At 39.1% G+C, this 72,089-nt stretch overlaps 7 protein-coding genes and 2 pseudogenes across 7 annotated transcripts; 8 read left to right on the top strand and 1 right to left on the bottom strand.

Annotated features, from left to right (window-relative positions):
- Nucleotides 1–21,204: 21,204 nt before the first annotated feature.
- LOC129769720 (cuticle protein-like) lies at nucleotides 21,205–22,177 on the top strand. Its single transcript, XM_055772153.1, has 2 exons — nucleotides 21,205–21,290; nucleotides 21,443–22,177. Exons 1-2 carry the CDS (start codon nucleotides 21,279–21,281, stop codon nucleotides 22,046–22,048), a joined length of 618 nt encoding a protein of 205 aa, XP_055628128.1. The 5' UTR covers nucleotides 21,205–21,278; the 3' UTR covers nucleotides 22,049–22,177.
- A 5,011-nt stretch (nucleotides 22,178–27,188) lies between these two features.
- Nucleotides 27,189–28,293, top strand: LOC129770650 (adhesive plaque matrix protein-like). The gene is made up of 2 exons (XM_055773605.1): nucleotides 27,189–27,245; nucleotides 27,370–28,293. The coding sequence occupies exons 1-2, from the start codon at nucleotides 27,234–27,236 to the stop codon at nucleotides 28,183–28,185; spliced, it is 828 nt and encodes a 275-aa protein (XP_055629580.1). The 5' UTR covers nucleotides 27,189–27,233; the 3' UTR covers nucleotides 28,186–28,293.
- Nucleotides 28,294–32,330: 4,037 nt separating this feature from the next.
- On the top strand, nucleotides 32,331–33,260 carry LOC129765775 (replication factor C subunit 3-like; annotated as a pseudogene).
- A 4,970-nt stretch (nucleotides 33,261–38,230) lies between these two features.
- LOC129770435 (adhesive plaque matrix protein-like) lies at nucleotides 38,231–39,357 on the top strand. Its single transcript, XM_055773273.1, has 2 exons — nucleotides 38,231–38,309; nucleotides 38,434–39,357. The coding sequence occupies exons 1-2, from the start codon at nucleotides 38,298–38,300 to the stop codon at nucleotides 39,247–39,249; spliced, it is 828 nt and encodes a 275-aa protein (XP_055629248.1). The 5' UTR covers nucleotides 38,231–38,297; the 3' UTR covers nucleotides 39,250–39,357.
- A 4,037-nt stretch (nucleotides 39,358–43,394) lies between these two features.
- Nucleotides 43,395–44,324, top strand: LOC129765774 (replication factor C subunit 3-like; annotated as a pseudogene).
- A 4,969-nt stretch (nucleotides 44,325–49,293) lies between these two features.
- Nucleotides 49,294–50,425, top strand: LOC129770482 (adhesive plaque matrix protein-like). The gene is made up of 2 exons (XM_055773348.1): nucleotides 49,294–49,372; nucleotides 49,497–50,425. Exons 1-2 carry the CDS (start codon nucleotides 49,361–49,363, stop codon nucleotides 50,310–50,312), a joined length of 828 nt encoding a protein of 275 aa, XP_055629323.1. The 5' UTR covers nucleotides 49,294–49,360; the 3' UTR covers nucleotides 50,313–50,425.
- A 6,756-nt stretch (nucleotides 50,426–57,181) lies between these two features.
- Nucleotides 57,182–57,973, bottom strand: LOC129764158 (cuticle protein-like). The gene is made up of 2 exons (XM_055762985.1): nucleotides 57,915–57,973; nucleotides 57,182–57,847 (listed from the first exon to the last, which is right to left on the bottom strand). The coding sequence occupies exons 1-2, from the start codon at nucleotides 57,924–57,926 to the stop codon at nucleotides 57,347–57,349; spliced, it is 513 nt and encodes a 170-aa protein (XP_055618960.1). The 5' UTR covers nucleotides 57,927–57,973; the 3' UTR covers nucleotides 57,182–57,346.
- An 848-nt stretch (nucleotides 57,974–58,821) lies between these two features.
- Nucleotides 58,822–59,438, top strand: LOC129765773 (cuticle protein-like). The gene is made up of 2 exons (XM_055766202.1): nucleotides 58,822–58,885; nucleotides 58,938–59,438. Exons 1-2 carry the CDS (start codon nucleotides 58,874–58,876, stop codon nucleotides 59,436–59,438), a joined length of 513 nt encoding a protein of 170 aa, XP_055622177.1. The 5' UTR covers nucleotides 58,822–58,873.
- A 10,157-nt stretch (nucleotides 59,439–69,595) lies between these two features.
- LOC129770522 (cuticle protein LPCP-23-like) lies at nucleotides 69,596–70,576 on the top strand. Its single transcript, XM_055773418.1, has 2 exons — nucleotides 69,596–69,716; nucleotides 69,838–70,576. Exons 1-2 carry the CDS (start codon nucleotides 69,597–69,599, stop codon nucleotides 70,501–70,503), a joined length of 786 nt encoding a protein of 261 aa, XP_055629393.1. The 5' UTR covers nucleotide 69,596; the 3' UTR covers nucleotides 70,504–70,576.
- The last annotated feature ends 1,513 nt before the right edge of the window (nucleotides 70,577–72,089 follow it).

Raw genomic sequence — 72,089 nt, 5'->3', positions numbered from 1 at the left:
AGGAACGCGTTTAAGTGTCTTCGCTGTTCCTTTATTAGAACTTTTTTCAACCAGAGGGGAGTCATCATCAGAGATCTCCATATCTGGAGATCCTCCCCCTCCTTCTGCCATTCACAATGCACCCCAGTGCTGATGAACTGGCAACCGCTGCTTGCTTCTCAATCGGAGCGCTTGAGCGCTCGGCACTATCACACACCACTAAGAAGTGATGCTCTCCTTCACACTGCTGTAAGTTAGCAGCGAATCGCGCTGGTATTGTGTGCGTGCAACTGACCACCGATGTCCGACTTCGACTGCGATGGCGACAAATCGGCGATAACTGAAAGCCGGCTGGCCTTGCCAGGCTTTGACGATTCAGCCTTTCTCACCAATTCCGAGTTCACACTGTGTTCCACGATATCTCGAACAATTCGAAAACGCGCGAAAAAAGCACACCCGGGCGACAAAAAAAATAATAACAGCCAACGGTAACCGAAAACAATGCTTCAACGGAGACGCTCACAGCACACGACCGGTTACTCGAAGCTTATGCCGAAGGATAGAAAGGATTATAATCTAAAAAAAATGCTTTTTTGCGTTCAAGTTAAAAGCCTGTTTGAAAACCAAAGTTGGCATGTGAAAGTTTTGGGGTGCAATAAATGTTTATATGATGGTTAGACAGTCCTTCCCCCACTCAAAGGGGGGGTGGGGGGTCTGCCATACAAATGAAACACAAATTTCTGCATTACTCGATAATTAATCAAGCAAATGAAACCAAATTTGGCATGTGGAGGTTTTAGGATGCAATAAATGTTTCTATGGTGTTAAGATACTCCTTCCCCCTCTCTTAGAGGGGGCTGCCGTACAAATGAAACACAAATTTTTGCATTACTCGAGAATTAATCAAGCAAATTAAACCAAATTAGGCATATGGAAACTTTAGGGTGCAATGAATGTTTCTATGGTGGTTAGATACCCCTCCCCCCTCTCTTAGGGGTGGCTGCCATACAAATAAAACACAAATTTCTGCATTACTCGAGAATTAATCAAGTAAATGGGCGGGACGAAGTTTGCCGGGTTAGCTAGTAATGTTTATATAGGTGCTGCTATTAAAATGTTGTTCAATGAATATTTGTCAGTATGTATTATTTCACACAACGCCGTAGCTGATTTCAATTTTCATAAACAAAATTGACAAAAAACACGATTCTTCCAACTTTTCCCAGTGTTTTTCGGATTTTTACAGCTTTTTCAAAAATTTAGTGGGTATTTCTGAGGAGAGCATGAAGAATTATGTGAGCACTTAGAACGAAATTTTCTTACCCAGATAATAGACGAGTCTACAGATGTTTCTTCGAAGAAGTCGTTAGGGGTGACGTTCTTTTTTTTCTGTATTATTCGGACAACATCATATTTCGGACACTTTGTTCTAATATCTTGAAATGCTTAATGCACTGATGCCATAACTATAAAATTAATTTCAGAATTGCTTCTTTAGAGTAATCCCTTGGTTTCACTATTATTTCATATGAGAACTAAATTTTAATTTTAACATAATCGGCAAAAATCTGACAACACTACTCATTATCGTTTGTGTTTGACGAGTTTAGAATTTACCCGTTCATAAATATTTAAATTTCTCCCGTGTTTCATCAGTTTTCATCATCGTTGCCAGTTTACTGTGATTGCTTGGTAAGTATTTCGCATTTAATTATAAAATATAATGAAGTGTAATGTAATTTTCGTCCATAAAATTGCAAAATAAAGTGTCCGAAATTTGATTTAGTGTCCGAAATTTGATTTTTATTCGCTTCATTTGAAAAGCATTTTATTCGATGATTTTTTTTATGTTTTCAATCAAATAGGTACCAAAGTAGAAAGCTTAAAAGCATATTGAACTAATTTATTAAAAATATCAACCAAATAATACCTGTGCATAAAGTTTAGATCTGTTTTCTGCATCATATGTCTTAAGCGTCCGAAATATGATTCAGAACGGTAGTGACATTCAACACATTTCGGCTGGTTCGGTTCCACTTTTGGAAGAATGTCGGGAGTGAGAATTGAACTCGTGATCTCTGCGTGAGAGGTATGAATGTTACCACTATGCCAGGTCGCCTTCCGGGGTGACGTTCTTTGGAAGGACGGCACTCCATGTTAAGACTGCTTCCACGACTTGATTGAGGTTATCGAAACTGACTTAGAAACGTTTTACAAGACTGTAGATATTCTTGTAGAACATTCTGTCGAAGGGGCTAATAACATGACCGGTACCGAGAAGTAATTAAGAGTGTATCTAAAGAAAGACTTCTCAGGTCGATCTATAACGATTTAAATGATCCTACGACGATTATTTATTTAACCTTCTTATCTTATGCATGCATGGTGAACAATATCACTAGATTATTTCAAAGCGGAGGTCCGGAACTATTTACTTTGCGTTCGAGCATTTCAAGATTATTCAGGATAATTTGGATTTTTTTGGATAACTTTTTTGAGACAGACTATATGAAAAATGTTACCAATCTGAACAACGCACGGTTCGATCAGCAAAATTATGTCCGTTTGGATAACGTTTATGTAGGTGCCGCGACTGAAATGTTGATCAATGAATATTTGTGCGCATGTAAAATTTCAGAAAACGGCTTAGCTGTATTCAAGACCTGTTCGATAAGTTTTTACATCGCACTTTACAATCAAGTTCTTAAATGATTTAGTTTCAATGATCCTTTGATTATCAACCTGACGAATATAGATCCAACTAATTTCATAGAAAGGAAGCATACGTCAATTGTTCAAAGTCTTCCGAATATTTCCGATCGAAATTATATTCAGGGTATCGATAACGAGTTTAGGAAGTTCCGGAACCTGAATTTTACTGACTTCACTGTGAACGAACGCAATGATGCTTCTTTCCTTTGGGGTAAAAATATAGGAGGTTGTGTCCAAGATACGACCGCATTGTTGACGTAGAACTACGCTGTTATTTTATATAAGTCGCTTGTTTATACCTTCGGATATTATTCTATAATGCTGTGAAATTTTAGAAACAACTGCTTAGTAGAATAATCTCTGAAATGATTTTTTCATTGTAGAATCAGTTGACGATAATTGATTGATGATTCATTCATGCCCTCGCAAAACAATCGTATGTCGCAATTTATTTCATGTCAATGCATTGAAAATTTACCTCGAAGGCTATTCCGGTGGCCTTTTTCGAAATTGATATAGACTCGGCTACAGTCGATTATATACATGTTGCACCAGCACCATTATTCCATTTCTCATATCTACATCAATATATCTTTGGCACCGCATGTAAACAAAAACAATGACAACACTTGCAAGTATCAAATATCATGCTACATGTTATTTAGTATTGCCTCAAAGGAATCGCACCTCTAGATATCGTTCGTACAAACTAAGCGTAAACCAAGCACCAAACAAGCGTTCACCATAGCATGCATACAGAGCCATACATTGGTGGCTTGAAACTACTAGCAATATAAACGTTTCTCATCATTTTGCGCTATTCCCAAAAGAAACGCTTCTGTTAATATTACTGGCCTCGAAAAGAGTTGCATTACTTTCTCATGGTCGAGATAAGCGCAGCTGTCTCCCTTAGTGGAGGAAGTTTTGCTACTGGCAAGCAAAACCTAATCACATACAAAATTCCAGAACATTTACTTTCTTGATGACTAAACAAGAGAAATAAACTTTTTTTGTCAATAACAATCTCGAGAACAGTAGCAATGCTTCATTATTATCAATATTAGCGCAAATGCAATCCTAGTTGAAGGCAGTTTTGCGACTGGCACTCGAACCCAAATAACTTATTACATTCCAGTAAGATATTCAAGATGCTTAGTATTCCCAAATAATTTTTTGGTGCACAACCTTAACGTCTGCTTCGCCATAACGTCAGTTTAATGCATTGATGCATTCTCAAAGGCACAAACGTTTTTGGTTGCTGCCAGGGCGTTTACATTTTCGACCGACGCGCCGAAATCGCCTACTTCGCTGTTGTTTGGTGCGGTATCACATTCGCGAAGGCTCGGTTCAGTGCGAGCGCTTTTCACTGCACCAACACCGCGTGCATCATTAGATGACGCTTACCTCGAAATTTTATTGCCCCTGGCAATGCGTTCGTTTTTTGCAGGGCTCGAGCCTGCCTTCCTCTTCTTCTTGCTCATCGCACACTACGCGAAGCGTCCAATTTATGACGCGGAAAGAAGAACACACGATACGGATAACGCGAAAAACGAACAGAAAAACCAAACGACGATATCCAAGTTGGATTACCACTGGTGGGTTCCAATCTTAGATCGAAGCGCAGCGAAAGCAAAGTGAACTGGATTACTCAACCGATGCCGAATGAAAGTTTGCCTAAGCGAGATCCACTGTTTATACTCTAGGCAAGTATTCCCCTTCATTCTTTTTCTTTTCCTTTGTTCACGGAGATTTCAAATCCTACGATTTTCCCTCCGTTGGTCGTCGATAAGTTGCTCGTTATTGATAGCTCTGTTCGGGAAAGCACTCAAATGGACAGAACAAATGTATGGGAAAATAGAAACACTTAAAGTTTTCATGAATTTCAACCATTTACTAACAAGGGGATTCTAATGTATGGCATATTAAACAAATCTTACGTTATTTCCGATTCGTTTAGTATGTAAATCGCCAAAATCCGTTCGCGGCAAAAATAGTTATTAACGTTAACTTTATTTCATAAAAACGTGACCTGTTTTCTGATTTGACACCCTTAATGAAAGACGTAGTTCTACGTCAAAATTTTGTCACTAAAAAGGAATGATAATTAGTTTTGCTTATTCTAAATTGATTCTGCCGTATTACTCAGCAACTGTTGTTTTCAGAATACAATTTGAACAAAACAAAACTGAGAAATAGAACAGGAACAAAAACTATGCGAGGAATTCTAGCTTCCAAAAATTATGTAGACATGCATAAAGAACAGTCAGGATTAGTAAGAATGACACAGAATGTAAACCAAACCATAATGTTAAAATGTATGATCGCATACAGATTTTTAGGAAATTTAGAAATGCTACGGTACTTATGTAATCACGCCAACGGAGCGAAATTTTTTTATGATTTTTTTTTGTTCTAAAATTTTTTCTGAGGGTAAGGTAATAGGGTGGCGAAGTCCCCATCCAGCGAGGATGAGGAACCGAGACGGCTCCAATCCGTCGAGGTGACGCAATCCGAGTCCGCCGCCGACACGCTGTCAGAAGCGGCGGCATCTCGCAAGCTAACCTGTTATAACAAATTGTTAGATGAGATTTTCGCTCCCATTACATTGGCCTTACAATAAATTTCATTACGAACAATAAATTTATTATGAAAATAGCGCTCTGGTGGCAATAATACGTAAGTACCTAGCTACATACTGACACCGTCTCTGTATACCCAAATTTGTATTGTTAATATAAAAAAAAAATTGTATTGTTAATATATATGGATGTCACCTCCAAACTAATACTTACTTAAATCTTCTCATCACCTACTTACATGTAAGGCATTGCATGCTACCAATGCAAATCCAAAAAAAAAAATATCATTGTGAAAATTAACAATCCCAACAATTAATCTTTACAACAAATGTGGAGCTCTTTGGTCCAAAGGATGACAAAAAAGGGTTAAAATGCAGGGGATGAGAGAGAAAGCACATAGAAAGATGGGATGGAAGAGAGAGAGAGAGAGAGAGAGAGAGAGAGAGAGAGAGAGAGAGAGAGGCAAAAGAGGGATTTGAGCCGTAAAGGAAGATTTGGGATGCTTGAATCGGTTTTAACTCACGGACCGTCGAATAAACCAGACCGATCGTAGTAAAGATTTCATTTTCAAAATTAAAGTTGTATTTTTTTTTTCTCCGAAAAAAACTCTCTCTTTCCCTATCAACGAAATACTTACCTGGATTCACCCTGTGTCTGCTCAGCCACAACAATCCTCTAACCTCCTAACCTGAAAGGAGAAGAAAAAATATATAATGAATTGAAAATAAAAATACTTACCATTCCGTTCTTATTACGATCATATTATCAATCATATCCATCACCAACAGCTTCCGTAGTATTCGTGAATCTGCTTCGTTCAAAGGTAAGAGCCGACCCTGAGGTAATGAAACGAATCAGTACCACTGAGCTAGCCAGTACTCACAATGTGAAAAACGCGCATCCGAATTTAAAAAAAAAATTGTCTAATAACAAAAAATATATCATCTAATATCCCGAACACAATTATCATTTTTTTTCATCAGTAAAAACATGTTACTTCAATATAGAGAAAACATATTTGAAATGGAAAAGGTAATTTGGTTTTATAATTTTCACTTTCTGAGTGTTTATAAAACCCAATGCGAATTTTAATTGGACTAATAACACCTTATACATTCTGTCCAACTTCTATAAGACCACCATGATTCTATTTCGTTGCAACACAAATAGTTAAAATTTCAACAAGATACATTCATACATTGTTGAATGCTTAGAATAAAATATATTTAACGTCAATTTCGTTCAAAAGAGTTGTTTGTTTATTTATTGTGCTTAAATATGATAATTTCAGCTGTCCAGTTTCTATAAGACCACTTCAGAATTCATAAGTATTATCAATGAAAAATTCAAAACGATCGGTTGATTTACATTGTAACCCGAGACGGTCGGGTATGAATGAATGGGGGAGTTGCTAGTGAACGGCTTAAGCGCCACTCCCGAAGGAGACCGTTCACCACTGTTTCGGTGCCCAGCTGAGACTCTGCCAAAGGGCAGGTTTTTTTCTTTGAACCCCAAACAAGAGAAGTTTCAAGTTCGACCGTCCCAGGCACGTTGGGAAACGAACTGATTGCTGTGGTGTTTGTTGCTCGCAACAATCGACCTCAGACTGATAAAGTAGATCTCAATCTGCCTGCGTTATCATCACAGGCAGTAACTCAAACAATCCACGTTTTCCCTTCACGCTTGGGAAACCAGAACCAACAAAAAAATCAACAAAGAATAACCAACGGGGAAAGCAAAGCTGGCTAATTGGGATCTCGTCACAAAACCAGTTTTAGAACTCTATTGTCCCCGAAACCGACAAAAAAAACTAAAGGAGACTTCTAACTAAAAAAAAAAAAAAAAAAAAAAAAAAAGAAACATAATATGGTCTCTATATGTTCAACATAAATATTCAATATTTGTTTCTTGAAAAACTATTTACATTTTCTTTATTCTTTCATTTTCCTTTAATCTTTGAATCTCTAACCAAAAGCTCCACTACACTATCGCTTCCTTGTTCGGCTCTTCAAAACTATCTAAACTTCACTACTAAAAATCTTCATTCATCATTACTAAATTTTCCAGGTACTTCCACCACTTAATCATCAATCGTGCTTTGTCCGGTGCTCCATCTTCATCTTCTCACTTTCATTCCTATAGGTTATATGATGGGTGGGTGGGGTATATATATGCGTGTGTGCTGCTATTCATTCAATATTTGTAATCACAACCAGCGGAAAAATTAGCGTCGCTGGGACCTAGGGATTTTGGGTATCTTACTTCAATCAAATCAACACGTACGTGGAAAATCTCATATTCTCTATATGATCATATATATTTCATAATTGAGATTCGAACCGGCTACCCTCAACCTGGCAGACCGGACGACTAACTCGCTCGGCTACGATCGCTACTCATAGGTTTTCACGACCGTACCGGCACTAATTTCGACATGCGCATGGAATTAGTAAAGTTTCGTTTGTTACTCACGACCTTTTTGAGTTCGCTGTCCAATACAACTTTGGATGTTGCTTATGCCGCTTAGATCAGCGGGGCCTCCTCCCGCTTGTCGATGGTGCCGTTGCAGAGATTAGCGGGGTTTCTTCCCGCTTGACGTGGATGTTGCTGCTGCACGGATCAGCGGAACTCCTCCACTTTCGTCGGTCGTCGTCGCTTTTGCTGCTTCCTGCCAGCGCTTCGCGCTCTTCAGCTCGTGGTTTGCTGGTACCTTCTCGCTGCACCGTGGGGTCTGGAACGGCTCTAGCTGTTGAACGGTGTGTCGGAATCGCAACTGTCAAACGGAAAATATATGTTTCCACCCACGTGGAATGTCAGCACACATGGCACCCATGGATATAACAAGCACAGATTACCTGGGATTTTACCACGCTTCGCACGATAACACTCCTACTCTTTCTACCTTTTGAGCCACTACTTTTAAATCTAGGAAAAAATAAAATGAAATTTCCAGAAAAAAGAACCCTAAAACTGGCTTGCTCGGAATAACCGCGACTCACTAACCTAAGCTAACACACCGAGGCTCTTGGCAAAGTCCGCCAGTCCAGCCTCTTCCACGATCCAGGACAAAGTGACCGATTAGGATTTCTAAATCCTCAGATCAACCAGGCGCGAGATCAATTTTGTCTCAGTTATGTAATTGCCACAAAAGTGCGCAAGTACATAACATTTCTAAAGTCGATTATCGTGGGCAACAATTGCCTCAATCATTAAGGCCATCCACCTTTAATCCCAAGTGCCTGATCTTGCCGGACCTTCCGTCCAACCCATATTTGGGCACAAAGCACCTGCTCTTTTGCAGAGTTTCAAACCAAAAACAGGAACAGCTCTTTCACTCCCCCTTTGGGTGAGGATGCAGCTCAACGTTTCCACAAAAGACATGTTCCAAAACAAAGAAGAAAATACTGATTCTTTCCTGATGCCGGCAAGGGACCGACATAGTCCAGCGTGACAAATTGCCACGGGTACTCAACCACTTTCTGAACGCCCATGGGTGGCGTCGAATTAGTGTTGCCAGCTTTACTCGTCTGGCAACATAAACATTCTCTACAGTATCGCTTAATGTGTTCTCCCATTTTCGGCCAAAAGTACCGCTCTTTAATCGCTGCTAGAGTTTTCTCATAGCCAAAGTGTGCTTTGTCGTGTTCTCGCTTAATGATTTCGATTATTTCTGACTCGGGTGGGAAACGTTTCCATGCGAACCTCGAATCGGTTTGCTTCTTTGGAGATAAACAATATTTGTATATTTGCCCATCGATGACGCGATATTCTTGTAACTTTGTCGGATTTGCTTTTATTTTATCAATCAATTCCTCATATTGGGGATCGAGAGGTACGACTGAGATGACGTCCAGTGAACGTGAGAGGCAATCCGCTGTTACGTTGCTTTTGCCTTTTCGATAAACAAGTTCGATGTCGTAGGATTGGATGCGTAAGGCCCATCGCAACAATTTGGCATTACCCGATTCCGCTCCAATTTTGAACAACCAGAGTAGGCTCCTGGCGTCCGTCACCACTCTGAATCTTGTCCCTTCCACGTAGTGCCGAAAGTTGTCAATAGCCAACAGTACAGCGAGACACTCTTTTTCAACTGCAGCATACTTTCTCTGAGTGCTGCTTAATTTTTTACTAAAATAACTGATTATCCTAGTCTGACCATCCTGCTCTTGGACTAACGCAGCGCCTACTGCGTTATCGGAGGCATCCGATTCAATGCTAAACGGTAAAGCGAAATCTGGGTTTCCCAGGATTGGCGCTGAAGTTAAAGCGGATTTCAACTCGTTAAACGCTTGCTCTGCTTCCGGTGTCCATATAATTTTTTTCTTGCTTTTCTTAAGCAGATCTGTTATGGGTGTGGTGATTCGACTATAATTATCGATGAATTTCTGGTAAAACCCTGCTAAACCCATTAGACGACGTATGTCTTTTACTGTCTTGGGTCTTGTATAATTCAAGATTGGCTGAATACGTGATTCATCTATTGCGACTCCCTTCTCAGACAAAAGATATCCTAGATACATTACTTGCTTTTTACAAAATTCGGATTTCTCTAGCGATATTGTGAGTCCTGCCCTTTTCAAACGATCCGCAATTACTCTCAATAAACGGAAATGTTCGGGTAGTGTCTTGGTCGCGACCACAATATCGTCTAAGTAGACGAAGACATTGGGTTGAAGGTCAAATCCGATGGCTTTATTCATGAGTCTGCACATCGTGAACGGTGCATTTGTGAGCCCGAAAGGACACACCTTGAACCTGAAAAGTCCTTTCGAAGTACGAAACGCAGTATAATTTCTGCTTTCCTCTTTCAATGGAATCTGGAAATAAGCATCTTTTAAGTCTATTATTGAATAATATTTTGCACTCTCTAATCGGTGGAATATTTCTTGCATATTCTGCATCGGATAAGCGTCTTTTACGGTCATTGCGTTGATTCGTCTCGAATCCAAACACACGCGAATTTTCCCATTCGATTTCCGCACTGCCACTAGTGGATTTGTCCACTCACTGTAGCATTCCTCAATCGCGTCGATGCTTTTGAAACGCTCAATTTCGGCATCAATTTCCTTTCGGATGTAGGGCGAGCATTTGTATACTGGCTGGTTTCGTGGCTGTTCTCCCTCCTTTAAAATTATCTCGTGTTGAATGAGATTGGTTCGCCCTAGTTTTCCCGGAGCAGTTAGCTCGAACATTTTTATGGTATTTATCAGCTCTCGCCGTTCCTCGCTCGACAATTCGTGTTCGGTCTCTACGTTTTCTGGTACGGGTTCGATCGGGCTTTCATACGTAGGAATGTCTAGGGTATCGTCTGTCTCTTTATTCATTATTTTTGGAATGTCTGCCACAGGTTCTAAGTGGTAACAAGATTTTGGTTCTCTAAGTTTGTCTAGAGTTGTCACATTCTCTGGTCCATGACCTAGATCAATCATCGGTTTGATTCCGAAGCTGTTCCAGAAATCGGCACCAAGGATTAATTTTTGTGTTATCTGCGGTACAACTATAGTGGGAATTACGCGTGTTATGTTTCTAAATGTGTATGGAAGGTTTAACATCCCTAAGCATTTATACTGCGTTCCATCCGCCGTGCTAATTTTTATTGCTGCGGGCTTCACTGCGAGTCCATATTTTTCAACGAGATCTATACTATTAATGACACTGATTCCGGCTCCGGAATCAAGTAGTGCATCGACTTCCGTGTCGAATATTTTTACCGTAATATGTGGACACGACAAATTGTTCATTTGAACGTGGAAAATTATTTGTAACCGCTCATAGTTCGCGATCGTATTTGCATTTTCGGGAACCTTTGTATTATGAAGGATGCAAGGATTCCCACACGTACACCCAACTTTTAGTTTCCCTGTTGCGCAGGTCTAAACGAAGGCCGATAACTGGACGAACATCGTTCACAAAAACGGATTGTCCTACCATGGTTACCACATCCGTAGCAAAATAAAACTTTCGGTCTCCTGCATTCCTTCCAGCAATGCCCTTGCTCTTGGCAGTTCCAGCAAGCTGATCTGCGATGTTGATTGGGAGCGTTTTGTGCTCCAATAGTGGGACGTGATGTTTGTGTTTCGGCTGTTTGTTTGCTCGGTTTGATAGCATGTACTGGGATCGAGTAATTGCTCTCATCCGAGTCACTTTCTGCCTGAATTTTATTGACGGCTCTTCTGGACATGCCTTCCCCCAATATCTGAAGGCTGGGGTCCGCTGCATCGATCCTATAGTTCAGCATTATGAGGTGCTGCAGATCTTCTACTTCGATTATCGAAATTTTAGATCGATAATACAGTCGCATATTATCCCAAATCAATTCAAACTTCCTCGTTTTCGAGAGTGGTTTTGAAAGCATTTTGTTTAATTTTTCTATCTCCGTGACGAACGCAATAAAAGATTCGCCACGTAGTTGTTTCCTTTCGTGCATCTTTTGTCGAATCCCCTGGTCCTGATTCGGATTGCCGAATCTGTACCTAATCATTTTCTCAAAAACATCCCAACTCGTGAATTCGTCCACGAAGGTAAAAAACCAATCGGATGCTGATCCGTCTAGAAGTAAATGAATGTCTCTCAAAAGTCGTTGGTTCGAAACCCCTTCGCGTTCAGCTATTTTCTTTAGCTTGTACAAAAAATTTTCGATGCTTGTCGTTTTTGGTTCACCAGAGAATTTCATATTCCACTTCTCTACGCGGTACGCGTCCCTAATATGCTCTACCCTAGTTCCTGCCCTAAGAGTTCGTTGTGTTAGCCGCCTGGTGTCTACATTCCTGGGAACCAAGTGGCTATTTTGCGATGCTTCGGACTCATCCGAATCGTAGGTTACCGTGACTTCTCGTTTATTGGATGCTGATGGTTTTCTCGTTCCGTTAGCACTAGCTGTAGTGATGTCATTTGCCGATTCGCTGTCTGTAGAATGAAACTCCACTCTCTTCTCTTTAGCGGTCTTCTTGGTTATCTGCTCCTGCCTTTCTTCACCTTCATTCTTTTTAATCTGAGTTCCTACCGGCCCTGCGTTCTTGGGATTTGAAACTAAGCTTCGCATCAACTTCTCAAGTTCTTCAATTCTTCCACGTAGTTGCACGTTTTCTTGCTGCATATTATCTGCACTCGTTTGGTTCAACTTTGGGATTGTGCCGGTTTGTCTTCTAGTGACGTTGTGGGACAGTGGCGTTACCTGCTCTGTAGCTATTGGAGTTCGATCAATTACGGTTGAATTAGAAGCAGCTTCTTCGGATTGATTAATTATATCGTTAATTTTGTCATTTACTGGTGACGCTGGTGGTCCAATTTTGTATTCTTTCAAAATTTCCGTAATTCTACGAACTAACCCCCGTTTTAATATTTTATCTTCCTCATCTTTTGTTAGACACCTTTTTGCTCGGTAGTAATAATGAAGTATACGCGACTCCCTTCTTTGATCAACACCATGTCGTTTCAACTCTTTTAATATTTCCGAAATATTTTCTTCAATTAACCCAAACTCATCTCTAATAGAAAATTTTGAGCGGTAATTTCGCCCTTCTTTAAGATCAGATTTAAAAAGTTTTCTCAAAAATCTTTGTTTTTCAGGTAAATTTAAAACAACTGTTTCTTCGTTCCAACGGTCACGAATCTGTAGTTCATAGTCGGTCTCCTCCGAATTCAAATACTCTGCTGATGGAAATTTACTCATCTTGTTTCGTATTTATTTAGTAATTTCTAGGATTATGAATGATGTAGCTTAGCAACAAGATATGTGGTGTAAAATCAAAAAGCGGAAAGTTATATTAATGAAATTTTTATTTATTGTATTTGTTGAAGAGGTTTGTTATCAGTAATTTTATCAATCAGAAAAAAATCAATTTATTCGGAACTTAACTAAGAAACTCAAAATCACGAAAAATATATAAGAAGATTATACCTAACATTAATAATTAATGTAAAAATAAATGTAGTATGTAAATTCGAAAATAATAGTAGAAATAATATATACAGAAGAAATTTAGTTTATATAATTAATCAATGATTCTGCAAAAAAAACTTTCGTGGGCCCCACGTTGGGCGCCAAATGTAACCCGAGACGGTCGGGTATGAATGAATGGGGGAGTTGCTAGTGAACGGCTTAAGCGCCACTCCCGAAGGAGACCGTTCACCACTGTTTCGGTGCCCAGCTGAGACTCTGCCAAAGGGCAGGTTTTTTTCTTTGAACCCCAAACAAGAGAAGTTTCAAGTTCGACCGTCCCAGGCACGTTGGGAAACGAACTGATTGCTGTGGTGTTTGTTGCTCGCAACAATCGACCTCAGACTGATAAAGTAGATCTCAATCTGCCTGCGTTATCATCACAGGCAGTAACTCAAACAATCCACGTTTTCCCTTCACGCTTGGGAAACCAGAACCAACAAAAAAATCAACAAAGAATAACCAACGGGGAAAGCAAAGCTGGCTAATTGGGATCTCGTCACAAAACCAGTTTTAGAACTCTATTGTCCCCGAAACCGACAAAAAAAACTAAAGGAGACTTCTAACTAAAAAAAAAAAAAAAAAAAAAAAGAAACATAATATGGTCTCTATATGTTCAACATAAATATTCAATATTTGTTTCTTGAAAAACTATTTACATTTTCTTTATTCTTTCATTTTCCTTTAATCTTTGAATCTCTAACCAAAAGCTCCACTACACTATCGCTTCCTTGTTCGGCTCTTCAAAACTATCTAAACTTCACTACTAAAAATCTTCATTCATCATTACTAAATTTTCCAGGTACTTCCACCACTTAATCATCAATCGTGCTTTGTCCGGTGCTCCATCTTCATCTTCTCACTTTCATTCCTATAGGTTATATGATGGGTGGGTGGGGTATATATATGCGTGTGTGCTGCTATTCATTCAATATTTGTAATCACAACCAGCGGAAAAATTAGCGTCGCTGGGACCTAGGGATTTTGGGTATCTTACTTCAATCAAATCAACACGTACGTGGAAAATCTCATATTCTCTATATGATCATATATATTTCATAATTGAGATTCGAACCGGCTACCCTCAACCTGGCAGACCGGACGACTAACTCGCTCGGCTACGATCGCTACTCATAGGTTTTCACGACCGTACCGGCACTAATTTCGACATGCGCATGGAATTAGTAAAGTTTCGTTTGTTACTCACGACCTTTTTGAGTTCGCTGTCCAATACAACTTTGGATGTTGCTTATGCCGCTTAGATCAGCGGGGCCTCCTCCCGCTTGTCGATGGTGCCGTTGCAGAGATTAGCGGGGTTTCTTCCCGCTTGACGTGGATGTTGCTGCTGCACGGATCAGCGGAACTCCTCCACTTTCGTCGGTCGTCGTCGCTTTTGCTGCTTCCTGCCAGCGCTTCGCGCTCTTCAGCTCGTGGTTTGCTGGTACCTTCTCGCTGCACCGTGGGGTCTGGAACGGCTCTAGCTGTTGAACGGTGTGTCGGAATCGCAACTGTCAAACGGAAAATATATGTTTCCACCCACGTGGAATGTCAGCACACATGGCACCCATGGATATAACAAGCACAGATTACCTGGGATTTTACCACGCTTCGCACGATAACACTCCTACTCTTTCTACCTTTTGAGCCACTACTTTTAAATCTAGGAAAAAATAAAATGAAATTTCCAGAAAAAAGAACCCTAAAACTGGCTTGCTCGGAATAACCGCGACTCACTAACCTAAGCTAACACACCGAGGCTCTTGGCAAAGTCCGCCAGTCCAGCCTCTTCCACGATCCAGGACAAAGTGACCGATTAGGATTTCTAAATCCTCAGATCAACCAGGCGCGAGATCAATTTTGTCTCAGTTATGTAATTGCCACAAAAGTGCGCAAGTACATAACATTTCTAAAGTCGATTATCGTGGGCAACAATTGCCTCAATCATTAAGGCCATCCACCTTTAATCCCAAGTGCCTGATCTTGCCGGACCTTCCGTCCAACCCATATTTGGGCACAAAGCACCTGCTCTTTTGCAGAGTTTCAAACCAAAAACAGGAACAGCTCTTTCACTCCCCCTTTGGGTGAGGATGCAGCTCAACGTTTCCACAAAAGACATGTTCCAAAACAAAGAAGAAAATACTGAGTGCCGCGTCGCTAGAATGGAATGATTTTTGTCATCCCAGTTCTATCGACGTCTGAGCACTCAGTGGAACCCTACAAATGCCTCTTGTGGAAAGTTGCCCAAAAGAAGCAGATCCAAAGCTTTGCAGAATCAAGGGGCCGGCATATCTGAATTTGTGTACCATGCTACAACATGTCAATAGTTGTTAACCTTGCCATTTTGACTAATAACCTCGAAAAATTCGTGTTGGAATACTAACTACCAAATTCTGCTGAACGGATTTCTCGATATTTTCCCATTTTTCCGAAATTGCGACCTTGAGCTCTCCAATCATGGTGTACCGTTTTCCCTCTATGTAGATTCTGCGTACAAGGATCCCCCCTGAGATTTTCAACAGGATTCAAGTCTGGAGAGCGAGCCGGCTAGTCAAAACAATTAAGTTTTTGGTCCTTAATCCATTGCTTAGCTTCCTTGCAGATATGAATACGATATGATATGTGATTTTTTTGTGACGATATCCACGCAAAAACAGTAGGAGAGAGGATTCCAGAACATGTATGTAATTCTTGAATGATGTGAAAGCTATCTTGGGCTTTCCGGTTGCACAGATTCCCGCCTAAACTATGCACGATCCTCCACCAAAATTCCTGGTTGAAAAATACTGTTCCTTCTTCTGTAAATCACGCCAGTACCCCTTGAAACCATCAGGACCATCCTAGTTGACCTTTTTTTCGTCAGTGAAGATAACCTAAACATTGAAGAACTTTTCGTTATGGTATATAGCAAAATGTATTCTTTCGGAAACATTCTTTCTCACAACATACCCATGTCCCACTGTCGGTTCATGTGAGCCTTGGCAAAACTCAGACGTCTTCCGAGGTGAGATGGTGTAAGATGAAGAGTTTTATCCTTTTAAGGTGAAGGTGGAAGCTAGCCACAAATGGCTGCCACAATGGCGCTCATTTCTTTCATCTCCGTCCCTCACCCCTCGCCCGAAAATCAATAATTGCGCGAAACTATGCGAAACTATGTGAAGAAAATGATCGTTTTCGCACACTTCCCATGAAGTAATATCAACCAAAATCTAATCGATTACTCACAAGATATTAAATTTTCATCTGCTGTCGCACTGTATAGTGAAAAACGTCGGAAAACTCGAGCAAGTGCTCTGAAAGTTAAATTTTCATTTTTCAATCTTCGGCAATGGTTTTGTTTGCATTGGTGAAAGCATCGTTATTTTTTCGACACTGATGCCAGACAACATCATCGAAACAGCTATCAAAACCACTCAATAAAATGTTATTCCTGAGTCATAGCCTTTCATGTCATGAAAATCAATAGAATAAAATAGTGTTGATATCAATACAATCATTATTTTTACGTTTAATGGGTCTATAATGTAAGTTTTAGCAACTTTAATATTGGGTAAGAAAATTGTATTGCAGAGCTCGGAACACTGCCACGGCTGCCTATGCTTTCAAAAACAATAAACGGAAAAGTATTACATTCAATCAAAATGTCTCAGCCAACGAAGAGAAGGGTTAAGGTTCTCCAACGTGAATATGTGAAAACAATACGACCAACGAAGGAAAATATTGAGGAATTATCAGCATCGAGTTACTATGCGGTAGAACTTGTTAATATCAAAAAAGCCCCAATTCGCATGTGTTATAAATTTGCACATGTTACGCTCGCGTATAATCAGAATTTTACTTCATATGCAAAAATACCCCTTCTATATATTTATGTTTGCAATTGGCATGGTTCATCGGAACATATCGTTCCTACATTTAACTTCAGTATTGAATTGTTATTTTTTTTTTTCAAATGTATTCAAAGACTCGTGTCAATAAAGCGCCACACAGTCTGATAAGTGAATTGATCTATTTACATGTGCTTTGCTCTTCTCTCACAAACACTATTACCCCATTTTTACACGTGGTTTTACCTATACTACTACAATGGCTAGCTTCCACCTTCACCTTAAGCCCTCTTGATGTGAGATTTTTTGACGTAGAACTACGTCTTTCAGGAAGGGTGCCAAATCAGAAAACAGGTCACGTTTTTATGAAATAAAGTTAACGTTAATAACTATTTTCACTGTGAACGAATTCTCATGATTTGCATACCAATCGAATCGGAAATTCTCTATGATTAGTTTGATATGCTAAACATTACAAACTAAACATTTCCCTAATCTCTAAACGGTTTAAATTCATGAAAACTGGAAGGACTTCCTTTTTCCCATACATTTGTTCTGCCAATTTGTGTGGTTTGCCGTATTTCGAATGCTTATAACTAGAACATTTCTTAACAGATCGGAAAGATGTTTGCATCAATTGATAGGAAATATTTCTACACGTCTATCACAATTAATAAAATACAATTTTTCATTAGATGAACAATTGAATAACTGTAAAATGTCAAGCGTTATTTAAACGCCCTACCTGCCAAGGGTTGATTGGCTCGATTTACGGTTTCCCCAACACAGACTTCAAAATCGATGTACCTGTGGAAATATACATGCAAGTCGGGGGTATTTTTGTTCCCACCGAACTGTGTTTCCCTAACACAGACTTCAAAATCAATGTGCCTGGGGAATCCGCTTTATCAAAACATGCAAGTCGGGGGTATTTTTTCCCACTGAGCTGTGTTTCCCTAACACGGACTTCAAAATTAATGTGCCTGGCGGAATCTGCTTTGTAAATACATGAAAGCCGGGGGTTATTTTTTGGTGTTGATTTTTTTTTACTTGCTCGTCGTTGTGCAGACCGGAATATGTTTCCCTAAAATGTACTTTTAAACTGAGAAGCCTGGGGAAATCGGCATTCAGATACTAGAGGTGAATGAACTTTCCCGGTTCAAGAACCACGTAAACATGAAACGTAAACATGCAATAATTGCAGAGGGAAATGTAAAATACAATAATCGTTCGACAATTCTTCCGTTCACATATTTTGGTAGTCCTAGGCATCATATCAAACATAAAAGAACGTTCATCAAATTTATTTGTAACGAAGAACATAATCTATTACAAAAATTTCGATTCATTCTAAAATAACATTCAAAGTGGTTAACAAGTGGATTGCATAATATAATTGCGTAGTTCTACGTGCGGTCTTGTGCTAGATACAACCCCTTACAATTTTTTACCAAAACTTGACGAATTGTCACGCGAGTAACATTCAATTTGAAATATTGTTTTATTTGCATAAGCGGTTTTGAGGTTTTCGAAGCTGATCTAGCTATTTCCCGCTCATCCCGGTCAGAGAGCTTCGATTTACGTGGAGCTATCCCCTTCTTACCGTATCCATGAGGATTTGTCAAATAGTTGAGCACGTTCCACGAAATTTGGCCGCAAAGCGAAAATCCGTATAAGGAATTAATTATTCTAATACAAATTCATGCAAATTCAATCAGATCGGTTCCAATTTTTTAAAATTTGTAACATGGTTTATCATTCAAAATGCATTTTATCTTTTTAGTTTTGTTTAATTTGAATTGAAAATTAAATTCATTTAAATTTATTTCATTCAAATCAAAAAAACATACATAACATAAACATAAAACACGGGGGTCTCCGTAGCCACATTGGTTGCGCGTTCGCTTAGTAAGCGATCGATCGTGAGTTCAAAACTCAGGACCCTCATTGACCATCTTTGTGTTGTTACAGAATAGCTACGTCCACGCAACAATCATCAGCGATGGAGATCGATCCACGGTCGAAATAAGATCGATTCATCCATACAACTGCTCTGCTCTGCCAAGACACATCGGGCTGCTGTTCTATAAATAACTCAACAATGATCAATCAACTGTCTCCGCTGTCCGGTGGTCTAACTGGATAATGGAAGAACAGAAAAAGAATACTCTTACGCCTAAATGGCTACTGTGTGAATGTACCATATGTAATGGTATAGAAGGAATACTGGCGAATGGCAACTGTGTAATGTGCTAATTATAGATATGATAACCATGTAACATGTACACGATTAAAATTCGGCTCGGTTACAGCTAAAATGCTAATGAGCCTTAAATAAATAAATGGGATAAAAAAAAATAAACATAAAACATACAAAACATATGATACAACATACATACATAAAAACCAACAAAAATCTATAAACAAAAATGAATCAACTTCATGTTACATAGAATATTTGTATGTATACATACCCAACGGTTTTGTTGTTTAAGTTGTTGTCTCGCGAATATTTTTTCACTTCTGTACAAAAGGAATTTTTGAACCAATCCTCAAAAGTTTTTTTTCCCGTTATAACGAGACATTTTAGGCCGTAAATCGAAAACGTGCCATAATTGAAGAGGGCCGTTATAGCAAAATGCCGTACAAAGAGCGGCCGTATAGCGAGGTATGAGTGTACCAACATTTTTTTTGGTGAAATGATTCGATTTGTCTTTCTTTTCTCTCCGTGAGCACTTTTCCCTTCGGCATTTTTCAGATTTATTGATCAAAACAACTAAAACAACGGAAAAATGTAACTGGTTTTATAGAAACTTGACACTTGAAAAATACAAAACCTTTGGTTTACGCTCAGCGCTTGCACACACACGTATGAAAATCATGCAGTTTATGGTAGTCACCAATACCAATACACTAGAATATAAGTTGAAGCTGTTTACAATGGCACAAAGCAGCAAGATCATCACCTGGTCTTATAGAAGTTGGACAGAGTGTACGCGGGATGCGACAAAACACAACACTCATTGTTCTTACAACCGTAAAAAGGATGTCAAATTTACCTTTTTGGTCGACCTGTTTCGGGCCTGATGCTGTCCATCTATGGGAAGTTGTCCGACCCATCGCGTCCCGCGTATAGTGTTGTGTGTTGGCGAACATGTTCCAATGAAAACATGTGAGACGGTTTTGACATGTCAAAAGTTTTTTTTTTTTAATTTCGACCGAAAGAAGATGCTCTGTGTGCGGATGAAGCTTTAGATTGACGGTAAAAGATCGGGATGGGTCAAAAGACACGGTGAATTACAGCATGATAACGCGCCAGCGCACATCGTGTCAGCCGTGAAATTCACTCGATATTTTTCGATATTCAAATTTATAGAAATTTGTTTTCAACGAGAAATCACAAATGTTGTTCATTTTTGAATAATATAGTAAGGATTGTCGTATCAGAATTTCCAATATTGCAGAAGAGGAGCACTTGGTTATTATCATATCGATGTTACCGCTGACGCCGCAATTGCTCACGATCGAAACTAATTTAGGGCTCGAATAATCAAAAGCAACGAGGACGATCAATCAGTCATTTTCTAATTATGGTAGATTTATGATAGGAAAATAGTCTGCGTTCGCATTGTAAAACTAAGATTAACTCACTTCCAACTAGCAAAGCAAGAACGCATGTCCTGATTTAATTCGAAATTTATAATGTGAAATAAACAAGCTGTATAACCATTATTAGAAACCTCTTTGTTGTTCATCGAAGGATACCCTGTCAGTAAGGCAAAAAAAACGACCTCATTCATACGAAATAACCCACCGGCAAACAGTTTCGGCTCGTTTTGTGAAGCCACCGAAATTCGGAAGTGAATTAGAGCGAATGAAGCGTATTTCTTTGCACCTTCCCAAGTAGCCGCCACCTGATCTCCCCAATCTCCTTCGATCGCACATCATCGAACGGCGAGCGAGCGTAACGCGGATTGCAAATAAAAAAAATAATCATCATGTCATCGTATCTCATCAGCAAACGTAAATCCGACGGGTTATGGGTATTTTATGTGATAGTTTCTGTGTTTTGACAGCCCCCCGAAGGTCGTTCTCTCTTCTTCGCATCACGCGGGGAAGGGCTGTGATGCCGGCGAAGAGTTCAGATTTTTCAATATAAATATTCAGTGCACCTGACTGAACTGTATCATTCATTCGGTTCACTTCTATTCGATCGGTCTTGCAAGTTTATAATCTACGGTCAAAATGGCGTTTAAGGTGAGAAATGTGTGTTCCCAAGTCGGATTAGTGTGGCAAAACATTGGATATATATTCTATGAAAATCAATTAATGTGGAAGATTCAGTGACAATATGTGCAGTGAATTTCAAGTGTATGTGCTAATCATGTGATATTTTCTTTTACGTGCAGATGATTGCCCTGTTTGCCACTCTGGCTTGTGCCAGCGCTGGTTACATCGAAGCTGATCATGCCCCAATGGCTCATTATTCGTCCGCTCCTGCCGTGAGCTACAGCTCGGTCACCCATCATTCTTCTCCAAAGCTGGCTGTGGCCAAGACCGTGGCCTACGCCGAGCCGGCAGTTCACTATGCTGAACCAGCCGTACACTATGCTGCCCCATTGGCCGTGCACCAACCAACCGTTCATCACCAGACCTTGGTGGCTCAGCCAGCTTACACCAAAACCATCGTCCAGCAGCCATCGTACACTTACTCCCATGCTGCACCACTCTCCTACAGCGCCCCACTGGTTAAGAACGTTGAGTACAGCAAGACGCTGGCTTATGCTCCACTTGCCAAGACCGTCGTAGCCCAGCCAGCCTACACCAAGACCATTGTGTCCCAGCCAGCCTACACCAAGGTTTATGCTGCCCAGCCAACTTACACCAAGACCCTGGTCGCTCAACCAACCTATGCCAAAACCCTGGTCTCGGAGCCAATCTATGCCCATGCTGCCCCAGCTAGCCATCTTTCCCACGTCAGCTACGCCGACAATAGCGCTCACTATGCTTGGTAAACTATTTGAGGACGTGACAGTGTTCAGAGAGAGAGAGAGAAAGGATAATGTGATCACAAAAAGCGGTAATGTCCACAGCCGATGTCGAATATGTTGTACAGTTTTGTTAAATATATTTGTTGAAAATTATCTGAACTGATTTTGATTTATGACTAATACAACGTTCGTTGTATCTACACTAATTGCCCTAATCGTGAAATGCTTCCTTTACTTGAATTTCAGGCTTGAGAAAACCAATTGTTGAGTCTAAAGATCATCATCTGAGTCATCTGAGAAGTGTCTCGATCCGTATTACCTGTCATTTTAAGCTTCCGCTTCGTAATTGCAAAATGATTTTCTATTGGGCGGGATTGGGGGTAATTGAGTGGATTCAAGTCGTTCTAGATGAGTCGGTAACTCTTCAAATCTGTCCAAAACTTCACTGGTCTCTGGTGTGCAAGTATTTCCTGAGACTTCGAGTCTACCGTCTTGTTTGGAACAAAAACCTTGGTTTTCACTCCACAGGTGCAAATACCTTGCCAAACAATGGATACATGAGAAATTTTATACATGAACGAGAACTTAAATCTGTTCAGAGGCCAATTATTTGGCACATTTTGTTTAAATTTGGCACAAACACTATTATGTTTGTCACTCTTTAATTATCAACAGTGGCAAACAATGTTACTGAAATATTCAACGTAATACATGAAAATTATGTTTTCGAAAACCCTATTTTTGATGCCAAATGTCTTCGAATTGCATGAAACGTCGAGATCTACTATCACCTCGAAAAAAAATATTTTGTCAAAAATTGACACTCTGGGTCTTTTTTTTTGTATACGTAGCAAAACGTATGGTTTAGGGTGTCAATGAAAATGGTCATTTCGATTTCTCAAATGGAACTTCGTGCGAAATGTTGATTTACACGATAAAATACCAAATGCAAAATATTAACTCAATCGGACTTCACTGTCATAGCCACTCCTCGAATTGTGACGTCAATATTTGTGTTTACATTCAATTGCCTTTCCCGTCCATGTAAAAACGTTATTTTCAGTAAGCTTCTTATCTATTAAAAACACATATTTTTTGGAGTTCCCACTGAGTACATAAGAGTACAATGTTGTGTAATTCGCCAGCCCGGGAATCCATCATTTTGTTCCTATGTTGCGAATCACGTCTTACCTGGGCTAATGCTTGAAAGCGAAAGAGGCCGAAAGAGGCGGAGCTTGGTGTCGCACGACCGTAATCGTTTGTTGATGCGTTGCCAGGGGAGATGCCATAACAGGGATGTATATGCTGGGGCGGATGCCATAAAGCTATCGGTACTCTGCAGTGCTACCAGCATACATTCGAGCATCCACACAAATGTGACATGTTACAGTGGATATTTGGAGAACCACGTCGAAGAATATGGATGAAGGCGATACTTTTGTTGATCTTTTTCACTCCTACACTTACACTTTTACTCTTACTTCATAGAAACAAACAAATTTTCATTATTTTTGTGATATTTCGAAGGCTCACAGTGTCAGTGTACGTGATTTGAGAAAAATAGTACAATTAGGCAACATTTCATGAAAATGCTGCAATTTCAGAGGACTAAAAATACGACTGTTTTCTGGACCATTCTACTCCTTAAATGGTGGAAATAAGTCACAATACAATTGTCATCTACTAAAAAACAATCAGTTACAAGATTTCATGAACTAACCATCAATAACATCATGAAACCGTGAATTTTTTAAACATTGTTTTGTTTCTTCCATATACATTCCATATTGAATGCAAATATTTTTTTTCCTCTCTATTATAGTGACTTTCAACACATTTCGGCTGGTTCGTCACTTATATGCAAATATGCAAGACGGACACCCTAAGTAAAAATTGTTTTTTTTACGGGAATTTCACAAAAAATATATATCTATCTCACCACAAATTGATAGTCTAGGTAAAATAAAATTTGTCTATGAGGCAGAAATTTTGAATGATGAATGTGTCCGGTATCTTTGAAAAAATAAGATTGAGTCGGGAAAGACGGACACTTGGGGTGGGACACATACTGAAAGTTCACGTATATGTACTCGATAGGATATGGAGGTCTTCAAATATGTCTTAAAGATAATCTAACAAAAAAGATAGACTAAAATCAACTAGAAGGGCTTGTAGTTTTCCTCATTTTTTCATGTCTAAAATAGCTTTCGGCATTCGGAATGACAAATTCGGATTACGTTTTAAAAACCGCTATGCTCATTCGTCCATGATATGTGGTAGATGTTTTGGATATGAGAAAAGTTGCAGCACGACTTCAAAATTTTTATCGCAAACAAGTGGCTAAAAAAACTGAATTGAAAAAATTGTTTATATATAGATATAAAAATATATTAGGCTGTCAAAAAAGTCCTGCGGTATTTTTTTTGAATTTTCATTTGTTCATAAAATTAGTTACAATCATCTGTTTTAAGTCAAATATGCGCCGTTTTGTTCGATGACTTGTTCCCAACGAGATGCCAACTTCATAATACCCCTGTTATAGAAGCTCGCTTCCTTATTGGCAAAAAAACTCGGATAGCCAATTTTCATAGGCCTCTTTTGTGGCTAACTTCTGACTACCTAGCTCGCCATGGACAAAAACAGGTGGTAGTCACTTGGTGCAAGGTCCGGACTATATGGCGGATGGAAAAGAACCTCCCATCCGAGCTCCCGGAGCTTCTGGCGCGTCACCAAAGAAGTGTGTGGCCTGGCGTTGTCCTGATGGAAGACAATGCGGCCTCTGTTTATCAAAGATGGCCTCTTCTTCATGAGTGCTACCTTCAAGCGGTCCAGTTGTTGGCAGTACAGGTCCGAATTGAGCGTTTGGCCATAGGAAAGCAGCTCATAATAGATTATTCCTTGACAATCCCACCAAACACACAGCAGAACCTTCCTGGCCGTTAATGAGGGCTTGGCCACCGTCTGAGCCGCTTCAGCGGGCTTCGACCACGACCTTCACGACCTTGCGCTTCACGTTGTCGTAAGTGACCCACTTTTCATCGCCAGTCACCATCCGCTTCAGAAACGGGTCGATTTTGTTGCGATTCAGCAGCGATTCACATGCGTCGATACGGTCAAAGATGTTTTTTTGCGTCAACGTGTGTGGCACCCATACATCGAGCTTCTTTGTAAATCCAAGCTTCTTCAAATGGTTAATAACGGTTTGATAACTTATCCCCAGCTCTTGGCCGATGTTACGGCTGCTACTATGCCGGTCTTTCTCGGCTAATTCAGCGATTTTGTCGCAATTTTCGTCGACAGGCCTTCCGGAGCGTGGCACATTTTCGACGACCTCTACACCAGAACGAAAACGTTGAAACCATCGTTGTGCGGTGGAAATGGAAACTGTATCGGGTTCATAAACTGCACAAATTTTATTGGCAACTTGAGATGCATTTTTGCCTTTGTCATAGTAGTACTGTAAAATATGTCGGATTTTCTCTTTATTTTGCTCCATATTTGCGACACTATAACTCACGAACGACTTAACCAAACAAAACACTGTCAAGGACTATATTATAGCGCGCAAAAATACCGTTCCAACAAGCTATAGTATGACTCGATACAATGAATACAACTAGAACTACGCGCTTACAACGACACCTCGCGGAAATACCGCAGGACGTTTTTGACAGCCTAATATTTAAGAATTCGGCTCTTTGAAACTTATGTAAAAATAACTGTAAAAATAAACGAATAGTAAAAAAAGTGGCTAAAAACATGATGATACAGCTATAAAAAGCATTTCGGTGATTGGATTGTTCCTCGGAAAAAGTGTATTACTTCAGAAGGGAACTATTCTGAAGGGAATAAAATATATTTTCTTATGATAATTAAAGCATTTTTTTTTAAACAATCCGTATATATTTGTTAGAATGTAAATGTACAAAGTTTTAAAAGAATCGGAAAGATTTGGATCACAATCAGCTGTTTTCCAACTAATCTAACATGGAAATGTATTCCTACAACTTCGAAGTGTTATGAACATAAACATTTGTTATTCAAAAAAATATTGAACCGATATAGGGTAGTGAAACAGACACCGATTTGCTAGAACGCTCTCTACGAGAATGAAACTCAACACGGGTGGAAGCAAGAAATAACTCTAAATGTGCATTACAGAGCCGCAAAAGTTAAATGCCTCAACTGACGGCGTTTGTGTAGGCTGTCGCAGTCCACCGTGGCAACAATTAAATTTATTTATTTATTCATTCTTCGTCAAACATATGTAGACTACATATTTATATATTGATACCCCGTTTTCTTGAGTTTCTTGAGTATTTTTATTTATAAAAAAATGTTTCAAATGATTGAGAACGATGAAGGATCTATGCAACTTATTATAATTCATGCGAAAATGATGTTTTCATTCGTAACATGGCTTTCTATTGCCGTCATACACTAACCCAAAGTAAAATCAATCATTTGAGCTCACATTGGAACAGATCGTTAATGGTAAATTGATCAACATACCAAAATATCGAAAGGATCATCCAAAATAAGATCCAGGTGACTCGCACCATCAACAGGATAGACGGATTCTTCAGCCGAAAGAGGTAAGCCGGAATTATGGTAACTCTGATCTTGAGAAATTAAATCAGTAGAATGTCACTATGCTCAAAGGATGGATACGGAATTTGAATACAGCGTTTGGATGGTTCTCATCGTTTGCTTCCACACCATTCATTGCACTCCGAAAGAAAGGGAATGTTTTGGATGATGAAAATTGTAAACTACTTCATGGGAAAATTATTCTACGTTCGCGCTGTCGGTCGCGAACGTATTCCGTTCCCAGATTAACAGCTACCACTTCAAACATACTGAATACGCAAAAGCTCATCCTTTAATTCAAGAACAAGTATCCCTTATACGTTTCAACCATCCCGTGCTGCTAAGAATCATAAGGAAACCACAATTTTATCGCTACCATCGTATATCATCAATAAATACTGTGAACCCCTTTTACTGTCACTTTATGTGTGATAGCTTCTCTTTTTGCGCTACCAGAAGGTCACTCTCTGTTTCGTGCTTCGCGGCGGGCTTTGTTGGGGGTCTATCAAAAAACGATTTTGGATTTTCAATATAAATATCGAGTGCACTCGGCTAAACTATATCATTCATTCAGCTAACTTTAATTCGACCAATTCGGTTTCTAGTAAATCAAAACATAATGGCGTTACAGGTAAGAAAATTCGCTTTCTGGCTTAGCGACATGTTGTGAATTGAACCGAAATGCCCCATGAGGGTGGTAGTGTAAATGTGAAAATATGTGAAAATAAGCGTGCCTAATTGTTATCTTTTCATAGATTGTTGCTCTGTTAGCTGGCCTGGCCTGTGTTAGCGCTGGATACATTCAAGCCGATCATGGTCATTACTCGTCTGCTCCAGCAGTGAGCTACAGCTCGGTTACTCACCATGCCTCCCCGAAAGTGGCTGTGGCCAAAACCGTGGAATATGCTCAACCAGCCGTCCACTATACCGTTCCACAGTCATACGCCGTTCATGAACCATCAGTTCTTAAGACTGTGGTTGCCCAGCCAGCTTATACCTACGGTCATGCTGCACCACTCGCTTACAGCGCCCCAGCCAAGACACTGGCTTATGCTCCTGTCGCCAAGACCATTGTTGCTCAACCCGCTTACACCAATGTCTACGGAACACAACCAGCATACACGAAGACCCTTGTACAGCAACCGTCCTATGCTTACACCCAAGCTGCCCCACTCGTGAAGAACTTGGAATATACCAACACCCTGTCCTATGCTCCTCTCGCCAAGACCATCGTATCCCAGCCAGCCTACACCAAGGTTTACAACGCTGAACCAGCATATACCAAGACCATCGTTGCTCAACCAGCTTATTCTTACGCACAAGCTGCTCCTATTGTGAAGAACTTGCAATACTCCACCGGATTGTCTTACGCTCCTCTTGCCAAGACTATTGTGGCTCAGCCATCTTACTCGAAGGTATACGCCGCTCAACCAACCTATGCCCAAACTGTCGTCGCTCAGCCATCATACGCCAAGACCCTTGTCTCGGAGCCAATCTACGCTCATGCCGCCCCAGCTGGCCACGTTTCTCAGGTCAGCTACGCCGATAACAGCGCTCACTACGGATGGTAAATTTATCTCGATGATAACATACGTGATAATATGATACAAAATGTGATCGGCAAAACTGCCAAATATATTGAGTTATCGATTGAATACATCTTACAAAATTGTTGAAAACATTGTATATTTCATTTCAATCTAATCTGATCCGAACAATTTCAATACACTGAATAAGTGGTAAATGATGGTTCATGAAGATATTTTTAGCGAACTAAGTTCAACTTTCGATTTTCGTTTAAAATCTTTTCAAAATAATAGATAAAACTTCGTTTCCCAAATGGTGGCACTAGTCTAGTGATTTGATGGCAGAAAACCGGTTTTGGGCAAACCCTTTAGATGGTTCATATATGCTTACGCGTTGAATGTAATTGTCAAGAGTATGGCGGTTCTTAGCATTCCCTTGGAATAAACAACCGAATTACATCCAGACCGATTTGTTCACTAAGAAAAGAGATGGCATTACGGAACTTAGGCGTCGTGCACAAATTACGTAACGCTAAAAATCCGGATTTTGGACCCCCTTCCCCATACGTAACGCAATTTCCTATCTCTAATACACAGTAAGTAACGCAACCTCGACTCCCTCCCTCCCCCTTCTCGCGTTACATAATTTGTGCACGAGGCCTTAACGCAATCGTTTTATCTAATTAGCAAGGCTCTGCATAGTCATAGCCAACAGAGTATAATCAGCTGACTATCTGATGGCTTTTGGCTTCTTCACGCAGTTCCTCCGCCAAAACGACTAAACAGTCAGTCGGGCGTTTAGTCGCTATCTTCCTCTACCGACTCGACTATATCGGGTCTGATCACGAACGTCACTTCACGGTGAAAACGAAGTGAATTGTATACAACCTTATTACGACTGTCACCGTGTGTGTAGAATCCGGAAGAGTTCATCCGTCGTGACAACGTTGACGAACTAGGTGTTATTTTTTTTTCTTTATTATAGTGACTTTCAACACATTTCGGTTGGTTCGTCACTTTTACTTCCATTTTTTTCGGAAGAATGTCGGGAGTGAGAATTGCACTCGTGATCTCTGCGTGAGAGGTATGGATCTTCTTCTTCTTCTTCAATGGCACTAACGTTCCAAGAGGAACTTCGCCGTCTCAACGTAGTATTACTTGCGTCATTTTTATTAGTACTTAGTTGAGATTTCTATGCCAAATAACACGCCTTGAATGCATTCTGAGTGGCAAGCTCTAGAATACGCGTGATCACAGTGCAAGTCGGAGGAAATTTCTTTGACGAAAAATTCCCCCGACCAGAACGGGAATCGAACCCGAACACCCGGCATGTTAGTTATGACGCTAACCACTCGGCCAAGGGAGCACATGAGAGGTATGGATACTAGGTGTTATTATGAATATGTACCACGATACTGTCATGTCACGGAGAAAAACAGGTATATTTGTCACTTGTGTTTTAGACGGTGAAAGCTTGTTACGCGGAATGGAGTAAATTTAGTTTCGTATTTATTTAGCTTTTTTGCTAACATTTTGAATCTTGTCTTGTCTTGTTTAGGAAAGATAAGACAAACAAACAGCAATTTACCCGCTTGGTGGCATTTTTAGACGAAATCCTGACGTATCCAGAGGACGTAAATTTGTTTATTTGGACTCAGACGATCATTATGGTTGATAATGTATAATATTGATTTGTTGATATTTTAAGTATTGAATAATAACCGTGAAGTTTTTCCAACATTGTTTTGAAGAATATCAAAAAAGTTAAAAATAGATTTAAGAGCCAAATAAACTGCAAAGTTTAATGTTTCTTAAAAACAAAGAACTGAACTGAACTGATAATAAGCTTCAAACAAGGAAAAAAAGAGTCTATTATTGCAAAGCATTCTCAAGATACTGTTTTGAAATTCTTTTTTCATAATTTTGAAATCCGTCTAAAGAAAATCTGCAGCTTTTAGAAAATTCTTTGAAATCCATCAGATGTTTTATATGAAGATTATGTTTCTGACCGATGCTGTTGACCAGTTTCTGTTTAAATAATTAAATCGAACCTCGTGTCCCGTATATCAAATTTCAAGAGAATAGGAAGGATAAAAAGATTGAAATTCAGAATCCCATATGGGTGTAGCTCAGATTATACTTATCGTGAGGTGGTTAAATTCGGGTTTTCTATGAGCTAAAGAAGGTATTATTTTTCAACAAAATTGTAGAAATGGTTCTCACAAAATGATTCTAACCTTGACTTATATTAAATGCTTCTCACTGTTCAACCGAGAAAGACAGAGATGATCATTATTATACGTAATAGTCATGTTTTATCTCAAGAGTAATTTATAGAAAAAGAAAGAAAAATTACATTCCCATATGTTCAACAACTATATTATTCACTAGCAACCAAGTATTCCTCCTAATATTTAAACCAGCGTTCGATTCAGCAAACCAACGCACCAAACAAATGAATCATGGAATGAGCCGGAATAGTTGGCATTAAAATAAAGAATCATCGAGGTATAATCGCAAACTTGTCACTCTAAAACATACGCTTAATTAAATGGAATATTATCTCATACATGGTATTAATTTTACCTACATAACGTTCAAACGGCCGAAATTCTGAAACCGACATAACGTTCAAACGCCCGAAATTATGCAATTGACATGTCTCTTATAAACGGGAATGAACTCTTTCACTTCACGGAGTTTATTTTTACACGCAACTGTCCGTGACAATGATGATAGACACAAACAGATTAAGTGAAGTGTAAGTGACGTGAAAGCGTACGTGGCAGTGATGTTCGTGATCAGGCCCATCATTTCACTCTTCCCAGTCAAATTGTCCTCATTGCATTTTGAAGTGACTTCCCCCAAAACGAATTCGTTCCTCTCTTTCTCTCTCTCATCTACGTGTGCATGCATCGATGTTTGAGTTCAACGTGGTTTGACAAACGCTACAGGTGAGCGTTTGGTTGTATCGTACACGAAAATTATTCACGCGTATAAAACAACGTGCAGTGTGTGTGCGCTATTTTGCTCACTATTTACTAATACTAACGCGAGGATCATACTTGATAAATGTCTAAGTTCGTTGGTTTGACTTCACGATGGGTAGACAATAACCGTCCATTGATGGGGTAACTTCTTTTTTTTTTGAAATCATGTTTTCGTTCCTCTTTATATGTACGTAAAAATAAGATTGCTTACGCGGGTATAAAATTAGTTTCAGGGGGAAATGGAAGCGTGGATTGAAGTCAGTTGAATGAAGAGGCAGATTTGTATTCATTAGTCGAGTCGAGTCAGTCAGCCAGTCATCCTCGCTAGTCAACGCCGGAGCTGCGATTTGTCGTGAGAACCAAGTGATGGTACTCACAGAAAGGTAAGCAACAAATTTTGTACTACGATTATCTTTGGTGACCATCCCAAAGCCAGTCCAATAGTGTGAGAAGAGTATTATCACAACACTAACACATGGTGAACTTCTACTTGACAGCAGAAATCCAAGCTCCTTGGTGAGTGTCCTGTTGCTGAAATGTCAGAATAGTGCGACACTCAAAAGTCTAGCTGATGGTTTGATGTTTGGCGATATTCACACATTCGCCTCTTTGTGTTCGTTCTTCACGACCAGGGATGCCAGATGTAAATATACAGTTTCATTTTAATTACAATTTGAAGAATTTTGTATTTTCTTTTCATCTTTTCAGATGGCCTTAACGTTTTTATTGGCACTTCGCCAACTCTACGTAGTATTACACATGTCCTTCGTATTAGTACTTAGTACTTATTTTGAAACCCGTTCGACTTCGATTTTTTTTACCAAATTTGTTTCTCATCATTGCAAGGATGCTAAATTTGTAGACATGTTCGCAATTGATTCAACACAATCCTGTCTATCCTGTTGCAGACTTATATTTTCAGTTGCAGACTGCAGGGATATGGTATTTCTTCTCTTTATGACTTGATTCCCTGCGCTAACAACCCCTTTTTTCATACATTACTTTGCTATTCTCGCAGTTACAAAAATATCTGCCATTTATACACATCAACGTTTCAGATTTTTGACGAAATCTGAAACTTTGATGTGTATAAATGACATCTCTGGAGGTGAGGACATTTATTCTGACAAAGGCCAACACGAAAACAAAAAGTCATCAAGGATTTTTGTATACATAATACATCAAAAAAATTTGTGTACAATGGCTCTCTGGGTTGACCGCTACCGACAGCGCCAGCTGTCCAAACTGTACTACCACAAAACGCAAGTTACGCATCTGATTAATATTTGCTACCAGGGAGACTTCCCGCATGTTCTACGGTCCTTCCAGGCCAGTAAGAAAACTCGCATCATGTGTCTGTTGCGGAAACTTTACCAACCGGGCGCGGAACGGCTACGCAATGAGATAATGAACTTCACAACGCCCACGAACCGAAAGATGGAAATCAGGACCATCAGCAGTAATTACCACATGGAGTTGAATTCATCGGTTGTCGGGATATATAACAGGGTGGTCGTGTCGGATTTGATCAAGCAAATTGATCCCAGTGAATATGAGACTCGTCTTGTCCGAGGTGGATTAGTTGACCAAAGATACTCAGGATGCGCTGAGAAGAACCATTGAAAAGTATTTGTCTACGTGCAGATTGATTTTGTGCGCCAATTCTACTCCACGGGTTATTCCCGCGGTTAGGAGTCGTTGCTTGGGAATAAGGAGGAAATCTTGGGAGGATATTCTTAAAATTTTAAATGTAAGATTGTCATTTGTTCGTTTCTTGAATGTAACAACACTATTTGTATTTCAGCACATTTCTTCGGAGCTAGCGAAAAGAATTATGCTATCCTTATGCTGGAAGCTTGCAAGGTACAACACTAAGCGTTCACGGTCAACTAAGAGGAGCCGGAAATCGACTGGCCAATATTCCATCGAAAAATCGCCAATCAGATTTCCCTCGAACAAAGTCCACAGAAGCTGGAAGTGGTGAAGGAACAGCTGTACCAGCTGCTATCACAAGGCGTTCTATTGAACTTTATAATCTGTGGATTGGTACCGAATCTGATTAAAAATTGCGATATGAGTCTGAAGACGCCAACGTTGAATTTTTCCGGGCATTATGAACACCGGATGTAGCAAGGAAGCAAACATATATTCCATCTGGAAGTGTTCGTGGCGCAGTTTGTGGCACTGTATAAGAAGTTTCTCAATAAAGCCTCAATGGAAGTGGATGATTTTTGAGCGATTCTTTGAGATCGCAATTCGTTTTCTTTCGTTTTATGAAAAAATAAAATTTTTGTGTTCATCTCACGTTTATTAACTAATCGGATCGGATCGTTTTCATGGTTCGCAAATAATTATGAAATGGTAAATTTATCAATATACTTAAATACCATTTCATTCAAAAACCATTATGCTGCACCATGTTTATTTTTAAATTATATTTAATGTAACTTTTAAAGTTCTGACACCATAATATTTTTTATTATAAATGTCTGTTCGTTTTGACTACAAGAAATAAATATTCGCTCGGTTAATCGAATTCTGAAAGACAATTATTCGAATGAATATTGGCCCCACGATTAATAAAAAATCGAATAAACGAAAAATTTAGACACCTCTAACAACAACAACAACTTCTACTTCAACAAACTAATTTAAACAACCGTCGCGATTGTCAAAAATGATTGGAACTGTCTGATCACTCACATTTCTACTACCATCATAGGCCACAATCACCGCTCTCGTAACGTAAAGTTGAAAACAGAGCGATCGGCAGTGAGAGGCATTGGAACCAACCGTCATTTGGTTAGGTGCCAGAAACAAAAAAGTGAGTATCACTACTGAATATTTGGATCTCACGCGCCGTGAGATCCAAATACGTCTTCATTTTTCACCTTCGAAGATTTCGGGCCCTGAAAATTATTGAGAAAGTAGGGTTAGTAAGTAAGGTAAGGGTTTTCGCTTTCCATAGATCCGCCCATACGTTTTAATTTATGCTGTATTGATCTCCAAATAATCCATATGGAACAAATCATTCATCCCTACACTGATGGGCCACCTCGTTATTTCTTGAATTTCTCCCATTTATTTCGTTCAAACTAAAGTACACACTCTGTAGTCTTTTTTTAAATCTTATTTTTATAATTTTTCATGGTTTACTCATGGAATACTGAAAAGTTCTGAAAATTGTATTGATAAACAAACAGTGACAAAACAAAGTGCCCACTTCATTCTGTACCGGGAAAAAAATAATTAAAGTAAATTGAAAAACATTTTAATAATTAATGTGTCCTCCTTTGGGCTACAGAATCTGCTGCAAGAGCTTCGGCATGCTCTCCACGCGGTTATTCAGGTGCTGTGGATCCTGCTCTCCCTCATCGCGCTTCAGGGCATCAGAATAGTTATTTTTATTGGTGAAACTAGTTTTGTCAACCCTGGCAAATTATCAATGAGCGCGGTGCGATTCACCGCAAAACATCACGAACCCCAAATTATCGGATACACAATGGAATTGCATTCGAAATCACTACGTTCTCCATTTTTTCTACTGAATCAAATATGATCTCGTACACCAGGTCGAGCCGATTGCTTCAAAACATGTCAAAATGTTAAAACATGAGCAATCTTGGGGTCTTCGATGAAAACTTATCGATTTTCGAAATGAATACTTTTGTCACTGTTTTTTATCAATGCAAATTATTCTTTAGTTTCTTCAAGTAAAATTCCTATTTTCAGTATTCGATAATGTATGTAGCTCAAATTATTTTTTGTCATTTCTCAATAGATAAATTCAAAAAAAAATCAGATTTTTTTTCAAAAACTCTAAATAGACATTCAGGTAAAACAGCCTCAAACTCGAGGACGTTTAGTAAATTCAATTAAAAAAAAAACATCAGAAAGAGCCAGAGACGTCGAAGATAAGCGGAACAGGAAAAGTTCTCGAGAATCATCCGTAACAGAATCATTCCTTCTAAATCATCCAAACTAATTTTCAAACATGCTTACTGGTGGAACATGGCTTCAACAATTCAGCCAGTAAAATCAGCTAAACATCGTTGAATTTCCCCCAAATGGCAAAAAATTCAACACTCGCGTAATTTTAAGAAAATCGCACAAAAACAATAACGGAAAAAAATCGCGTCAGAAATAATCCAGTGTATCATAAATTCGTAAGATCATACTTGTACATCCAATTATACGAACCAGGGTTCGACAAAGTCATATTCAACTGAGGATAGTTAGGGGAGTATGAAGCAATCCGCCTTCGCATTCAATTGGAAATGAGTTTTTGCTTCTACCAGCAGTTTCTCCGCCAACATTACCCAATAGTCATTCGGGCGTTCAATTGAATATCTCATTTTATTCTTCCCTGTCAAATGGACTTCATTGCATATTGAAATGATCTTACGATGAACATAATCTTACGGAAAAACCCAAAAAAAAACATATAGTTTATCCCCAACTTAAAAAAAACAACATCAAGCTCAATTGTCCCATGTTGATATTCTATTCATAACTGTCCCACCATGTTTTTTTGTAGATCAATATCGAATAAGTCGGTTCAAGTACAAGAATTTCATGCCACACTTCCAGCAGGCCTAATGCACCCTTTTCTGGTTTGGATGAACGAACTAATTCTCAAACAAATAAGAAAAAGTTTAACAGAACACACCTTGTTAGCGAATGCCTGATAACAATATTGAAGAAACTAAAGAATAATTTGCATTGATAAAAAACAGTGACAAAAGTATTCACTTCGAAAATCGATAAGTTTTCATCGAAGACCCCAAGATGGCTCATGTTTTGACATTTTAACATGTTTTGGAGCAATCGGCTCGACCTGATGCACGAGATCACATTTGCTTCAGTAGTAAAAACGGAGAACGTAGAAAGCAATTCCATTGTGTATCCAATAATTTGGGGTTCGTGATGTTTCGCGGTGAATCGCACCGCGCTCATTGATAATTTTTGGACGATTCTCGGTGCCAGGGTTGACAAAACTAGTTTCACCAATAACAATAACAATATTTTGATGCCCTGAAGTGCGATGGGGAAGAGCAGGACCACAAGACCTGAAGAACCGCGTGGAGAGCATGCCGATGCTCTTGCAGCAGATTTATATTCTGCGGAGGTGTTGCAGATCACTCATTTCTTCATAAAACGATGTTTCTATGCATAATCCTTCGGAAAAACTCAACAAAAAAATTGTTTGTTCTCAATATATCAAAAAACAACATCAAGTTCAATTGTCCCATGTCGATAATCTAGGCATAACAGTCCCACCATGAATTTTTAAACCCGTAGTCAAGCTTGATTGATTCAGTGAGGGGATCTCATCACATTTCATTGCTAAGTTGCTAAACTGAAATGCTTAAAGTTTTTGTTAGACAAATATGCGAGAAAACTTTGATTGCGTTTTTCTCAGTTGCTGATTTTGGAACATGGGACAACTATGCGTAGAATGGCAGTTTACAACTGTCATGTTGTTATTATTTTTTTGCTTTTTTCTATACCTACCACTACATATATACATTGCGCATGTATCGATCTTCGAGTTCACGATGATTAAACAATGAAGTGGTCCATTAAAGGTGTAACTACTTTTTGGCATCAGAAATCAAGTTTTCGTTTCACTCAATATAGACGTTGAAACAAGCTTGTGCACGCGGGTTGAATCAAAAGACAGATTTGTATTCATTCGTCACGTCATTTAGAATAACCATTTACTAGAATAGTTGATTGGTCATCGTCACTCTTAACGCTCGTCAATTCATTTCTAGTCAATTCAATTCATGGTACATGGTACCATGGTACAACTTTTTTTTTAACCCTCTCACTTCAAGAGCAATATTGAATTCTAGTTATTATTTTTTTTCTCCGTTTAATTTTTGTTTTATTGTTAAAAGATAGATGAACAAATAATGATATAATGGAAAGTAAAAATATTCCTTGGTTTAATTTTTACGGAACTCGAAAAAACGTCCGAAATTCGTGTCTCTACACTAGAATACCCCCTTAAGGGAAGGGCCTGCTTTAGGTTTCTAAAAAGCATTTTTACTCATTTTTGTGAGGGAAAAACTAAATTGAGCTCTGCAAAATCAAACTAAGCATTTTCAGAAAACATTGATTGTTTGGAAATCCCAAAAAACATTTTATCCAACAATTTATTTAGATCGTATCGAATTCCTCAGACAAATATTTCTCTCCACTAACCTATATGCGAAGCCTGATATTAGGCAAAAATTTAAATGTATGTACTAAAACTAATTTCACTTAAAACCAATGTAACTGAGCCAGAACAAACAAAGAAATGTGAGAAAAACGAGGCTCGCAGTAAGCTGTTGTATTGGCGGCACCAAACCAAACTCGTTTTCTTTTTTTTTCCCCTCAATGGCACTAACGTTCCTGGGAGAACTTCGCCGTTTCAACGTAGTATTACTTGAGTAATATTTATCAGTCCTTAGTTGAAATTTCTATGATGAATAATGCGTTCTGAGTGGGAAGCTCTAGAATACGCGTGTACTAGTGAAGGTCGAAAGAACTTTCTTTGACGAAAAATTTCACGGTCAGAATATAAACCCAACCCGAACCCCCGACATGATAATGCTTGACGCTAACCACTCGACCACGGGAGCACAATACTCGTTCTTTCTCTACTGTAAAAGCGTTGGCAAATTTTCTCCTATTCATTTGATTGTTTCGCCAGTAGTTAGAAGAAAGTTTAAGTCCAGAGACAGAGTCAAAAAGGACCAAACTTTCCTTTAAACTTTCGATTAAACATTATACATCCATAAATTAAAACATTGTCAATATAGAGATGAACAAATAACACTTTATTTTCTTCATCCTCCAGGATATGTATGCCTCCTGCATGCCGTTCGAATCGTGTTGCTATGTGACACAAGAAAACCGTAATTATATCGCCACCAGTGTATATCATCAATAAATACTGTGAACCCCTTTTACTGTCACTTTATGTGTGATAGCTTCTCTTTTTGCGCTACCAGAAGGTCATTCTCTACTTCGTGCTTCGCGGCGGGAATTGTTGGGGGTCTTTCAGAAAACAATTTTGGATTTTCAATATAAATATCGTGTGCGCCCAACAAAACTATATCATTCATTCAGCTAACTTTAATTCGACCAATTCGGTTTCTAGTAAATCAAAACATAATGGCGTTACAGGTAAGAAAATTCGCTTTCTGGCTTAGCGACATGTTGTGAATTGAACGGAAATGCCCCATGAGGGTGGTAGTGTAAATGTGAAAATATGTGAAAATAAGCGTGCCTAATTGTTATCTTTTCATAGATTGTTGCTCTGTTAGCCGGCCTGGCCTGTGTTAGCGCTGGATACATTCAAGCCGATCATGGTCATTACTCGTCTGCTCCAGCAGTGAGCTACAGCTCGGTTACTCACCATGCCTCCCCGAAGGTGGCCGTGGCCAAAACCGTGGAATATGCTCAACCAGCCGTCCACTATACCGTTCCACAGTCATACGCCGTTCATGAACCATCAGTTCTTAAGACTGTGGTTGCCCAGCCAACTTATACCTACGGTCATGCTGCACCACTCGCTTACAGCGCCCCAGCCAAGACACTGGCTTATGCTCCTGTCGCCAAGACCATTGTTGCTCAACCCGCTTACACCAATGTCTACGCAACACAACCAGCATACACGAAGACCCTTGTACAGCAACCGTCCTATGCTTACACCCAAGCTGCCCCACTCGTGAAGAACTTGGAATATACCAACACCCTGTCCTATGCTCCTCTCGCCAAGACCATCGTATCCCAGCCAGCCTACACCAAGGTTTACAACGCTGAACCAGCATATACCAAGACCATCGTTGCTCAACCAGCTTATTCTTACGCACAAGCTGCTCCTATTGTGAAGAACTTGCAATACTCCACCGGATTGTCTTACGCTCCTCTTGCCAAGACTATTGTGGCTCAGCCATCTTACTCGAAGGTATACGCCGCTCAACCAACCTATGCCCAAACTGTCGTCGCTCAGCCATCATACGCCAAGACCCTTGTCTCGGAGCCAATCTACGCTCATGCCGCCCCAGCTGGCCACGTTTCTCAGGTCAGCTACGCCGATAACAGCGCTCACTACGGATGGTAAATTTATCTCGATGATAACATACGTGATAATATGATACAAAATGTGATCGGCAAAACTGCCAAATATATTGAGTTATCGATTGAATACATCTTACAAAATTGTTGAAAACATTGTATATTTCATTTCAATCTAATCTGATCCGAACAATTTCAATACACTGAATAAGTGGTAAATGATGGTTCATGAAGATATTTTTAGCGAACTAAGTTCAACTTTCGATTTTCGTTTAAAATCTTTTCAAAATAATAGATAAAACTTCGTTTCCCAAATGGTGGCACTAGTCTAGTGATTTGATGGCAGAAAACCGGTTTTGGGCAAACCCTTTAGATGGTTCATATATGCTTACGCGTTGAATGTAATTGTCAAGAGTATGGCGGTTCTTAGCATTCCCTTGGAATAAACAACCGAATTACATCCAGACCGATTTGTTCACTAAGAAAAGAGATGGCATTACGGAACTTAGGCGTCGTGCACAAATTACGTAACGCTAAAAATCCGGATTTTGGACCCCCTTCCCCATACGTAACGCAATTTCCTATCTCTAATACACAGTAAGTAACGCAACCTCGACTCCCTCCCTCCCCCTTCTCGCGTTACATAATTTGTGCACGAGGCCTTAACGCAATCGTTTTATCTAATTAGCAAGGCTCTGCATAGTCATAGCCAACAGAGTATAATCAGCTGACTATCTGATGGCTTTTGGCTTCTTCACGCAGTTCCTCCGCCAAAACGACTAAACAGTCAGTCGGGCGTTTAGTCGCTATCTTCCTCTACCGACTCGACTATATCGGGTCTGATCACGAACGTCACTTCACGGTGAAAACGAAGTGAATTGTATACAACCTTATTACGACTGTCACCGTGTGTGTAGAATCCGGAAGAGTTCATCCGTCGTGACAACGTTGACGAACTAGGTGTTATTTTTTTTTCTTTATTATAGTGACTTTCAACACATTTCGGTTGGTTCGTCACTTTTACTTCCATTTTTTTCGGAAGAATGTCGGGAGTGAGAATTGAACTCGTGATCTCTGCGTGAGAGGTATGGATCTTCTTCTTCTTCTTCAATGGCACTAACGTTCCAAGAGGAACTTCGCCGTCTCAACGTAGTATTACTTGCGTCATTTTTATTAGTACTTAGTTGAGATTTCTATGCCAAATAACACGCCTTGAATGCATTCTGAGTGGCAAGCTCTAGAATACGCGTGATCACAGTGCAAGTCGGAGGAAATTTCTTTGACGAAAAATTCCCCCGACCAGAACGGGAATCGAACCCGAACACCCGGCATGTTAGTTATGACGCTAACCACTCGGCCAAGGGAGCACATGAGAGGTATGGATACTAGGTGTTATTATGAATATGTACCACGATACTGTCATGTCACGGAGAAAAACAGGTATATTTGTCACTTGTGTTTTAGACGGTGAAAGCTTGTTACGCGGAATGGAGTAAATTTAGTTTCGTATTTATTTAGCTTTTTTGCTAACATTTTGAATCTTGTCTTGTCTTGTTTAGGAAAGATAAGACAAACAAACAGCAATTTACCCGCTTGGTGGCATTTTTAGACGAAATCCTGACGTATCCAGAGGACGTAAATTTGTTTATTTGGACTCAGACGATCATTATGGTTGATAATGTATAATATTGATTTGTTGATATTTTAAGTATTGAATAATAACCGTGAAGTTTTTCCAACATTGTTTTGAAGAATATCAAAAAAGTTAAAAATAGATTTAAGAGCCAAATAAACTGCAAAGTTTAATGTTTCTTAAAAACAAAGAACTGAACTGAACTGATAATAAGCTTCAAACAAGGAAAAAAAGAGTCTATTATTGCAAAGCATTCTCAAGATACTGTTTTGAAATTCTTTTTTCATAATTTTGAAATCCGTCTAAAGAAAATCTGCAGCTTTTAGAAAATTCTTTGAAATCCATCAGATGTTTTATATGAAGATTATGTTTCTGACCGATGCTGTTGACCAGTTTCTGTTTAAATAATTAAATCGAACCTCGTGTCCCGTATATCAAATTTCAAGAGAATAGGAAGGATAAAAAGATTGAAATTCAGAATCCCATATGGGTGTAGCTCAGATTATACTTATCGTGAGGTGGTTAAATTCGGGTTTTCTATGAGCTAAAGAAGGTATTATTTTTCAACAAAATTGTAGAAATGGTTCTCACAAAATGATTCTAACCTTGACTTATATTAAATGCTTCTCACTGTTCAACCGAGAAAGACAGAGATGATCATTATTATACGTAATAGTCATGTTTTATCTCAAGAGTAATTTATAGAAAGAGAAAGAAAAATTACATTCCCATATGTTCAACAACTATATTATTCACTAGCAACCAAGTATTCCTCCTAATATTTAAACCAGCGTTCGATTCAGCAAACCAACGCACCAAACAAATGAATCATGGAATGAGCCGGAATAGTTGGCATTAAAATAAAGAATCATCGAGGTATAATCGCAAACTTGTCACTCTAAAACATACGCTTAATTAAATGGAATATTATCTCATACATGGTATTAATTTTACCTACATAACGTTCAAACGGCCGAAATTCTGAAACCGACATAACGTTCAAACGCCCGAAATTATGCAATTGACATGTCTCTTATAAACGGGAATGAACTCTTTCACTTCACGGAGTTTATTTTTACACGCAACTGTCCGTGACAATGATGATAGACACAAACAGATTAAGTGAAGTGTAAGTGACGTGAAAGCGTACGTGGCAGTGATGTTCGTGATCAGGCCCATCATTTCACTCTTCCCAGTCAAATTGTCCTCATTGCATTTTGAAGTGACTTCCCCCAAAACGAATTCGTTCCTCTCTTTCTCTCTCTCATCTACGTGTGCATGCATCGATGTTTGAGTTCAACGTGGTTTGACAAACGCTACAGGTGAGCGTTTGGTTGTATCGTACACGAAAATTATTCACGCGTATAAAACAACGTGCAGTGTGTGTGCGCTATTTTGCTCACTATTTACTAATACTAACGCGAGGATCATACTTGATAAATGTCTAAGTTCGTTGGTTTGACTTCACGATGGGTAGACAATAACCGTCCATTGATGGGGTAACTTCTTTTTTTTTTGAAATCATGTTTTCGTTCCTCTTTATATGTACGTAAAAATAAGATTGCTTACGCGGGTATAAAATTAGTTTCAGGGGGAAATGGAAGCGTGGATTGAAGTCAGTTGAATGAAGAGGCAGATTTGTATTCATTAGTCGAGTCGAGTCAGTCAGCCAGTCATCCTCGCTAGTCAACGCCGGAGCTGCGATTTGTCGTGAGAACCAAGTGATGGTACTCACAGAAAGGTAAGCAACAAATTTTGTACTACGATTATCTTTGGTGACCATCCCAAAGCCAGTCCAATAGTGTGAGAAGAGTATTATCACAACACTAACACATGGTGAACTTCTACTTGACAGCAGAAATCCAAGCTCCTTGGTGAGTGTCCTGTTGCTGAAATGTCAGAATAGTGCGACACTCAAAAGTCTAGCTGATGGTTTGATGTTTGGCGATATTCACACATTCGCCTCTTTGTGTTCGTTCTTCACGACCAGGGATGCCAGATGTAAATATACAGTTTCATTTTAATTACAATTTGAAGAATTTTGTATTTTCTTTTCATCTTTTCAGATGGCCTTAACGTTTTTATTGGCACTTCGCCAACTCTACGTAGTATTACACATGTCCTTCGTATTAGTACTTAGTACTTATTTTGAAACCCGTTCGACTTCGATTTTTTTTACCAAATTTGTTTCTCATCATTGCAAGGATGCTAAATTTGTAGACATGTTCGCAATTGATTCAACACAATCCTGTCTATCCTGTTGCAGACTTATATTTTCAGTTGCAGACTGCAGGGATATGGTATTTCTTCTCTTTATGACTTGATTCCCTGCGCTAACAACCCCTTTTTTCATACATTACTTTGCTATTCTCGCAGTTACAAAAATATCTGCCATTTATACACATCAACGTTTCAGATTTTTGACGAAATCTGAAACTTTGATGTGTATAAATGACATCTCTGGAGGTGAGGACATTTATTCTGACAAAGGCCAACACGAAAACAAAAAGTCATCAAGGATTTTTGTATACATAATACATCAAAAAAATTTGTGTACAATGGCTCTCTGGGTTGACCGCTACCGACAGCGCCAGCTGTCCAAACTGTACTACCACAAAACGCAAGTTACGCATCTGATTAATATTTGCTACCAGGGAGACTTCCCGCATGTTCTACGGTCCTTCCAGGCCAGTAAGAAAACTCGCATCATGTGTCTGTTGCGGAAACTTTACCAACCGGGCGCGGAACGGCTACGCAATGAGATAATGAACTTCACAACGCCCACGAACCGAAAGATGGAAATCAGGACCATCAGCAGTAATTACCACATGGAGTTGAATTCATCGGTTGTCGGGATATATAACAGGGTGGTCGTGTCGGATTTGATCAAGCAAATTGATCCCAGTGAATATGAGACTCGTCTTGTCCGAGGTGGATTAGTTGACCAAAGATACTCAGGATGCGCTGAGAAGAACCATTGAAAAGTATTTGTCTACGTGCAGATTGATTTTGTGCGCCAATTCTACTCCACGGGTTATTCCCGCGGTTAGGAGTCGTTGCTTGGGAATAAGGAGGAAATCTTGGGAGGATATTCTTAAAATTTTAAATGTAAGATTGTCATTTGTTCGTTTCTTGAATGTAACAACACTATTTGTATTTCAGCACATTTCTTCGGAGCTAGCGAAAAGAATTATGCTATCCTTATGCTGGAAGCTTGCAAGGTACAACACTAAGCGTTCACGGTCAACTAAGAGGAGCCGGAAATCGACTGGCCAATATTCCATCGAAAAATCGCCAATCAGATTTCCCTCGAACAAAGTCCACAGAAGCTGGAAGTGGTGAAGGAACAGCTGTACCAGCTGCTATCACAAGGCGTTCTATTGAACTTTATAATCTGTGGATTGGTACCGAATCTGATTAAAAATTGCGATATGAGTCTGAAGACGCCAACGTTGAATTTTTCCGGGCATTATGAACACCGGATGTAGCAAGGAAGCAAACATATATTCCATCTGGAAGTGTTCGTGGCGCAGTTTGTGGCACTGTATAAGAAGTTTCTCAATAAAGCCTCAATGGAAGTGGATGATTTTTGAGCGATTCTTTGAGATCGCAATTCGTTTTCTTTCGTTTTATGAAAAAATAAAATTTTTGTGTTCATCTCACGTTTATTAACTAATCGGATCGGATCGTTTTCATGGTTCGCAAATAATTATGAAATGGTAAATTTATCAATATACTTAAATACCATTTCATTCAAAAACCATTATGCTGCACCATGTTTATTTTTAAATTATATTTAATGTAACTTTTAAAGTTCTGACACCATAATATTTTTTATTATAAATGTCTGTTCGTTTTGACTACAAGAAATAAATATTCGCTCGGTTAATCGAATTCTGAAAGACAATTATTCGAATGAATATTGGCCCCACGATTAATAAAAAATCGAATAAACGAAAAATTTAGACACCTCTAACAACAACAACAACTTCTACTTCAACAAACTAATTTAAACAACCGTCGCGATTGTCAAAAATGATTGGAACTGTCTGATCACTCACATTTCTACTACCATCATAGGCCACAATCACCGCTCTCGTAACGTAAAGTTGAAAACAGAGCGATCGGCAGTGAGAGGCATTGGAACCAACCGTCATTTGGTTAGGTGCCAGAAACAAAAAAGTGAGTATCACTACTGAATATTTGGATCTCACGCGCCGTGAGATCCAAATACGTCTTCATTTTTCACCTTCGAAGATTTCGGGCCCTGAAAATTATTGAGAAAGTAGGGTTAGTAAGTAAGGTAAGGGTTTTCGCTTTCCATAGATCCGCCCATACGTTTTAATTTATGCTGTATTGATCTCCAAATAATCCATATGGAACAAATCATTCATCCCTACACTGATGGGCCACCTCGTTATTTCTTGAATTTCTCCCATTTATTTCGTTCAAACTAAAGTACACACTCTGTAGTCTTTTTTTAAATCTTATTTTTATAATTTTTCATGGTTTACTCATGGAATACTGAAAAGTTCTGAAAATTGTATTGATAAACAAACAGTGACAAAACAAAGTGCCCACTTCATTCTGTACCGGGAAAAAAATAATTAAAGTAAATTGAAAAACATTTTAATAATTAATGTGTCCTCCTTTGGGCTACAGAATCTGCTGCAAGAGCTTCGGCATGCTCTCCACGCGGTTATTCAGGTGCTGTGGATCCTGCTCTCCCTCATCGCGCTTCAGGGCATCAGAATAGTTATTTTTATTGGTGAAACTAGTTTTGTCAACCCTGGCAAATTATCAATGAGCGCGGTGCGATTCACCGCAAAACATCACGAACCCCAAATTATCGGATACACAATGGAATTGCATTCGAAATCACTACGTTCTCCATTTTTTCTACTGAATCAAATATGATCTCGTACACCAGGTCGAGCCGATTGCTTCAAAACATGTCAAAATGTTAAAACATGAGCAATCTTGGGGTCTTCGATGAAAACTTATCGATTTTCGAAGTGAATACTTTTGTCACTGTTTTTTATCAATGCAAATTATTCTTTAGTTTCTTCAAGTAAAATTCCTATTTTCAGTATTCGATAATGTATGTAGCTCAAATTATTTTTTGTCATTTCTCAATAGATAAATTCAAAAAAAAATCAGATTTTTTTTCAAAAACTCTAAATAGACATTCAGGTAAAACAGCCTCAAACTCGAGGACGTTTAGTAAATTCAATTAAAAAAAAACATCAGAAAGAGCCAGAGACGTCGAAGATAAGCGGAACAGGAAAAGTTCTCGAGAATCATCCGTAACAGAATCATTCCTTCTAAATCATCCAAACTAATTTTCAAACATGCTTACTGGTGGAACATGGCTTCAACAATTCAGCCAGTAAAATCAGCTAAACATCGTTGAATTTCCCCCAAATGGCAAAAAATTCAACACTCGCGTAATTTTAAGAAAATCGCACAAAAACAATAACGGAAAAAAATCGCGTCAGAAATAATCCAGTGTATCATAAATTCGTAAGATCATACTTGTACATCCAATTATACGAACCAGGGTTCGACAAAGTCATATTCAACTGAGGATAGTTAGGGGAGTATGAAGCAATCCGCCTTCGCATTCAATTGGAAATGAGTTTTTGCTTCTACCAGCAGTTTCTCCGCCAACATTACCCAATAGTCATTCGGGCGTTCAATTGAATATCTCATTTTATTCTTCCCTGTCAAATGGACTTCATTGCATATTGAAATGATCTTACGATGAACATAATCTTACGGAAAAACCCAAAAAAAAACATATAGTTTATCCCCAACTTAAAAAAAACAACATCAAGCTCAATTGTCCCATGTTGATATTCTATTCATAACTGTCCCACCATGTTTTTTTGTAGATCAATATCGAATAAGTCGGTTCAAGTACAAGAATTTCATGCCACACTTCCAGCAGGCCTAATGCACCCTTTTCTGGTTTGGATGAACGAACTAATTCTCAAACAAATAAGAAAAAGTTTAACAGAACACACCTTGTTAGCGAATGCCTGATAACAATATTGAAGAAACTAAAGAATAATTTGCATTGATAAAAAACAGTGACAAAAGTATTCACTTCGAAAATCGATAAGTTTTCATCGAAGACCCCAAGATGGCTCATGTTTTGACATTTTAACATGTTTTGGAGCAATCGGCTCGACCTGATGCACGAGATCACATTTGCTTCAGTAGTAAAAACGGAGAACGTAGAAAGCAATTCCATTGTGTATCCAATAATTTGGGGTTCGTGATGTTTCGCGGTGAATCGCACCGCGCTCATTGATAATTTTTGGACGATTCTCGGTGCCAGGGTTGACAAAACTAGTTTCACCAATAACAATAACAATATTTTGATGCCCTGAAGTGCGATGGGGAAGAGCAGGACCACAAGACCTGAAGAACCGCGTGGAGAGCATGCCGATGCTCTTGCAGCAGATTTATATTCTGCGGAGGTGTTGCAGATCACTCATTTCTTCATAAAACGATGTTTCTATGCATAATCCTTCGGAAAAACTCAACAAAAAAATTGTTTGTTCTCAATATATCAAAAAACAACATCAAGTTCAATTGTCCCATGTCGATAATCTAGGCATAACAGTCCCACCATGAATTTTTAAACCCGTAGTCAAGCTTGATTGATTCAGTGAGGGGATCTCATCACATTTCATTGCTAAGTTGCTAAACTGAAATGCTTAAAGTTTTTGTTAGACAAATATGCGAGAAAACTTTGATTGCGTTTTTCTCAGTTGCTGATTTTGGAACATGGGACAACTATGCGTAGAATGGCAGTTTACAACTGTCATGTTGTTATTATTTTTTTGCTTTTTTCTATACCTACCACTACATATATACATTGCGCATGTATCGATCTTCGAGTTCACGATGATTAAACAATGAAGTGGTCCATTAAAGGTGTAACTACTTTTTGGCATCAGAAATCAAGTTTTCGTTTCACTCAATATAGACGTTGAAACAAGCTTGTGCACGCGGGTTGAATCAAAAGACAGATTTGTATTCATTCGTCACGTCATTTAGAATAACCATTTACTAGAATAGTTGATTGGTCATCGTCACTCTTAACGCTCGTCAATTCATTTCTAGTCAATTCAATTCATGGTACATGGTACCATGGTACAACTTTTTTTTTAACCCTCTCACTTCAAGAGCAATATTGAATTCTAGTTATTATTTTTTTTCTCCGTTTAATTTTTGTTTTATTGTTAAAAGATAGATGAACAAATAATGATATAATGGAAAGTAAAAATATTCCTTGGTTTAATTTTTACGGAACTCGAAAAAACGTCCGAAATTCGTGTCTCTACACTAGAATACCCCCTTAAGGGAAGGGCCTGCTTTAGGTTTCTAAAAAGCATTTTTACTCATTTTTGTGAGGGAAAAACTAAATTGAGCTCTGCAAAATCAAACTAAGCATTTTCAGAAAACATTGATTGTTTGGAAATCCCAAAAAACATTTTATCCAACAATTTATTTAGATCGTATCGAATTCCTCAGACAAATATTTCTCTCCACTAACCTATATGCGAAGCCTGATATTAGGCAAAAATTTAAATGTATGTACTAAAACTAATTTCACTTAAAACCAATGTAACTGAGCCAGAACAAACAAAGAAATGTGAGAAAAACGAGGCTCGCAGTAAGCTGTTGTATTGGCGGCACCAAACCAAACTCGTTTTCTTTTTTTTTCCCCTCAATGGCACTAACGTTCCTGGGAGAACTTCGCCGTTTCAACGTAGTATTACTTGAGTAATATTTATCAGTCCTTAGTTGAAATTTCTATGATGAATAATGCGTTCTGAGTGGGAAGCTCTAGAATACGCGTGTACTAGTGAAGGTCGAAAGAACTTTCTTTGACGAAAAATTTCACGGTCAGAATATAAACCCAACCCGAACCCCCGACATGATAATGCTTGACGCTAACCACTCGACCACGGGAGCACAATACTCGTTCTTTCTCTACTGTAAAAGCGTTGGCAAATTTTCTCCTATTCATTTGATTGTTTCGCCAGTAGTTAGAAGAAAGTTTAAGTCCAGAGACAGAGTCAAAAAGGACCAAACTTTCCTTTAAACTTTCGATTAAACATTATACATCCATAAATTAAAACATTGTCAATATAGAGATGAACAAATAACACTTTATTTTCTTCATCCTCCAGGATATGTATGCCTCCTGCATGCCGTTCGAATCGTGTTGCTATGTGACACAAGAAAACCGTAATTATATCGCCACCAGTGTATATCATCAATAAATACTGTGAACCCCTTTTACTGTCACTTTATGTGTGATAGCTTCTCTTTTTGCGCTACCAGAAGGTCATTCTCTACTTCGTGCTTCGCGGCGGGAATTGTTGGGGGTCTTTCAGAAAACAATTTTGGATTTTCAATATAAATATCGTGTGCGCCCAACAAAACTATATCATTCATTCAGCTAACTTTAATTCGACCAATTCGGTTTCTAGTAAATCAAAACATAATGGCGTTACAGGTAAGAAAATTCGCTTTCTGGCTTAGCGACATGTTGTGAATTGAACGGAAATGCCCCATGAGGGTGGTAGTGTAAATGTGAAAATATGTGAAAATAAGCGTGCCTAATTGTTATCTTTTCATAGATTGTTGCTCTGTTAGCCGGCCTGGCCTGTGTTAGCGCTGGATACATTCAAGCCGATCATGGTCATTACTCGTCTGCTCCAGCAGTGAGCTACAGCTCGGTTACTCACCATGCCTCCCCGAAGGTGGCCGTGGCCAAAACCGTGGAATATGCTCAACCAGCCGTCCACTATACCGTTCCACAGTCATACGCCGTTCATGAACCATCAGTTCTTAAGACTGTGGTTGCCCAGCCAACTTATACCTACGGTCATGCTGCACCACTCGCTTACAGCGCCCCAGCCAAGACACTGGCTTATGCTCCTGTCGCCAAGACCATTGTTGCTCAACCCGCTTACACCAATGTCTACGCAACACAACCAGCATACACGAAGACCCTTGTACAGCAACCGTCCTATGCTTACACCCAAGCTGCCCCACTCGTGAAGAACTTGGAATATACCAACACCCTGTCCTATGCTCCTCTCGCCAAGACCATCGTATCCCAGCCAGCCTACACCAAGGTTTACAACGCTGAACCAGCATATACCAAGACCATCGTTGCTCAACCAGCTTATTCTTACGCACAAGCTGCTCCTATTGTGAAGAACTTGCAATACTCCACCGGATTGTCTTACGCTCCTCTTGCCAAGACTATTGTGGCTCAGCCATCTTACTCGAAGGTATACGCCGCTCAACCAACCTATGCCCAAACTGTCGTCGCTCAGCCATCATACGCCAAGACCCTTGTCTCGGAGCCAATCTACGCTCATGCCGCCCCAGCTGGCCACGTTTCTCAGGCCAGCTACGCCGATAACAGCGCTCACTACGGATGGTAAATTGATCTCGTTGATAACATACGTGATAATATGATGCAAAATGTGATCGGCAAAACTGCCACAAAAATCGAATAATAGGTTGAATACATCTTACGAAGTTGTTGAAAACATTATATTTCATTCATTTCATTTCAATCCAATCTGATCCGAACAATTCCAACTCGTTTCATAAGTGCTAAAGCATGATTCATGAAGATGATTTTAGTTACGGATTATCATTTCAAAAGCCTTTGAAAATAATGTGAAAAAACTTCGTTCCCTAACGGTCGCACCAGTCTAACGGTTTGATGCCAGAATACCGGAATACCGGAGCACGGACGCAAGCTTGACGTAGAGTTGTGTTTTTCAATGTAATTCTTCTCATTGTTCAGTAAACTATTTTTTAAACTCTTTTGAAACTCCAAATAGTGGCCCTGAAAAGGGATGTTTTTCTATGGTGATATCACTCAAACGGGTTGTAACAATTGGCGTGGTAAGATGTATCATCCGCAACTTCATTGTCCAGAATGTTCTTATTTCCCGCTTCAACATCCAAGTGTAATACAGTGAATGATGGACCAGCAGCATCCCTATGAAATTGCTACATCGACATTTCGTGCGAGAGCTTGGAAGAATCCATGCTGAAAATGGAACTGGAGGATAACTACGACTTCCAGCAAGATAATGACCCGAAGCATACTGCGAAGAGAACAGCAGCATTCCTCCGATCCTTGGTCGAGATCAAACCGCAAAGCCCAGATTTTGGACAACAAGGTGGACAAAACTTACGTTACGAACAAGCAAAACTATTTTGCTGCTTTGAAGAAGGCTTGGGACGAGCTGGACCCCCAACACCTCCGGAACCACGTGTAGAGTATGCCAAAGCATTGTCAGTTGGTTAATTGCTTGTTTCTATTTTTCTTAAATGAACCATGACTTCGCCATGACTTTTTTTATGTCATACTCTAAAAGTACCCATTTAGGAAGATAAGTGATTTTTGACGTAGGACTACGTCTTTCATTTCTATACCGGGGTGTAAAATCAAAGTTTCGAAAACGAAAGCATTACGCCGGAGACCGAGATTTTGAGCGTTAATAGCTCCTAAACAAACTGAACGAAATGGTATGATAAACACTTCATTCAAAAGATAAAATGTCTAAGCGTTATATACTTGTTACTTTTTGATCCAAAAACTTGTTTCCATAGCCTTAAAATTGCTTTCAAAACAGGCTATTGAAATCACCAATCGGAATATAAGCGAGCGCCGCTCGGAAATCCACTCAGTTATAATTGAACAGCGATTGGAGCATATTGTTGCTGTTGTGGTGAAGTTCATCATGAAAGCGCTGATGAACGGTGTCACTAAGAGCCTGTTTGTGCATCTTAGGCCAAAAGGGAATCCATCAGGAGGAGAGTGATGCCACTGAAAAGGCAACCGAGAGAGTATCAGCATCGAAAAACGGTTCCGCTTGAGGTATCGTAGCAGCCGCCACACACACACACATACACGCGCGGAATTCTTTTCATTGGGTTGCTATCCAGCATCGAGAATATTCTAGAAAGATGTCATCGTTGCTGAAAAATAATCTGCCAGTTCCCCTTGGAATTGAAGAATGCATTCGAGCGAAAGAGTTTATTTTAATGTTTTCTATCCATATAACACTGCGACCAAATACATTTGGATTATTCTTCAAGATTATTCTTCCCCATCAGTAGAATATTTTCGTATCCAATATCGGAGGCGCGCGGAAAATGTTTCGCATCGCAAAAATCATATATTTTTCAATCGATTATTGCTCAACCGCTGAAAGTTTCAAACTCAGAGAGTTCATTCGCCTCTAGTTTGCCTTCCAAATTGCCATCGTAAACCACAACTTCTCTCGATTCAATCACGGACAAAAAGCATACTTAAGCGATATTCTGGTGGTGAAACGCATCATTCTTCATGAGAACACCGACAAGACAACATCTTTCCTGGACGAGCTGGACGGCGAGGGATCGAGTGATTCATTACCTGACCTGACCTGAAATGCATTCAGTATGTTTCGAACTGTGAGGGAGCGCAGAAAAGCCGATCCATCAGGAGGAGAAGAGAAGGCGACCAAGAGAGTACCAGTATCGAAAATTGGTTCCGTTTGATGCATCGAAGTAGCCGCCACACACACACACATTTTACATAGATCTTGTTATAACTTTATTTAAACCAATTGTTTCTTTTCAGATCCGCACATGGGCTCACCAATCAAACCATCCGGCAACCACTCATTTCAGGTCCACATAACACCAAACCGGTTCTTTTCAGGACCACTTCACAACTTTGAAAGAGCTCAATTGAAGTTTTCTAAATATATATGATAATTTCATACATATACTCATCCACTCACAGTTTTACAATAAGAACTTTCACCAATCTTGCAATTTATTCATTCATCCATTCATTGAGAATTGATTCAGATGTAACTTCAAACAATTGATTTTTTTTTTGAATGGCGTTAACGTTCCCATGGAACTTTTGCCGTCTCAACGTATGCATTAACTAGCGTCATTTATTAATACTTAGTTGAGATTTCTTAAGCCAAATAACACGCCTTGAATGTATTCCGAGGGGCAAGCTCTAGAATACGCGCGACCACAGTGCAAGTCGAAGGAAATTTCTTTGACGAAAAATCCCCCGGCCAGAACGGGAATCGAACCCGAACACCCGGCATGATAATGTGAGACGCTAACCACTCGGCCACGGATGCACCACCTTCACCACCTTGAACTTCAAACAAATGATCACTAAATCAACGATAGTCCTACGTCACCCTTGCGGTTATACCACAGTTATAACCCACTTCCTGTTTTTTGTTATTCTAAAAAATAAATCAACGGTGCTGAAATGGCAAAATGATCAACTAAATATCTATTTTTACGTAGTATTGACTGGAATACCGAAAAGTTGGAAAAAAAAACTTTTGATATTGCAACAATTCTGTTTCAAATCGGGTGGATTTCTTTACGATCCGATTCGCTGCAGTTTTGAAGTTTGTTTGCTTTATTGCTCCCTCAATAATCAATTAATAGAATTTCAGTATTATAAATTCAAATAATTTAATTAATACTTCAACATAGTGACTTATTCGTTTGACTATGGTTTATCCAAAAATGTGATTAGACTTAGGCTTAGTAGATGAAAATGTCTGTATGATTTTATGTCGAAGATAAATAAAGAACCTATGAACAGTACCGACTACAATTAATGCGTTTGAATAGAACTCTGGAGGGAAAACGACTGGAATGGGATCAGGGCTCTGCATAGTCATAGTCAACTGAGGATAGTCAGCTGACAATCTGATTGACTATATCCGTATTTAGTTAGCAGTGGCTTTTGGCTTCTTCACGCAGTTTCTCCGCCAAAACGACTAAACAGTCTATCGGGCGTTTAGTCGCTATCTCCCTGTACCGACTCGACTATATCATTTCATATTCATTGTCCTCATTGCATTCTGAAGTGACTTCTCCCAAAACGAATTCGTTCCTCTCCTATGTACGTGTGCATACATCGATGTTTGAATTCAACTTGGTTTGACATACGCTACAGGTGAGCTAGATCCCTTTGTATTGTACACGAAAATGACCCACACGTATAAAATAGTGTGCAGTGCGTGTGCGCTATTTTGCACGCTATTAACTAATACTAACGCGAGGACATTTATAGCATACTTGATAAATTCGTGTGTGTGTCGCTTATAATCAGATAAGAGTGTATAGCTCTTCACATATAGCATATTGGCCATGCTTCACTGTCAATTTTTCGTAAATTTGGAAAAAAGTCGTCGAACGAAAAAGAGCGTCGTGAATTAATCCTGTACACTCATTTCGAGAATCCGGAGTTGTCACATCGGGACATCGGTAAGATGCTGGGAATCGTCCAATCCACGGTCAGCAGAGTACTAAAACGATACTTCGAGAACCTAACCATCGACCGGAAGGTGAAGAACGGCAAAAATGGATGCTCCGTCAGTGAAAAAGATCACAAGCGCGTAGTTAAGCAGTTTTGACGTGATCCGAGAAGTTCGGTCCGGGATGTCGCCAATAAGCTGAATTTGTCTAGTTCATTCGTCCAGCGGACCAAGCAGCGGGAGGGCCTGCGTACATACAAGGTTCAGAAGGCTCCTAACCGCGACGAAAGGCAAAACATGGTGGGGAAGACTCGAGCCCGGAAGCTGTACACCGAAATGCTGACGAAGCCGCATTGCCTGGTAATGGACGACGAAACCTACGTCAAAGCGGACTTTCGTCAGCTGCCGGGCCTGTTGTTCTTCTCCGCAGAGGACAAATTCAGCGTTCCGGAGGAGATTCGCAAGCAGAAACTATCCAAGTTTGCCAAAAAATACATGGTGTGGCAAGCGATCTGCTCTTGCGGAAAGCGGAGCGCCCCCTTCGTGATGACCGGCACGGTAAACGGGCAGGTTTACCTTAAGGAGTGCCTACAGAAGCGCTTACTACCACTATTGAAGCAGCACGAGGGCCCGACCATCTTCTGGCCGGATCTCGCTTCGTGCCACTATTCAAAGGACGTGTTGGAGTGGTGCGAAGCCAACGGGGTCACCTTCGTGCCAAAGGAAATGAACCCGCCCAACGCGCCGGAGCTTCGCCCAATAGAGAAATATTGGGCGATTATGAAGCAGGCCCTCCGGAAGAACCCAAAAGTTGTCAAATCGGAGGCGGACTTCAAGAGAAAATGGATTTCTGTTCAAAAAAAACTACAACCTGACGTTGTACAGAACCTTATGGACGGGGTAAAAAAAAAAGGATCGGTCTACTGGGCGAATTTCTACAGCGTTTTTTCCGTGATGCAATTTGATGTGACACACCCTTTACATCATCATCATTACATCAAACTGACTCCATTCCATTAGGGTTCTGAGCTACACAATTGTGTGGGTAATCATCAAACTGGGCTATCGTCGGTTCACCAAGAAAATAATTGTTCAGGAATTTTGTGTGTGATTTGGTTTCGCATAACGGTAGCAAAACTATCTCTACCAAGGATGACAGCTAAGCTAATCGAGACCGGAATATCTGTTGGAAAGAGCGCAAAGCGGAGGACTTGATCAAAATAACAGCGTAGTTCTACGTCAACAATGTGGTCGTGTCTTGGACTCAACCTCCTATAATTTTTTTGTATCAGAAATCATGTTTTCGTTCCTCTTTTTATGGACGTAAAAATATGATTGCGTACGCGGGTATAAATTTCGTTCCTAGGGGAGTAGAAATGTGGATTGAAGTTAATTAAATGAAGAGGCAGATTTATATTCATTAGTCGAGTCAGTTAAAATAACCACTGACTGGACTAGTTCACCAGTCATCCTCGCTAGTCAACGCTAGTCAATTCATTTTCTAGTCAAGTCACTTTTTGTTGTGGGCGACTGCCGAAACAGTTCTAGTCGAAGCGAAGCTACTGAGAGTAGAGTCGGTCTTCATTTTTCACCTTTGAAGATTTCGGGCCCTGAATGGGACAATAGACACGACAAGATAATTTTACAGCATAAAAACGCCAGACCACATATTCTGTCAAGAGTCATTTGGAAAGAGTGAATTTACAGGTGCTCCACATACATTGGTCCCTTACATTACTATTTGTTCTGGCTCATGGCGTCAACCGTTTCTGAAGAACCATTCCATCCTGATGAAAAAATTAAAAATTGGCTTGATGTTTGGATCGCTTCAAAACTACCAGCGTGAAATTCGTGAGGCCAGAGCTATGGCTCCCAATGGAGCATATTTTTTTAAGCATGCGATTTTCATCACATTAATGTACGCTGAAGAGGTAAGGTCGTACACCCAGGTTTTTTTTACGCGGGGGATACGTACCTCGTAAAAAAAACCGCGTAAAAAAACCGCATTAATTGGAAAATCCGCGTAAAAAAAAACCGCGTTAATTGGAAAATCCACGTAAAAAAAACCGCGTTAATTCGAAAATCCGCGTAAAAAAAACCGTGTTTATTGGAAAATCCGCGTTAATTGGAAACTCCCCGTAAATAAAAAAAGGTCACATAAAAATCCTCTTGAGAAATCGTGATGGGGTGCGGCATACGCTCTGAGGGAGCTTGAAAGGGAGAGATATGAACTGAGAGAGAAAAGTGATGTTGCTCAGGTTTACGCGCAAAAATCGCGCTTATTTCATTCCTAAATGGGATTGATGCTATGCATGAATTTCATTGTGTGTGGCTCTCGACGAGCGGACTTAAATACATGTACATGAATCTTTCTTCCCCCAGCCGTTATGTGGGGTTGGATGAAACTTCGTTGCACATGATGGTCGTACGGAGGATTTCTGCTTCGCAGTGGTGTACTCATCAACCCATTCTTGCACAAGCTATATGCTATCTCGAGATACTTCTTCTTGCACTTGCAGATTCATCAGCTAGCGACCCAGCTTGTATTTCTCCTGGAAATGCTTTCTCTGCAGCGCTAATTGCCTCTGTTCCAACTCTAACTGCTTCTGGTCTAATTCTTTTTGTTTTGTCAGGCATTTGCGTTGCAAAATCTGTCCTCCGACTTGACGTGGTCGTTCCCATCGAAACTGGCATAGGCGGTGGTGAACAACGCGGGCAAATTGAATCTGTGTTCGCTACAGATGCATCGAACCTGGCACATAGGTGCGGCACTAATATCCGTCAATAGCACTAAGTTCCGTCATATGGTCTCAGGAAGCATGAGGGACAGATTTGATATTGCTCAGTTTTTTTACGCGGTGACCGCGTTAAAAAAACCGCGTTAATTGGAAAATCCGCGTAAAAAAAACCCGCGTTAATTGGAAAATCCGCGTAAAAAAAAACCGCGTTAATTCGAAAATCCGCGTAAAAAAAAACTTGTAAAAAAACCGCGTAAAAAAACCGCGTAAAAAAAACCTGGGTGTATATTAGTATAATACTTCTTCAAATTCAAAATTCTAAAAAAGTGAAAAGTGAAACATTTATCTCAAGCGTAAAACATTTATTCAAAAAAAGTTCAATACTGACATTCAACGGGGCTGGCCTTTATGCTGTTTCGAAGAACTGCACATTCACCAGGTATAGTGGGCAGCAGGGGCGCCATAGTTCAGACCCTTGGCGGCAAGAATCGGAGCAGCATGGCCATACCCTGCTTCCGGAACAATGGTCCTGGCGTAAGTCGGTTCTACAGCGACGACCTTGGTGTATGCCGGCTGGGCAACGATTGTCTTGGCGAGTGGTGCATAGGACAGAGTTTTGGGATATCCCAAGCTCTGGCTGTAGACCAGCGGGGCAGCATGATCGTAAGAGTAAGCTGGCTCGGCAACGATGGTCCTGAGAACAGATGGCTGATGGACGGCGTAGGACTTGGTGATTGGAGCAGCATATTGGACAGCTGGTTCGGCATAGGCGGCATAAGTTTTGGCAACTGCCAGCTTTGGGGATGCATGATGGGTGACCGAGCTGTAGCTCACAGCGGGTGCCGACGAATAGTGAGCCAATGGGGCATAATGCTGATCAGATTCGAGATATCCAGCGCTGACGCAGGCCAGTGTGGTAAACATGACAAATATCTGCAGGAGAAAATAAAACATACGTTACAGTTAATATTCAATTAATTCCCGTGGTCGATTCACTCACCTTAAACGCCATTTTGATAGAGGATCGCTGTTGGAAAACACTGTTGTGATTGAAACAAACACGATTAATTGAATGATACAATTCAGTCAGGTCTACCAACTATTTATACTGAAAGCTATTCCAATCGCCCATCCTCACAGGACAAGAAAAGAAGTGAAAATGTTGCTCAACATATAAACCACATGAGCAATAGACGAATCAATAACTACAGATAAATAATACAATATAACGACTAGGTCGCGTGAATTTGATGTACCTACTTATGGATTACCCCTAGGCAAGTGCCGGCAAACATCATTTGGTGCTGATACTGGTTGTACTTATGTGTGGAAATTTAAATAGAATAGTACGATTTTTTGCTATAAACATCAAAAATGATTGACCCTTATCCAAAAATAAGGGGTGTGCTTCGACGCGATTTTATAATATGTACGTAATTTATGATAGCTTTTTACAATTTCATTTGGTAGGTAGCTACTAATTCATTGGCTCAATTCGAATCGTAAATTGCTGATTCAAAAACTATTGAAAACTAGCCAACAGTGTAGCTACACTTTTCACTCGCTCCATGCCCCAATGAACGTTTAATTATACATCATTACAGTTGACACAAAATGTAATCCAAACGTATGGACTGATGAACAATCGAGGACTCCCAATGATGTTTGCAAGCACTTCCTTGCCTGGAGACATTCGATAAGTTTGTGCCTCACCTCATTCGTTATATTGCATTATTAATTTTTAGCGAGTGATTCGCCAGTTATTTATGAGATGTTTTATATATGTTCAGCACTATTTTCACTTATTTTTTTTTATCCCTGCAAGGATGGTTGATGGTTGAGTCTCCGAAATAGTTTTTCAGTATAAATAGTTAGTGAAGCTGACCGAATTGTATCATTCAACCAATCGATCTGATTTCGACCACAACAGTAGTTCCCTAACAGCGATCTTCTATCAAAATGGCGCTTAAGGTGAGTGATTCGGCTAATGAAATGACTAGAACTGTTCTAATTCTCCCTGCAGATGTTTGCCCTTTTTACAGCACTGTCCTGCGTCAGCGCTGGATATCTCGAAGCCGATCAGCATTTCGCCCCACTAGCTCACTATTCATCAGCTCCAGCTGTGAGCTACAGCTCGGTCACCCATCATGCATCCCCAAGGCTGGCAGTTGCCAAAACTTATGCCGCCTATGCCGAACCAGCTGTCCAATATGCTGCTCCAATCACCAAGTCCTACGCCGTCCATCAGCCATCTGTTCTCAGGACCATCGTTGCCGAGCCAGCTTACTCTTACGATCATGCTGCCCCGCTGGTCTACAGCCAGAGCTTGGGATATCCCAAAACTCTGTCCTATGCACCACTCGCCAAGACAATCGTTGCCCAGCCGGCATACACCAAGGTCGTCGCTGTAGAACCGACTTACGCCAAGTCCCTCATCTCGGAGCCAGTGTATGCTAATTCTGCTCCAATTCTTGCCGCTAAAGGCCTGAGCTATGCCGCCCCGGCTCCCCACTATGCCTGGTGAATTCTACTGAACAACACTAATTTGAGTTTTTGGCTTAAAAAAACAGTTTTGAACATTTCCGTTAAATAAATTTTTACGCTTGGAATATGTTTTTTGCTTTCTTACTTTCAACACTTCTCCAGTACTCAGCATTTGTTCAACACCAATTCAATATCCTACGAGACATGATTATACTTATTCTAGTAATCCAGTTGATCGTACTTTGAACCATACTTTTGTGATCAAGCAAAGGCATGAAAATCACAAATTTTCTGACTTCAGTCTTGAGTCTATCTGCAGTAACATACTGTTTTCCTGTATCACTTTTCGCTCTCGGTCTGACGGACCGCGATGGAACCGATAGTACCTTGTCTAGCCACGGCTCTATCTTGGGAGATCTATTCGACTATTTGGAGATCCTAATGTCGGCCGCAAGGACGCTTTCGAAAATACACAAAAAACGAACTATTATCTTTAGTTAACGATACTTCAAAGACTGATTTTCATCGATCATTTCGTTTAGTTTATTTCCCTTTTAACTTGATTGAAGTTTCCGTATACTTGGGATTTGTCAAGCATTTGCGTATCACTTTATAGGATCGATTAATTCGACGAACAATTTACCATATAAGTTTTTATGATGGAATGTTACCTCGCTAAATACTTGAACCCTTCGATTTTCGCAACCTTTTAATCAAAAAAAACCTTTAAATGATGATACAATGAGTGGTCTTATACAAAACGGACACTGCAAATAAAATAAGTAAAAAAAACTTTTTAAGGAAAACGGTTTCATTGTGATTAAAATAATAATGTACTAAAAGCTAGAAAATAATTAGGCAGTTAGCAGTTAGCCGTTAGCAGTTAAACATACAAACATACAAACATACAAACATACAAACATACAAACATACAAACATACAAACATACAAACATACAAACATACAAACATACAAACATACAAACATACAAACATACAAACATACAAACATACAAACATACAAACATACAAACATACAAACATACAAACATACAAACATACAAACATACAAACATACAAACATACAAACATACAAACATACAAACATACAAACATACAAACATACAAACATACAAACATACAAACATACAAACATACAAACATACAAACATACAAACATACAAACATACAAACATACAAACATACAAACATACAAACATACAAACATACAAACATACAAACATACAAACATACAAACATACAAACATACAAACATACAAACATACAAACATACAAACATACAAACATACAAACATACAAACATACAAACATACAAACATACAAACATACAAACATCTCTTCTCTCTTCTCCAATGGCACTAACGTTCCTAGAGGAACTTCGCCGTCTCAACGTAGTATTACTTGCGTCATTTTTATTAGTACTTAGTTGAGATTTCTATGCCAAATAACACGCCTTGAATGCATTTTGAGTGGCAAGCTCTGGAATACGCGTGATCACAGTGCAAGTCGGAGGAAATTTCTTTGACGAAAAATTCCCCCGACCAGAACGGGAATCGAACCCGAACACCCAGCATGTTAGTTATGACGCTAACCACTCGACCAACGGAGCACACATACAAACATACAACAGATTATGAAACCGTTTAAAAACGCGCCCTTGCACACATGGAAACTCATTGCATTGTTGACACCAATACGTTACCGCTATATCGTTATAAAAAAAATCATCTTCGTCTCACATGACAGATGGCAAGCAAAATTCAACTGGTATTATAGAAATCAGACAGACTGTATGTAGAATCATCTTACGCTCTGCCTTATCTGTTAATTTCCAAAACACCTTACACACATTATAAACGATTGTTTGTTAATCGATTCTCCTTAACAGAGCTGCATTGAATATAATATAGTATCGTAGAGTCCCAAATAACCCGAATAACTGGGGAAACTCGATGACAAGAAAAGAAATAACTCAGTACCAAAACTATGTTTTATTAATTGTCGCTATTGTTACCATAGATAAACTGTCAACACGCTGTTATTGTTTACAATTGTTAAGATGAAGAAAGTATTCAAAAAAGCAATAAATAGTAAAATAGTGAAAGATTTGGATAGATATTAAAATAGTGGAATTAGAACATATTTATGATTAGAAAGAAGGTGAGATTGGAATGAGATCAGTAGAAGTAAGTGAGGACGTAGAATTCATATTTTCAATTACAGAAATTGCTCGAACATAAGGGGCTGAAAGGCAAAGATAAAGGATAAAAAGGAGTTTGAAGAGAAAAACTATTCATGTGAGTTTATAAAATAATTGATCAAACAAAATTATTGATAATTGTACATTTTAGTTCTGAGACGTTTCAATAAACATACGAGCTGCAAAAAAGTAATTTCATACTCCTAAAAATCGCGCCAAAATTCAATAAAAAAAATTAAGTCATTAAAATGGGAAGGGATGTAGAAACGATACTCTAACGTAAAGTGAAATTATCAACTGTTATTTCGACGAAATTGTTCAACTTTTTCCTTAATGAGACTCATGATCCGGTACACGCCTCTTCTGGCCGCGGTTTTTTGTTCTACGATCTCGCACATTTTTCATCTCACTGATATTTTCGATTATTTTTCCCTTCATCTTCAATTTCCGCAGACATTAGACGGTTAGAGGCATTTTGTAGAATTCTAAATGAAATTCTTCCAATTTATAGTCAAAGATTTGGAGCACAAAAACATCGACTCATTGCCACAACTGCAGATGTTTTTCCGAACCATATTTTTCCGCGAACTTTACAAATTGCAATTTGAGAAGAACCTTGCCCCGTGCGGAATCTTCATAACGTTTTTGTTTTGAGTTTTCGTCAAAACCGACCCTTATATATGTTTCATTACCGATTAAGAGACATCCTTGAGGTTTTGTCAGTACCTGGTAGCACAGTTTACGGACCCGGCTTCTGGTAAGGTTTATTGTTCTGTTTGAGGGTACTTGCTGGAAGACGGATTCACCAATCAGTACAGCGATCCGCATCCAATTTTTATTGGCAAATCGTAATCTGGGTTGTTAAGAATGTTCTTGATGGTTTTTTAGTTGTTTTGAACAATTAAATCTGGAAAATGCCGAAGGGAAAAGTCCTCACGGAGTAAGAAAAGAGACGAATCTATGCATTTCACCAAGAAAATGTTGGTATCAGAGAAATTTCTCGTAGGATTGGACGATCCAATCAAGTAGTGCTCAATTATTATACGGTAAGAAGAAGAGAGCTACACGTAAATCGAAGCTCTCTGACCGGGATAAGCGGAAAATAGCTAGAACAAGTTCGAATACCTCACAATCGCATGTACAAAGAAAGCAATATTTTAACTATTTAACTGCTCGAGTGACAATTCATCAAATTTTGGTAAAAAATCCTCACATCAAGAGTGCTTAAAAGGATAAAACTTTTCATCTTACACCATCTCACCTCGGATGACGTCTGAGTTTTGCCAAAGCTCACATGAACCGACAGTGGAACATGGGTATGTTGTGACAAAAAATGTTTCCAAAAAAATACATTTTGCTATATACCATAACGAAGAGTTCTTCAATGTATAGGTTATTTTCACTGACAAAAACAAGTTCAATTTGGATGGTCCTGATGGTTTCAACGGGTACTGGTGTGATTTACGGAAGAAGGAACAGTATTTTTCAACAAGGAATTTTAGTGGAGGCTCGTGCATGGTTTGGGCTGGATTCTGCGCAACCGGAAAGCTCAAATTAGCTTTCACATCATTCAAGGATTACAGACATGTTCTGAAATCCTCTCTCCTACCGTTTTTGCGTGGATATCGTCACAACAAATTCACATTCCAGCAAAACAATGCTTCTATTCATACTAGCAAGTAAACAATGGATTAAGGACCAAAAACCTATTTTTTTGGACTGACCGGCTCGCTCTTCAGACTTGAATCTCGTTGAAAATCTTAGGGGGGGATCCTTGTACGCAGAATCTACACTGAGGGAAAACGGTACACCACGATTGAAGAACTCAAGGACGCAATTTCGGAAAAATGGAAAAATATCGAGAAATCCGTTCAGCAGAGTTTGGTAAATAGTATTCCAACACGAATTTTCAAGATTATTATTCGAAATGGCAAGGTTACCAATTATTGACATGTAAATCAGCCTATCGTATTGAATTTTTCATTGATAATACTTATGAATTTTAAAGTGGTCTTATAGGAACTGGGCAGTTAAAGTCATCATATTTAAACACAATAAATAAACAAACTACTTTTTTGAACGGAATTCACGTTAAATATACAGTAGAACCTCGATCATCCGCGAGCGGTTGATCCGCGGTGCGGATTATCCACGAAAGTGAGTTCCCTAGTGAATCTATAAACCTTCTCGAAATTTGTCAGTGAGTGGTAGAGTCTTGCTTTTTTGTTTTGGTCATGGCTTTCACATTATCTGATCACTGATGTACACGACCTTACAGATTGATAGTTCAATAATTTCTGTATTGATAGTTTTAATGTAAAATATATATTTTTCGTGTTTGTATCTCATTTTTAGTCTTATATTGCATTATCCGCGATTTTCGTTATACGCGATGGCCAGGCTCAACTAGTTCGCGGATAATCGGGGTTCTACTGTGCTTTATTCTAAGCAGTCTACAATGTATGAATGTATCTTGTTGAAATTCTAACTGTTTGTGTTGCAACGAATTAGAATCAGGGTGGTCTTATAGAAATTGGACAGAGTATACACGATCATTTTTTGTGGTACTTCTCTTCAGTATTTAGTTTGACAACTTTGAACTTGCGTTCAAATAATATCAAGTAATGACTTTCATTCGAATTTCGAGAATTCAAAACTGTCCTTGGACCGACTAACCTGATGGAGAGTAAACTGCCTCACACATATGAATTTTGACACCAGATATCGTAAAGTACCTTAGAAAACTCGAATAACAGTGTCCCTACCCTAGTACTGTAATAATGGAGCAAGATCATAAAGCGGCCCTTACACGATTATTAGCATTATTAGCATTAGCAGTAATGACAATACTGGCAAGAATACGGTAAAGTACGGTGTCGACATCTACGAAAGTATTAAATGGTAATGAATCAAGCAACATCTTACACACATTATAACACAAGCAGATTACTATGATAAAATATAGTTTTAAATTGTTAATAGGATGGGGATGTTTATTTGATACAATAAATTTAATTTTCTTTGATAATTTTCATTTCGAAAATGTGTTGATTTCTCTTACGACTATGAAGGCTAGAGTTGCTACATTCCTCCAAGCGACAAAAATAATCGTGTAGGGTTGAAGAATAATGTTAATGCGGAACGGAGTGATTCTTGCTACTAAATATTGTCATTACTGATAATGTCAATACTACTGATCGTGTAAGGGCCGCTGTAATAGCTTATGTTCGCTTCATTACCATTAAACATCATGCTTGTACACCATTTGTATCAGATTTTCATAGCTAAACCATTAAATTAACGCATTTTGATGAACTCTATTCTGATCATGAGTTGTCCAATTCAATAATGTTGTTTTGTCCACATGATTTCTATGGCAACCGCTTGGCGCGCTGCAGTTTGTTTATTGTGTCCTTCGCTCATAGCATAAATAAAGTTTCTCTGTGTTGAGTGTGTTGAGGGTAACACTTTGAAAATGCCCAATAAAAGGCAATATTCTGAAAAAAAACTTAATTATGAATGGATCAATATGATGACAGTAAACTCAAGCAATGATAAATGTCACATCTACTTGAGAATTCGAATGTTTTCATTCAAAAATGGTGATCTCTAAAACCGGACAAACCATGATCATTTTTTGGACAAACCATAATCAGAGGTGGTCAAACTATGATTATAATTCCTCTTTGAGGAAAATCGTTAAAAACATAAAAATTTGGTAGTATTAGCAACTACATACTTAGGGCTTTTGAACGAACCCAAACTCGTATCGATTATATGTGATTTTCATGAAGAAAAATCGATTTGCATTTACTAGTTGCGTAAAAACACCCAAATCGGACAAACCTAGATCATTTACCCTATCTGGTGGTAATTTTATTTTTAATAATGAATTTCAGTAGGGATTTCAGAAAAACTATAGAAAATTGATTAGGTAAGATGCAGTGCTACGTGTTTCATGCATTCAAGTAACAGTAAGAAATAACTTTCATTCAAAATTTATGAATATAAAACTGCCCTAGGGCCCACTAAGCTGATAGAGTGTAAATTTCCTCATAAACATAGATTTTAACACAAGATGTCGCACAATATCCTAGACACCATGAATGAGAGTGTCCCTGCCCTATTACATAAATGATGGAGCGAGATAAGAAAATCCGGATTAGCATCTTTATTGCCCGTCATATCAATTTTGTCAACTTAACACGTTCGTTGTTATTGTCATTCTGATGAAGTAATGTCATTATTATTTACTGTGTAAGGGACCCTTTAAGACGTCAACTAAAAAGTGGTTGGCTGAAATTTGCTGAAAAATCTGCTTTTTTGTTTTGTTTGCATTTCTGCATTTTTCACGGTGCTTGAATTTTTATGCTAAATAGGTTTGGGTTAGCAATTCATTGCGAAAACCAAAATAGAAGTAGACAGAATGGTGAAACGGCAACGACTTTGAACATAAAACTTAAACGATTCCATGTTCCAATCATTGAATACTTTGGCGATAACGCTTCAAGATTTTTGAAATCGGTTTGCGGGGAAATGTCCGCAATAGATCTCTTCATAAGCTGACGTAATATGAAGAAATTCCGAGCATTGGCCAAGAGCTAAGTCCAAAAAAACAAAATGGGGTACCGAATTTGTACCAGTTCCTCTATACTTCTCATTATAAGGAAAGAACATACTAAAAAACAGAAGAACTGTTAAGCTCTATGATCACTTTCGTAATCTGTTCACTTTTATCTCACGGAGGGCCATCCCATGGCTTCCAGAAATCCGATTCAGGTGAAAATTCACAATTAATTTCAATGGGCCATTCAGAAGCTGTTCAGAAGCTTCACGAAGCTTAAGCAACACTTTCATAAATGAATTCATATTATGGTTTTGTTAGATTCCCCAGGAGATCACCGCACGATCCAAAAAAAATAAAACCAGTGCAGAGGTTGCCTGTTATAGAGAATTCCTTCCTCCGGAAGACTTTTAGAGCTTAAAAAGACAAATATTTTGCGATGCAGAACTTGTCAATATCTCAACTCCACTCAAAGTTATTGATATTTCTTCCAAAAAAATACGCTCTCTTCATTCGCTTGTCATTCTTTTTGGGGCAAACATAGAACAATGTTCGTTGACGGCATTTGAAAGAGCATACCTGTCTCTACTTAATGTGGGATATCCAAACTATGTTATTTTTTGTATCTGTGTAAACTAAAATTGAAATCATGAGTTTTTGGGTAAAAAAGCATCAATAACTTTAAGTAGGATTAAGATATTGACAAGCTCTGCATAGCGAAATGTTGGTATTGATAAGCTCAAGTTATGCATCACAAAATGTTTGTCTTAGTGAGCTCTAAAAGTCTTATGAAGACAGTTTGCATGTAAAAGTTGCAATAGAAAAGTTAGAGCAGAAACCCCGTTTTTTTTATGGTGACCCTAACGCAACTTAGGAAAAAAGCACTATATCTGTTATTCCAAGAGATAGAAAAAAACAAATTTGTTTAAAATAAATGAGGCTAATACATTGTCGAACCGTATTTACCTCTATCTATAAAGATAAAAAAGTTAGATTTTTTATTTCATCGAAAATTTTGGTAACCCTATTTTAGACAACATCAAAATGAGCGCTTTGTCATATGAAACAACTTTGTTGAAGATAGTTTTTGTCTAGAGATTCACTGTCTAGCTCTAAATGCTTATTTCCACTTGAATGCATCTCCTGGACCTGGACCAAACTTTTGAATTGATAAGTGCTCTAAAAATATAAAAACATTCGGAAAGTACATAAATAAGCTTAATAAATCATATTTTCAATGGAATGCAGCGAGAGTTGGAAGATTATTCTTTTATTTATTTATTTTATTTATTTATTTCATTGGAAAATACATTTTCAGAATAAAAAAAAAGGGGGGGTTATATGATATAACCGCAAGGTTTACGTGGGACTACCTTAGCTTAGCAATCATTTGTTTGTATTGATTAAATTTTTGATTGAGTGAAACAATTTCCGAATTTAATTGAATTCAATATCTTTACTTTTTATGTAAAGAGATTGAAAAAATGCCATGTAATGTCATGCATGCATTGTGATAGATTATGTTCTTCGTTCCAAGTAAATTGAATGACAGTCCTTTTACGTTTGGTTTGATGCCTAGGACAAAATATGTGAACGGAAGAATTTTCAAACGATTATTTTATTTTACATTTCACTCTGAAGGTTGCATCTCTCAAGTGTACGTACTTCTTCGAACAGCGAATTTACATGAATTGATGAACTTCTGGCACTCAGTTTCGATTTTGACATGTACGTCGAACGCATATTGTTTGATCGATAGGCGTTATCGCAGCAACTGGTTATCAATATTTTGCCTAATCATCGAATGGTATGTGTAGAAATTCAGTGAACAGCACATATGAATTTTGCTTGCTTTAAACTTGAAAGTTCATTCGCCTCTAATGTCTGCACGATTTTCCTAGGTTCCCAAGTTTAGAAGACAGTGTAAAGGAAACATATTTTAGTCTGCACAAAGATAAGCGAGTACCAAAGTACGTATATTGGGTAAACACATTTCAATCGGAACAAAAATACCCCCGACTTGCATGAATTGGCAATGCCAATTTCCTCACGCTTCATGAATTTGAAGTCTGTGTTAGGATAACACATTTCAGTTGGAAGAAAAATGCCTTCAACTTACGTTATTTGCAATGCCAATTTCCCCACGCTCCTTGGATTTAGAGTCTGTGTTAGGGAAACACATTCCGGTCGGAACAGAAATACCCCTGAACTGCATGAATTTGCAATGCCAACTCCCCCTCACACCTTGATTCTGAAGTCTGTGTTGGGGAAACACATTTCAGTCGGAACAAAAATACCCCCGACTTTCATGTATTTGCAATGCCGATTTCCCCAAGGCTGCTTGGTTATTATGGCTGTGTTGGGGAAGCCGTAAATCGGGCCAATCAAAACGAGGCAGCTAGGTCGTTTAGATAACGCTTAATATTTTACAGTTATTCAATTCTTTATCTAATGAAAAATAGCATTTTATTAATTACGATAGACGCGTAGAAAAATTTCCTATCAATTGATGCAAACATCTTTCCGATCCGGTAAAGAATGTTCGAGTTATAAGCATTCGGAATCTTTCATTTTTTCCTGCAAGTTCTGTGTTTAGGTTTTCATTTTACCCCCCCCCCCCCCCCCCCATATACTCCGGTTAGACGTAGTCCCACGTCAAAATCTTCGAAAGCTAATTGACGCTGATAAATGTGGCCAACAGCCGCAATAAACCTTCGCTGGTAAGTCATTGCTCGGAATCAATAATGTGAAGAAGCTCAGACAAAAGTTTTGACATAACAGCGTCTGATTAAAGCACTTAATGTTCTCCGTGTCTTTGTTTACATAACATTGTCACTGAATTTAGCAATATACAATTACACCTCTATCCATTTCATCGTTTCATCAAATTACTAACAGACACATCAAATCCATTCAAATCTATCTTTGAACTACGCGAACCAATAGGATAAACACTATTTACCAAGATGTTCGATGTAATCAGTGTAAAACAAAGTTTCTGTAAAAGGTACAAAAAATCCTTCACCCATTACGGGCTATGAATTCGAAAAACAAATCGTAATCAGGCCATTAAATCTTATCTAATTTCATTCAAGACCACAAACGAACACGAACCGATGTAGAAAGCTGCGCCCGCGCCACTAAAATCATTCGATCAGCCAACCAAAAATCCCTTCCTCTAGCGGAGATTACTCATCACCCCCAACGGTCAATCCCTTCCGGATTCAGAACTGAGCGCACACACAAAAAAAATGCCACCAATTCGCCACCGCTGTCGTGTTTCGTCGCCGGAGAACGCATCGGTTTGCGAATTATTGCGCCTGCTTTACGAGATTGTTTATACGACTTCCACTAGCGGCAGAAGGTCATTCTCTTTTCTTTTGAGGATCGCCCCGATGGGTACCTTTCGAGCGCATGGACCGGCTGTTTCATATAAATATTAAACCCACCAACTTGAACCGTATCATTCCTCCGGTGAGCTTTAATTTGATCAAATCGTCCGCTTCCAAAACCGTCCCCATAATGGCGTTTAAGGTGAGACCTTCTATCGTGATCGTGAACTATGTGATTTGGGATTTTTTTATAGGAATTTTTATTGCGTGTGAAAATCGTGAAGTTTGTTAACAGTGTGCTGTTTTATCCCTCCCTCGTTTAGATGGTTGCCCTGTTTGCCTCTCTGGCCTATGCCAGCGCTGGATATATCGAGGCCGATAATCATCACGCACCGCTGGCCCACTACTCATCTGCACCTGCCGTAAGCTATAGCACATTCACACGTGGACTACCATCACCCAAGGTGGAAGTGGCCAAGACAGTGTCATATGCTGAACCATCTGTGCACTATGCTGCTGCCCCTCTGACCAAATCCTACGCCGTCCATGAGCCATCACTGCTCAAAACCTCCATCGTTGCTCAGCCAGCGTATACCAAGACCATTGTCCAGCAGCCAACCTATGCCAAAACTGTCATCCCAGAGCCAGTCTATGCTCATGCTGCTCCAGTGGTCGCCCACCACCAACCGCTCAGCTACTCGGCTCCAGTTGCGTACAGCGCACCAATCGTGAAGAATGTTGAGTACGCGAAAACCTTCGTGTCACAGCCAGCTTACACTCACAGCGTTGTAGCCGAGCCAACCTATGCCAAAACCATCCTTTCAGAGCCAGTCTATCACAAGACCGTCGTGCAGCAGCCTGCTCTCGCCAAGACCTTTGTCTCGGAGCCTGTGTACACTCACGCTGCCCCAGTGGTTGCCACCAAGACCCTGAGTTACTCCCCAGCCCATGTTAGTTATGACGGCAGCAGTGCTCACCATGCCTGGTAAATTAAACCATTGTAGGATGGATAGAACTGACCGTATAAAAATAGATGATGATATGAATGAGGAATGTGTTCAACGAAGTTTGTTAAATATATGTATTCCATAAAATTTGCATGTTATACTTCAATGTTCAAAGATGACACTCCTATGCGAACAAAATACTCCTATTACATGTGAAACAATTCCATACCAAATCGACCAACCGCAGCTCTGGCTTTCTCCGATTTTTTGACGTAGAACTACGTCTTTCAGGAAGTGTTCCAAATTAGAAAACGGGTCACGTTTTTATGAAATAAAGTTAACGTTAATAACGTTTTTCATTCTTATGATTTGCATACCAATCGAATCGGAAATTCTCTAGGATTTGTTTGATATGCTATACATCAAAATTCGCTAATCTCTAAACGGTTTATATTCATGAAAATTGGAAGAACTTCCTTATTTCCCATACATTTGTTCTGCCAATTTGTGTGCTAACCCTACCCGTATTTGGAATGCTTATAACTCGAACATTTCTTAACAGATCGGAAAGATGTGTGCATCAATTGATAGGAAATATTTCTACGCATCTATCACAATTAATAAAATATTATTTTTCATGACATTAACAATCGAATAACTGTAAAATGCCAAGCGTTTTCTGAACGCCCTAACTGCCAAGTTTTGATTGGCCCTTTTGACGGTTTCCCCAACACAGACTTCAAAATCGATGTGCCTGTGGAAATCCGCATTGCAAATATACATGTAAGTTGGGGGTATTTTTGTTCCCACTGAGCTGTGTTTCCCTAAAACGGACTTCAAAGTTAATGTGCCTGGGGGAATCCGTTTTGCAAATACCTTATCTGATAACGATTATATTTACTTATTTTGTAGCTGTCTGTCCCAATGATCAACGTTTTATAACGAAAAGCTCAACGTCAAAAAAAAGTCAATAAAAATTAAATAAAAAAAAATCAGCATCATTTCAGTAAAATCAAGCAAAATTGCAAAAATGTTTGTCCAAATATCTGGGAGCTCGTCGATTTTTCTACAAGAAATACCCAATGGGTAATTTTCTACAGCGTTTTATCCGTGATGCAATTTGATGTTGAACACCTTAAATATACATACTGGTTAAAGTGACGAACCAGCCAAAAGTATTGAAAGTCACTATTATGCAAAAAAAAACATAACATTTTACACAACACATCCGTGAATCAGAGAGATTGTTTTTTCGTTTTGATGTTATGATTTTCCAAAGTTACCCGATAGTGAAAAAAATCATGACCGATTCAGACGATCGACATATCAAATCGAAGCCAATCTTTTTTTTTTAATGTTAAACTTGCGAGATAATATGTTTTCTTTTTTCCTATTCTCTGTTCATTAAGCTGTTGCAATCAAAACATCCAAACCTTGAAAAATCATAACTCAAAGAAAAAAACCTATCTGATTTTCGAATGTGTTGCTTTCGAACGATCGGTTAACTTTGAAAAATCATATCTCAAGAACGAAAAAAATAGCATTTATGATATTCAAATATGTTATGTAGAAAATACTCAGCTTTTAAGAAAAAATATAAAAAATATAGCGCCCACTATTCCAAAACC

Source organism: Toxorhynchites rutilus, chromosome 2 (assembly GCF_029784135.1).
Source record: "Toxorhynchites rutilus septentrionalis strain SRP chromosome 2, ASM2978413v1, whole genome shotgun sequence".
In the NCBI taxonomy this organism is placed as follows: Eukaryota; Metazoa; Arthropoda; class Insecta; order Diptera; family Culicidae; genus Toxorhynchites; species Toxorhynchites rutilus.
Note: the sequence above shows the minus strand (reverse complement) of the source record. Positions and strands in the feature narration are given on the sequence as shown.

Coding starts and splice junctions, on each gene's coding strand:
- LOC129770522 (XM_055773418.1), top strand. CDS start 69,597: ATGGACCGGCTGTTTCATATAAATATTAAACCCACCAACTTGAACCGT. Junction 69,717..69,837: donor TCCCCATAATGGCGTTTAAG/GTGAGACCTTCT, acceptor TCCCTCGTTTAG/ATGGTTGCCCTGTTTGCCTC.